The sequence below is a fragment of the Peromyscus californicus genome, unplaced genomic scaffold (assembly GCF_007827085.1).
Source record: "Peromyscus californicus insignis strain IS unplaced genomic scaffold, ASM782708v3 Scaffold_18__1_contigs__length_77618521, whole genome shotgun sequence".
Lineage (NCBI taxonomy): Eukaryota > Metazoa > Chordata > Mammalia > Rodentia > Cricetidae > Peromyscus > Peromyscus californicus.
This window is the reverse complement of record NW_026294480.1, coordinates 24,254,787-24,326,875: the sequence shown is the minus strand read 5'-3', so window position 1 is coordinate 24,326,875 and position 72,089 is coordinate 24,254,787. Positions and strand designations below refer to the sequence as shown.

General features: G+C 36.2%; 1 non-coding gene across 1 annotated transcript; it reads right to left on the bottom strand.

The window, feature by feature from the left end:
- Window positions 1-47,283: 47,283 nt before the first annotated feature.
- Window positions 47,284-47,443, bottom strand: LOC128113860 (U1 spliceosomal RNA). Its single transcript, XR_008219672.1, has one exon. It is a non-coding gene; the product is annotated as a U1 spliceosomal RNA (small nuclear RNA).
- Between the last annotated feature and the right edge of the window lie 24,646 nt (window positions 47,444-72,089).

The window sequence follows — 72,089 nt, the reverse complement described above, 5'->3', positions numbered from 1 at the left end:
CCAGCTTTACCACTCTTTGGCATATGCCCAAAAGACTCAACATCCAACTGCACAGGTAGTTGCTCAGCCATGCTCATTACCATTCTAGTCACAATACCTAAGAAATGGTAGCAATCTAAACATCCTTCCACTGATGAGTGGGATGTAAAAATGTGGCTCATATATACTGTGGAATACTCTCCATAAAGAAGAAAATGAAATCATGAATGTTGTAAGGAAATGGGTGGACCTAGAAAATATCATATTGAGTGTGGTAATCCAGAGTCAGAAAGACAAATACCCCTGTTTTCTCATATTGAAGGAGGCTCTTTTAAGATGTGAGTACATAGCCTGGATTAACTACAGAAACCAGGAAAGTAAAACAGACCACAAGGTGGAACACACTAGAGAGGGGATATCAGGGTGCAAGTGATTTGAAGAAGGAAGTAGGAAAGCAAAGGGTAGTTTTAATTAAGTAAGGGAGGGGAATGAATATAGAACAAAGAGTGTTGATGATAAATTAACAGGAAGGATGCCGAAAAAGTCATTAGGATTCATATTATCCATGTAAATCTGTATACCGGCACATACATAGTTTAAAGTTTCCCATCTGTGCTGCCAATGCTCTCCCAAGACCCATAGACTGTCTAACAAAACCTGATCACCAGACATGATAACAGTCTTTTTAGGTTGCCTGTCTTTCATTTGGTTCCTAATTGGGAATATAAACTGCGAAATAATTTTGATAAAGACATAGTGCTCTGTATTAGAAAATCTGCCTAAAATTTAGAATCTCTGCAAGTGGAAAGGAAGGTCTTCTGAAAGTGAAAAAGTTTAAGGGATGTTGGGAGCAGGTATGATGAGGAAGACAAGGAGGTAGGAGGGAGGAGGTCTTAAACTAAGTATATATTACAGAAGTCACATGGAAACCTAATATTTTATAAACTTATTAAAATACTACCCAAACCATTTTCAATTGAGGGCTATTAACAGAAAAACAAATACCACATGTGAAATAATTCCTTATCCATCTTTGGACAAGAAGTCCTCGGAATCATCCCCAAACAATAGACTTGCTCTTGGTTATCCACTAGAATTGTGTGCTAAGACTCTACTGTTGAATACATTACATACCTTGGTCACACACACAAAGACATTAAGCTGGAGCTAAGGTGGAATTTATATCCATGTTAGATAACCATGATAATGCCAGAAAGGCTATGCAGGCTGCTGGGGTGAGGATGTCAGTAGCACTCTTACCTGGTAGTGAATTCTACCAGCTACAATAAAGCCCCAGAAGCAAGATTACCACTTGTACAATAGTGCTATCAGTGTTAATGGTAGTAACAATTCACTTTCTGCACAGATTTGAGGCTCACTCTACAGAAAGAAACTCATGTTTTTTTGTTTTTTGTTTTTTTTTTTCTGTATACCTGGTCAAGAGACTATGACTGCTGAGGTCATAGCCCTTAGACAGGGCAAACCCCTACAAATATTTTTCTGAATGTTTGTTATTAGTCTCCTAAATACCTCTCTTTATATCCATAGGTTAGTGCTATGACAAACATTTATTGCAAAAGCCTTATACTGAGTTGAGAGTAGTTAATGTAGAAATTTGTAACTGGCCTAGTGACAAGAATAAGTAACAGAGATGTGCTTGGCCATAAATGAGATAACCACAGCACACTGTCTAAATGTCAGGGAATATGTCACTTTCATCATGAAGAAAGGAGAGGCCCATTAGTGTCAGTTAAAGTTTCTCGTGTTGGGGGGTTTGTTTTGACAGTGGTATCGTCACTGATACTTTATCTTTATTCCAGTAAATAGCCCCAACACATGTACAGGCAAGAAACTAATTATATGGGTCACCCAAAGTAAAGAACACACAAAATTATTGGAATTTTTCAGAGGGAGAGGGGAGAGAATAGGAGTTCAGATTGGAGATAAACATGACTAAAAATTATATAAATGACTGAAACTATCATATAACAAAAAAAGTTTTTAAAAGCACACTTAAATCACTAAAATACATATTCTGAGGAATATAAAACTAGTGACTCATTTCATATTTGTAATGACCTGATTATTACATGCCTTTCAACAAGTCGGCACTGTTGAATCCATTATTTATTTATGAATCAGTTTGATCAGTAATAATATTTTTTCATCATGGCAGATAAGAGAATATTTTGCACTTTTCAAACAGTTTCTAAGAATAACCCATTAACTCTGAAGCTTGATACAAGATTAACTAAAAAAAAAAAAATCAGTAGCCCTCCTCTGTACATGTGACAAACAGACTGAGAAAGAAATCAGGGCAACAACACCCTTCACAACAGCTACAAACAACATAAAATATCTTAGGGTAATCCTATCCAAGCAAGTAAAAGACCTGTATGACAAAAATTTCAAGTCTTTAAAGAAAGAAATTGAAGACGATATCAGAAGATGAAAAGATCTCTCATGCTCACGTTTTGGTAGAATTAACGTAGTAAAAATAGCCTACCAAAAGCAATATTCATCAAAATTCCAACACAATATTCATCAAAATTCCAACACAATTCTTTACATTACTTGAAAGGAAAATAGTCAATTTCATGTGGAAAAACAAAAATCTCAGGAGAGCTAAAACAATCCTGAACCATAAAAGAACTACTAGAGGTGTCACCATCTCTGCTTTCAAACTGTACTACAGAGCTACCATAATTAAAAAAAAAACACATGATATTAGCATTAAAAAAAAAAAAAACAGACTCATTGATCCATGGGATAGAATCAAAGTCCCAGACATAAATCCACTCATGTATGGACACCTGAATTGTGATAAAAAAGCCAGAAAGATACAATGGAAAAAATGAAGAAAGTGTCTTCAACAAATGGTGCTGTGTAGATGTAACCAACCATCTTATTAAATAAGAAACAGAAAACCAATGCAAAGAAGAAAGCCAAGAGGTCAGAGCTAAAAGCTAAAACCTTACCCTTCCTCCTGCCTCTCCAAAAGAGAGCTACTTCCTGTGTTAAAGTCTTTATATAGACTTTCTGTTCTGCCTTCTCAGTGGTTGTAAACCCAACCACATGACCGCCTTGTCACTGCCTGACTGTATAGACCTCCAGGTCTTTGGTTGGTATTGAGATTAAAGGTGTGTGTAACCAATGCTGGCTGTATCCCTGAACACACAGAGACTTACCTAGCTCTGCCAACCAAGTGCTGGGATTAAAGGTGTGTGCCACCACCGCCAGGCTTTCCTATGGCTTGCTAATAGCTCTGACCCCCGGGCAACTTTATTTATTAACATACAAATAATATTTTAATACAAGTAAAATATCACCATAGTGCTGGTCAAACTGGATGTCTGTATGCAAAAGAAGTCAAATAGATGTATATTATCATCCTGTGCAAAACTCATGTCTAAGGGCATCAAAGATCTCAACATAAAACCCAATACACTGAGCATCATAGAAGAGAAAGTAGGGGATATCCTTGAATGCATTGGCACAGGATATAATTTCCTAAACATAATACTGATAGCACAGGCACTAAGATCGACAATTTATAAATAGGATCTCATGAAACTGAAAAGTTTCTGTAAGCAAAGGACACAGTCAATAGAAAAACTACTGCCTACAGAATGGGAAAAGATTTTTACCAACTCTTTATCTAATAGAGGACTAACATCCAAAATACATAAAAACTCAAGAAACTAAACATTAACAAACCAAACAATCCTATTAAAAAACAGGATATAGATCTGAACAGAGAACTCTTAATAGAAGAATCTCAAATGGCTGATAAACACTTAAATGTTCAATATCCTTAGCCAGCAGGGAAATGCGAATCCAACACCTGTCAGAATGGCTATGATTAAAAAGTGACAGCTCATGCTAATGAGGATGTGGAGCAAGGAGAACGCTCCTCCATTGCTGGTGGGAACGCAAACTTGTACAGCCACTATGGAAATCAATATGGCAGCCTTTCTAGACATTGGGAATTGACCTATGTCAATATCCAGTTATACCACTGTTGGGCATATACACAAAAAATGCCCCCAATCTACCATGAAAACACTTGTTCAACTATCCAGAAACTGGTACAACATAGATGTCCTTCAACCAAAGAACAAGTAATGAAAATGTGGTGTATTTACACAATGGAGTATTAGTCAGCTGTTAGAAAAAAAAAATGACATCATGAAATTTTCAGGCAAATGGAAGGAACTATAAAAAATCGTGCAGAGTGAGGCAATCCAAACCTGGAAAGACAAACATAATACATACTCACTTATAAGTGGATACTAGCTGTTAAGTAAAGGATAATCACACTATAATCTGTAGACCCAGAGAAATTATGTAAGGAGGAGATGTATAGGGGGAAACATGAATCTCCCTGGGAAGGGGAAATTATTAATAGATTTTAAGGGTTTACTGGGGGCTGGTCAGAATGGGAACAGGATTGATCAGGTTGGAGAGGAAGGGACAAAAGGAGAGAGTGTGGGAAGAAACTACTGGGCTAGGTGGGCATTTAGGGGGTGTTGTGGAAACCCAGTGTAGTGGAAACTTCTTACCACTTCTTATGAGGGTGACCCTAACAAGAACGCCTAGTAATGGAGGATATGAAGCCTGAACTGGTCATCTTCTGTAACCAGGCTAGTCTCCCAGTGGTGAGAGTGGGACACGAACCCAGCCACAAAACCTAAAACCCACAACTCGTCCTGCCTGCATGATGTGCTGAGGTAATGGTGGCTAAGACCTTGTGGAAATGACCAATGAATGAATGGTCTAATTTGAGACCCAAGCCCAGGGAGGAATCCCATGCCTGACACTGCGCAGATGGCCAGGATCTGGTAGCTGGATGGTTCAGATACCTAGAATAGAATCAAACACGACTGACAAAAAGAAAAAAAAAATGAAATGATTCCTAAGGATATTCTGCTGTACTCACAGATAAGTGCTTAGCCGAATCGTCATCAGAGTGGCTTCCTCTAGCAGCTGAGGGGAGCAGATACAGAGATCCAGAGCCTAACATTAGGCAGAGCTTGGGGAATCCTGCAGGATACAGAGAGGAAGGATAGTAGAAGCAAGAGAAGTCAAGGGCACCAGAACACAGCCCACAGAATCACCTAAGAAGGTCTCAGAGGGGTTCACGTAGAGACCGAAGCAGCAACCACTGAGTCTGTATGGGTCTGTACTAGTCCTTCTGCGTACTGCTCTGGTTATTTAACTTGGAGTTTTTGAAGGACTCCTAAGAGTGGGCATGGGGGATATCTCTGACTTTTTTTTTGCTTTCTCGTAGGACCCTTTTACTACTACTAGGTTGCCTTGTCCAAGACTTAATGTGAAGGTTTATGCCTAGTCTTATTGCATCTTGTTATGCCATGTTAGGTTGATATCACTGGGAGCCCTGCTCTTTTCCGAAGGGAAAAGGAGAAGCAGAGGATAGAGGGGTAATGAGAGGAGGGGAGGAGGAAGGGAGGGGAAACTGCCAACAGAATGTATTGTATGAGAGAAGAATAAAGAAAAAAAAACAGAAAGACTTTAAACGGTAAATTTTTATTCATTTCAAAATGTGTAGGGTACACCTTATTTCAATGGAAAAAGCATTTGAATTTCAAGTAACATAAGTGCTTAACTTCTTTTGACTACAGTAGTTAAAATTAAGTTCATTAATAAAGGCACAGGATAACTCTAGCTCCTTTTTAACTGGACAAATAATTACCTGTACTCTGTGAGTTGCATTTAATTCACGTATTTCCTGACATGTCATTATTGTGATTTTCCGTTCCACTTAGCTTTTTTTTTTTAAACTAACTTAAAGTGTATTACAGCTCCAATAGTGGATGCATGGGTTCACAGTGGTTCAATAATTAAATTGTTAAAGACATAGTCATTGATGGAGTAGAGGCATCCAGAACAAAGATACCAAATTTAAAAGGCAGATACTGACACAATGTAGCAGAGGTACAGAAGGGATGTCAGACCTTGAAAGAGCCTAAGAATATGCTGAAGGCATGTAGTTCTCTCTTGATATTGGCTGACCTTGCTGTGGGAAGTGCTGATTTCTAAATTGGGGGCAAATTTCTTTCTCACCTGCAGCAAGCCTTCAGGGATGAAGCAATCTGTTCCATCCACTGATTCTCTCTATTAGCTTTCTCTGTGCTTCATTTGTCACTTGGATGCAACATGTCAGTCATCAGAGCATCTTACAGTGGCCATGGTGTTTACCGTCAACACGATGTGTCCTGCAGGCTGGATAGAGGGATGTACAGATGTGTATGTAAGTAAGCAGAAGAAATACATACATAATTTCTATTCCTTTACTGGATATTAAAATGCATTAAATAACATATCCATATCTAGATAAATAAGACATCTATTCATTAGATTAAAAAAGTTATAAAGTAATAATGTTCTGTCTGATTTAAATGACTTTTATTTTGATGCATAATAGTGTCTCATGAGTCCTGAAATGTAGGGATTTTTTTTCAAGTTGTTTGATTGTTTAAATAGAGATATTGTCCCTTACAACCTAAATGGAAGCTTCTCATCAGAATAACTTTAGATATAGTTTCAGTTGGGAATTTTAAAGATTATTTCCAAATAAAAATTGGCCAAGATCTCCAACTATGACAACTTCATAAAGAGTCTGATTGGCAGCACATATCTTTATTTATTTAAAAATCATGCTGTTGAATAATTTTTACATTTACTTTCTGGCAAACTTATTACTTCATTAAATGTGTGTTCTACAGAATCAAAAGGATTACTGATCACTACTGGCAGTAAGACAAATGTTCTACTTAAAGTGATTCAATGTATTAATTCCACATTGATTATAATCCTTTTGTTCTTGGAGGCAAAGTATCCAAGTGGAAAGGTGTAAAATTAATGGAAATTTTCTAGTAGTTCAGTTTTCATTAAAACACTCTTTAGGGTAATGGTTTTCAACATTCCCAATGCATCAACTCCCCTTTTTCCCCCTCATCTTGTGGTGACTTCCAATCATAAAATCATTTCATTGCTACTTCATAATTGTGATTTTGCTACTGTTATCAATTGTAATGTAAACAGAGGATAAGTGGGATGTCTGGTATGTGATTCCAGTGAAAGAGTAGTTTAACCTCCAAAGGGTCATGGCCCACAGATCGAGAGCTACTCCCTTAGGGTTAAATAAAGCTTTCCCTCTACCATTGGCATAGAGGACATCATTTGAAGTGTGATTTATTTGGATGTCCATTTATTATAGGCAGATTTTCCTTTCTCCTCACCCTGAAAATGAAACATTGATGTTGTACATTATTCAATTATGCTGTATTACCTGCTTGATTGAAGAAGAAAAGAATGTTCTGCTTAAATGAAAACCAATGTACCCAACTTATAGTTAGACTAATTTGAAATAATTATATCATATAAAGTGTGAAGCCATTTATTATATTTGATTCATCATATCAATTTTCTTTAAATACTTTCAGATATAACATGTCATGCAAGAACCACTTTTGCATTTGCTTTAAACATCAAGAAAGTAAGCAATGACATGTGAACAATATTTATTACCTCCTAGAAAATACAAGCAAGTTAAGCAGATGTCATTCTTCTATATTCAAACAGAGAAAAATAGAAATATTTGATGGTTAAAAAGAGGAGGGAAATATATGAATTCTTTAGGAATATATTAAACGGAATTGCCATAGTGCTAACTCTTCTTATTAATTCTTGGTTAAAAATAGGATGAATAATTTTGTTTTTATTGTTGTGAAGAAACACCATGACCACAGCAACTCTCATGAAGAAAATATTTAATTGGATGACTCGCTTACAGTTTCAGAAGTTCAGTCAATTATCATCATGATGGGAAGCATGGCAGCATCCAGGAAGGTGTAGTGCTAGAGGAACAGCTGAGAGTTCTACATCTTGCAGGCAACAGGAAGTCAACTGAGACACTGGGCAGTATCCTGAGCATAGGAAACCTCAAAGCCCACCTCCACAGTGACACACTTCCTCCAACAATGCCATACCTCCTAATAGTGCCACTCCCTATGAGAATATGGGGCAAATTGCTTTCAAACTACCACAAATCTGGAACTTTATTTATTCTGTTTATCAAGGCTACACACTCCTTCTATGATCCAGACAGATCTCAAACATCAGATCCTCCACTAGTTAGAGTCATTAAATATTTTCGTAGCTGTCTGATTTCATGGTATGAAATATATGATACAAGAAACACATCCTTAGTGTACATGCTAGCAAAAACTGTATATTGTAGATCATTAAAAGTAGAAAAATAAAGAACACATGGGTCTTGTTTACTTGTACCTTCCATAATTTTTTGTATAATCACTCTTGGAAGATCAACACCAAGGCACAATAAAAACATAGTGTGCCTAGAACAATCACACTCTGGCCTAATAATTTACAGAAGTACTATATTGGATAAGAGTTCTCTTTTGTTATCTTTTTTGTTCTGCAATATACTTTTAGTAAATTGTAACATAACATTTTGTACTTCATTTTCAATTAAAACTGATTTTTACAAATGAACAGAGAGTTTGTAACATATGAGCCCCATGTAATAATATAAAGCAACAATGATGTTTGGATTAGGTGATAGATGGTAGTCATGATTGTCAGAAGGAATCAGGTTGGATTAATTTTGCAAAGTCTTTCATTTTATTATAACATTCCTTCAATGTACATGATACATCTTAATTATACTTTCACCCTCTACTACATCTTCTTGTCCAGTTTCTCATCATTCTTTCACATTTTCCTCATTTCCAGTAGTCTACATTTTACTTTAAGATCTTTTCTTTATTTTATTCCTCTAAATTCAACATACTTGAGAGAAAACACGTGATTCTCATTTATTTTGCTTAACCTGATGATCTACAGTTTCATCTATTTTTGTGCAAATGGTGTGATTCTCTTATTTATGGCTTCATCATGCATATGTGTATTTTTTCACATTCCTATTGATATTACTATGAACTGGTACTGTAATTTTGTTCCTTCAACATTATTGTCATATACTATGATTTTTATGTGGATACATTCAAAAGTGAAAGAGATGGTATATGGTCTGTATGGCTCCTTACAACAGACAGTCTCTTCCAATGCACATATGGGCTTGTTGAAGTTTCAAACAGCAACTGTGTTGTCTCCAAATGCCACTGTCACTCTCAAAGTGGAAAGCAGTAAGATTGTTGTGACTTCAGGTGATGCTTGAGTGTCATAGACAGGGTGTCCTGATCCACACATGGCAGACCTTGCTCTTGTTTCATCCTACAACATAGACTCGTGTCCCATTCTTTGTTTAAGACACAACCCACAGCCCATTTTGTTGTTGTTGTTGTGGTTTGTAATCACTCTTGGGTGCTTACTCATTAGTGTTTTGGGGTAGCCATTGGGTTTGGGAGATATAAAAATGAAGAGGTTCCTGTTGTTATTCTCAGATGAAAGACAAAAATCTTTGTTGATCAAAATTCTTCAGCTGGCCTCCTACGTGAGCATCAATGAAAAGCCTAAGGAATATAGGTGACCACTTGACCAGTCTCTTTTAAGTGTGACTAAACAATTGCTGTTTCAAAATATAATTTTGCAGAATTTCTAACTTTGTGTGTAAGCATATAACTTAAGCTTTTATTTTCTATTTTGCTTAATTTCTTGTTGAGGATGAGTTGCTATACTCCCTTATTATGGTATCCAGTATTTAATATTACAGTTCTTTCTTTTACACGTCTGAAGTTCACTGTTTATAAATTTCATCCGGTTCTGCATATGATTTACTGATTCTCTCCTGTGCCTTTCCATTTCACATTCACAGAAAGGCAGGAAAATGCTACATGTCTGTCACCCACCAAACTCCCTCTCTCTAAGAAAAGATTTGGAGATCTTTTTCATAAAAATGGACCTAATCATGGTAACTATTTTTAGGAGAGTTAGGGATCACTGATAATTTGTTTGGACTTCATCCTTTAAATATTAATGACACAAGTATTCCTTCGCCATGATCACTCAATTTATTATTGCTTTAGATTGAAGGTTCATATGTTTAAATTCTAACATCTAAGGGGATAGGTCATAAGAGTGCTACTAGTTGATACATTAAAATTACTCTTTTAGATAGGGCATTTCCCAAATATCTAATTAAAAATACCTGAGATGGCCTATTGTCTATAAAATAGAGTGATTGTGTGCTTCTAAGATGTAACCATCAATAAACTAAAACTGATATTTTGTGTAGCAGTTCAGTTGAGTTAATGGTGTTAAACTTTGTAGACTCCGATTTTATTTAAGTAACTAACTAGTATCTAATGCTTTTTGGTGTTTTCAAAGTGAATAAAAAGATTATGAAACTTAAAACACTAATCCATTTCAAAAATGTATCAATGGAAAGTATAAAATATTAAGTATTTACTAAAGATGTATTTTACGTTTCCCAAAGTATTTTATATTTGACTTAAAATTAAAATGAATCACTGGAACATTTTTCTCTTCTTTTATTATCAAGAGAGTACAGTCAGGCATTGGAACAATCACAGTATATAATTAGAGAAATATAGTTCAGAAAAATTAAATAGAAAATATATTGAGATCCTGACCAACCTAAGAAATGACAGACTTATTCATGTCATTTGTCATTTTTTTTCAAGTAATGAAATTACTTTTAAGTTAAAAATTGTTGTGAAAGAACAATGAAAGATTTCTTTCAACTATATAATTGATTGAAATTCAAAATAAGCCTTGAATAGTTTTAGTAGAGAACGATATAATTATTTTATTTTCAGCTTTAAAAACTTCAGTCTGATAGTTTTCAGTTATGTGGCACATTCAGCATGTTCTTCTAACTCTGACAGCTAATTCAACACTTATTAATTTCAGCTTTGGAATTCTCAGAGACAGGCATTGAGAAGGATGAAGCGCCTGGAAACCAAAAAGAAGTTTTTAATCTCTGTTATTTGTTGTCTCCATTTGATTATAGAAAGACTTGTTTTGTTTGGGGGTCTCTCAACCTGAAGAACAACAAGTTTTGGTCTCCTTTGAACATTTACTTTGTCCAATAAGAAAAAAAGTGAGGAAAGTCTAAAATAAGTTAGTATTAAAAGTTATCTGGAAGAGATGTGGAGAAATGCTCACACGTTATCTAAAATTCCTATGTAGATCAGTAGGAAACAACAAATGATTAGTACAAAGGATAAACCACAATTCTCCAAGTATTTGCAATTGAATAAATATAATTTATTCAATAGTGTATCATATATTAACTAGTCAAACTTGATATTCATATAAAGCAGAGGTGCTACTTATGGCAAATGATTCTTCAGTTCAGGTGCTTTCTTTCTTGCAGTAGAAACTCACTTTTTGATGGAGAGATGATTTTAAGTTTTGCTACTATGTCTTTTTTGGTCGCATTTTCTTCCCTTTTGGGTGGACATTTCCATCATTTCTTGCAAATTTAAGAAAAATAATATAGCTCTGTATCAAATTTTGAGGTGTATTACATTAAATGTGTGAATGAAATCTGTGAGAAACATGGTGCCTGAAGACAAGAAGGGGATTTCAACAGCCACTGAAACTCTAGACAACACAGTGGCTGGCACCTTTGTCTAGAAGATAAATGCAACTCTGGCTTCTCTGCCTTTCTGCAGAAGATCTGCTTTGAGGGGCACATGTTCATTGCTGTCCATCTAGCGACTACACCCCGTCCATCAGAAGAGAGAAGAATTAAAGAATTTCTTTTCATTTATTGTTACAAAATAAACTATTTCTCTCTTTACCTATGTCATGTTAAAAAAGTGTGAATGGAAATTTAGTTTTTCACCTAGAAACAAAGTTAAACTTCCATTGCTAACATTTTTTTTGTGAACTTGAATAAAATTTTTATATTTTTTCAAAGTACAGTCTGCAGTATTCAAGTAAATACAATCCTAGATAATTTTCAATTGAGATAGAGAACTCTCTCGGTAATTTTATGGTAGACAATTGTAAGGCATGCTAAAGTGTTTTTTAAAATTAATTTATATGCAATAATACAGTCATTTAAAGCATAGTTATGCAGTTATATTTTGTGTGTTTAAATCTCACATCTACCATTTTTCTCTATATTATACATTGAAAAAACTGCACCTTCCTTTATTCATCTACAAAATTAATTTGACAAAATATTATTGCTTCATTTTACTACCAGTGATATAAAGTTGCTGAAGGTAAGCAATTTGGCTTTATAAACATTACGTAGTACTTTTAGCTGAATGAAGGTAAGCAATTTGGCATTGTAAACATCACATAGTACTTTTAGCTGAATTTGATTATTTCAATTTGTACAGTGAGAGTATTAATAATAGTATAAGACCAATCATTCAATTTTGTTTGATAATTATGGCTAATTTAAAAAAAAATTGAATCAAGTTCTTTTTTTTTCATTTACTGAAAATATAATATAATTAATATAACATATTCTGGTTGAAATTTTCCTCTCTTTATTCTTCCAATTTCTCCCCATTTTTCTCCCATCCTCATCTACCACACATCTGTCTCTCACTAGGAAACAAACAGCCTTCCCTGGGTCTATGGATTGTAGCCTGGCTCTCCCTTACTTTACAGCTAATTCCACATATAAGTGAATACACAGCATGTTTTTCTTTCTTACCTCATTCAGAATGATTTTTTTTCTAGTTCCCTCCTTTTGTCTGCAAATTTCATGATGTCATTGTTTTTAAAAGCTGATTAATACTTCATTGTTTAAAAATATCACATTTTCTTTGTCCATTCTTCAGTTGAAGGACATCTAGGTTCTTTCTAGGTTCTGGCTATTATGAATAAAGCTGCAATGAACATAGTTGAGCAAGTATCCTTGTGATATGATAGAACATTCTTTGGGTATAGCCCAAGAGTGATACAGCTAGGTCTTGAGGTAGATTGATTCCAAATTTTCTGAGAAACATCCATATTAATTTCCAATGTGACTGGACATGTTTGCTTGCACTCCCACCAGCAATGGAGGAGTATTTCTCCTTTTTCACATCCTCTCCAGCATAAGGTGCCACTTTTGTTTTTAATATTAGCCATTTTGACAAGTGTAAGATAGAATCTTGGAATCATATTGATTTTCATTTCCCTGAAGGCGAAGGATATTGAACATTTCTTGGCCATTTGAGATTTCTCTGTTGAGAATTCCATGCTTAGATTTGTACCCTATTTTTAAATTGGGTTATATGGTTTGTTGATGTCTAGTTTTTGAGTTCTTTATATATTTTGGAAATTAGCCCTCTGTCTGATGTGGGGGTTGGTGAAGATCTCCCATTCTGTAAGCTTCTGTTTTGTCCTATTGACAATGTCCTTTAACAAGGAGAGCTCACAGGGAACATATGAATCTCCCTCTGAAGGGGAAATACAATAGACATATCAGGTGGAGCAGGCAGAGGATAGGAGGGATCAGGTTGGGGGAGGATACAGGAAAAGAGTACCAGGAGAGACAACTGGAATCTGGGGGCATCTCTGGGATAAGCTAGAAACCCAGAGCAATGGAAACTCCCAGGAATCTATGATGGTGATTCTAGCTTAGACTCCTAGCAGTGGTGGATACAGAGCCTGAACTATCTGACTCCTCTAACCAGGTAAGACTTCCAGTGGACAGATCAGGACACAAACCCAGCCACATGTAACCTTTGACCTATATTTTGTTCTGCTTACAAGATGTGCTGGGGTATAGACAGCACAGAATTTGTGGAAGTGGCCAACCAATGAGACCCATAATGTGAGAAGCAACCGAACCTTGAAACTGCCTGGAGAAGGAGGACTCAGAGTCTGGAAAGCCCAGAAACCTAGGAATGAACCAAATACAGCTTTCAAAAAAAATAAAATCCATGAAGTGATTCCTAATGATATTCTGCTCTACTCAGATTCGTGCCTAGCCTAGTTGTCATCAGAGAGACTTCATCTAGCAACTGATAGAAATAGATGCAGAGACCCACAGCCAAACATTAGGCAGACCTAGGGGAATCCTGCAAAAGATAGGAGGAGGATTGTAGAAGTCAGAGGAGTCAGGGACATCACAAGAAAACCCACCTAATCAACTTACCTAGGTTGATGGGGGTTCATAGAGACTGAATTATCAACAAGGGAGCCTGCATGGGACTGACCTAGGCCCTCTGCATATGTGCCAAAGTTATGTAGCTTGGTCTTCTTGTGGGACCTCTAACAGTGGGAGCAGGGGCTGTCTCTGACTCTTTTGCTCACTTTTGGGACTCAATCCTTATACTGGGCAGCCTTGTCTTCAACTTGGTAGGTCATGTTTGGGTGATATCATGGGAGACCTTCCCTCCTCTGAATAGAAATGGAGGAGGAGTGGATGGAGGAGACAGAGGGGAGGTGTGGGAGAGGGAGTTAGAAGAAAGGAAGAAAGGGAAACAGTGGTCCAGTAAAAATCATAATAATAATTAAAAGAAAAACATGCTTTTGAGGGATGATAATAGTAAAATAAAATAACATGTAATACAATGAAATATGAGAAAAGTCTAACAAATTATAACCCTTCAATTTTTTTCTAATTCATTGTCTTTCCTACTCTTCTTTTTTTACTTTCCTTTTCCTTTATTAAAAAGCTTGACAAAATCCCACCAGCACAAAAATAATTTAGGAGACTAAAAGTAATACTTTATAAATGGACATTTAACATTTTTAAATTATAGCTATTGAGAATAATGTTTTAGTTAGTAGAAAAAAATGGCAATCTCTTTAGAATATTGTTTTCAATTTAACAGAACCACAAAAGACCTCCAATAATTAAAGAACTCTCATAAAACAAGAATAACGGTAGAAGTAGCACATTATGTAACTTCAAAAAAAATTCAAATTTATAAGGTTTTATTAAAATTGTACTTTTTATTTCTGTGTAAGTAAGATATTCAAGCATTTTAAAAGGATGAAAGTCAAACTTCAAATAAAAAAAACTAATAAAATTTCAATGTAATTCTTCTGCTACCCCTCAATATTAGGCCAATTCAAACCTAGATCAATGAAAACTCTTAGCATAAGAACAGACTTATAGACAAATAGAATGGAATAAAATGTCCAGATAGAAAAACACCCAAATTGAACAGCTGATCTTCAGTAAGAGGCCAAAAATTCAGAATGTAGAAAGAAATGGTCTCTTAAGTTGTTCTGAGGAAATTGGATATTCACATACATACAAATGAAGTCAGACCCTTTTAAATCATGCATGAAAATAGTTCAAAGTAGATTAACACCTTAAAGATAAGAGATATTTAAATGCATAAACTTGTGAGAAGAAAAAATCACGGCACTGCTCTCAAAAATAATATCTCTACTGTGGAAGCAAAGTGTAATCAACAAAACATAGACAAGTAGAAAGCTTCTGCATAATGAAATACATAGTGTTATGCTAAGAAAAAAATATTTAAACATGCACTTTCTCATTTTGAAAAGTACATTTGTATCTTTGTTATGCTATTGAGCTGCAGGACCTACCAACACACTTCGGGTATTGGCGTCGATTGTGAAGAATGTGCACCACACATTGACATGAAGCAAAGTAATGTACAAACATATCTTCATAGAAGGTAGATAGAGTCCTAAATAGCATCGAGACAGATGTGCAATACCACTAATCATCCTTTAAAAATAAAATCTCTTCTGAATGTGAATAATGGCAATGAATATGAAGAAGCTCAAGTTCTTATGCAATCTTGGAGGGAATTTAAAAGTAAATAGTGTTGTGAACATTATATAGATCATAATAATATGAAAATTATGACAACTGTACAGTCTAGTTCATCTAATTTTCCTATTAGACTACATGTTTCCTAGATACCAGAAATTCATATTCATAATGTGATTGATTTCTATAAAATAATCAATAGAACATTTAAATGTGTAGTGCACGCATCTACAGTGATAACATCAGTAGACTTTGGTTATTAAAATTACCTAGAGAGGTATAGTATCTGAGTTCAGAGGGTACCAAGTATGAAGTAGAGTAAAGCATATTTTCTAAAATGTTGGAATTGTGCTTCATAGTGATGTGCTATGTAGAAAAGTCAGCTTTCCTTTGTTTGACATGAGAACAGGAAAGCCTTCAGGGCATTTCCTACAGCTTAATTCTTCTAACTTCAAGTAACTTTCATCATTATTCTGGCTTCTTTATCTTATGGATTCTAAGATGCATTGATTTTGCTTTTTATCCTCTTGGAAATTAAAAATCAGTATATCATCATTTGCATCTTACAGTCCAAAGCCAAATCGCAGGTCTTAGAATATTTTCCTTTGTTTTAGTATAAATTCTAGTGATATAAGAATGGTCTCAAGGATCACAAATTGAGGAAGATAATTATTTTGAATCAGAGACCATATATTTCTTGCTAATATATACACTCTTCAGTATAATGGCTCTCATTTTCTCCTGCACGGCAACCTGGTACTCCAGAGCGGGGGGCGGGGGGGGGGGGGGAGGAATGCCTTTCTCAGTGTTGGAGTATGTCGTTATAGTGCAAGGACCTAAAATTTTGTGACAGGTCACTTTTTCTGAGGTTTTGGTTTTGAGACTTATTTCATGAAAATTTTGTTTGTCTTTGAGAATTGTTGTTGCTTGTTTTTTCTCTTTTGAGGGGCCTGCCACCTAGCTCCCAAATAAATCACACACAGAGGCTTATTCTTACTTATAAATGCCCGGGTTTAGCTTGTCTTGTTTCTTGCTAATTTCCCTTAACCTTAAATTATCCCATCTACCTTTTGCCTCTGGGCATTTCCTGTTATCTTACTTCTGTAAATCTTACTCTTACTACATGGCTTGCTGTGTAGTTGGGTGGCTGGCCTCTGGAGTCCTCCTCCTTCTCTGGCTACTTCTTGATCTCTCTTCTCCCAGATTTCTCCTTTTATCTGTCCTCTCTGCCTGCCAGCACCCCATCCTTTCTCCTGCCTTGCTATTGACCAGTTCTTTATTAGACCATCTGGCATTTTATACAGGCACAGTCACACAACTTCACAGAGCTAAATAAAAGCAACATAAACACAAGTAACACACCTAAAAATAATATTCTACAGCAGAGAATGTATCTTGTATATACAGTTTTAGGAGAAAAAAATACAGTTTAATATTTAAAGGACAACCAGCCTATGTTAAAATACGTCAACTGCTGGCAATTGCATATAAATTATGATTTGACAATACTCCTTGTTACAGTTTCACAAATTTTTCCAAAATATATTCATGTGTTATCTGTGGTGGTATTGTGTTCTCCGAAATATTGTGCACCCTAATAAACTTATCTGGGGTCAGAGACAGAACAGCCACAATATTAAACATGAGGATAGGCAGCAGTAGCACACGCCTTTAATCCTAGCATTCCAGAGGCAGAGATTTATCTGTTCAAGGATACAGCCAAGCATGGTGACTCACGCCTTTAATCCCAGAAAGTGAACCTTTAATCCCAGGGAGTGGTGGTAGAAAGCAAAAAAGTATATAAGGCATGAGGACCAGAAACTAGAAGCATTTGGCTGGTTAAGCTTTTAGGTTTTGAGCAGCACAGTTCAGCTGAGAGCCATTTGGATATGAGGACACAAAGACTTCCAGTCTGAGGAAACAAGATCAGCTGAGAAGTTGGCCAGGTGAGGTTAGCTGTGGCTTGTTCTGTCTCTCTGATCTTCCAGTATTTACCCCAATACCTGGCTCTTATTTGTTTTTATTAATAAGAACTTTTAAGATTCCTGCTACAGTTATCTACTACTGTCTTATGAAAAAATAACTGGAGGTAAAATAATTCAAAAGATATAAGGTTCTTTCAGAATTCTGTACAATATTAATCCCAGAGATAAAATGAAAGTAGTTTTTCAATTATGAAAAATGGTGCTACTAAGGACAAAACATTAATACTTAAATAATACCTACAAAATTTCACCACTACCTGTTCCTCAACCATTCACAGTTCCCACAGCCCATGCACATTAAAATAATCAAATCTTCAAAATTTGTTGCTTAGAAACACCATGAAAAACATTTTAAGTCATAGTAGGTTATTAGTTTTATGTTTGCCCACTGTGACAATACACCATATTTAGGAAAGGATGGTGCTGTGGGATGTTCTGTATGGCAAATGTGTTGCTCTGATTGGTTGGCCAGGCAGGAAGTATAGGCGGGACAAGGAGGAAAATAAAGCTGGGAAGTGGAAGGCTGAGTCGGAGGGACACTGCCAGCCGCCACCATGACAAGCCGCATGTGAAGATGCCGGTAAGTCACGAGCCATGTGGCAAGGTATAGATTTATGGAAATGGATTAATTTAAGCTGTAAGAACAGTTAGCAAGAAGCCTGCCACGGCCATACAGTTTGCAACCAATATAAGTCTCTGTGTTTACTTGGCTAGGTCTGAGCGGCTGTGGGACTGGCGGGTGACAAAGATTTGTCCTGACTGTGGACAAGGCAGGAAAACTCTAGCTACAGGATGGACTTGTTTTGGATGTCAGTCCATGGCTAGAATCCACCATGGTAGGGACACAGCAACAGGAGCTTGAAGTGGATGCTCACATTGAATGTGTTGTGAGGAAATGAGGGGAGATAAATGCTCCTTCTGGGTTGCTATCTTGTGGTTTTGTTTGTTTGTTTGTCCCAAACCCTAGAACCTGGAAAGCTATTGTCAACATTTAAGGTGAGTCATAATTGTCCCATGTCACTTAACCTAATCTACATAATCCCTCAGAGAAAGGATCAGAGAAATTTTACCATTGTGATTCTAGACTCCTTCAAGTTGTCAGTTAAGATCCTTCCTTTTTTAAATTTTATTTTTCAACTTTATTTGTTTTTTATTGTATGAGAGTCTCATATATGCATATAGTCTTTTTTTTTAAATCAGATGCATCCTCCGTTTTATCCCTCCAATTCCTTCCTACAACCCTACAACTTTCCCCTCTCAAGTTCATGTGTGCATGTTTTTCAATTGACATATAGGCACATCATTTTCTACTTCCCTTTCCTCCTCTAACCCTTCCTATGTACCCTATGTACTGTACTTGGTCTCTCAAATTCATGGTCTCTATTTCTTTCATTGTGGATTTGTGTTTGTGTGTGTACTACTAAATACATAAATACAATCTGCTTAGTTAATATAATATTACTTTATGTATATTATTTCTGAGCTCTTAAAAATGCACTATCTATATCTAGTGCCACCTGTTTGTGCATGGGTATAGGTCCATGTACTCAAGCTTAGGCTGCCTCTTAGGAATGTCATTCCTGAAGGATACTGAATGTTTTCTACCATAATACCAATCAACAGTGAACAGTTTCCAGCTAGGATGGTACTTCATAAGCCACTTGCTAATCTAAGCTGGGATTTTGGCTGTTTTGATCTTGTATGGACTTTATACACTCAGACAAAGCTGTTGTGGGCTCATATGTTCAATTGTCCTGTAATGTCCAGCAAAATTAATCACTATCTAGTTCAATTAGTTTCTCTAATAATCATTAAACAATGTACTAAACTATGGGCATAATGATAAGAATTTAGCAGCAGGATTACTATATTCATTCAGCAGAAAAAAAAGTATTAGTCTCTTTCATATGGAAACACAACTGTGGGTTTTAGGATGAGTTAATGGTACCAGACATGAGTTCTGATCCTTGTAGAGAGGGCTTTACAGTCAATCAAAAGGTGGATGGTTACTCCCACAACGTTTGTGCTGTAAGTTTTACACCACTAGATATTTCTTGCCCGCTCAGTTATTACTGTACCTTTCTTGCAATGTTTATAGCTGGAAAAGACAGTCGATTCCTCTTTTACACCAGTCATGTCTATAGACACCTCCTGAGCTCTGAAAGCTATCGAGGAAGGTGGAAACTTTTAGATTGGTAGTAGCTTGTTTTTTTTCTCTTTTGTAATTTAAATATATGGTGTCTTCAACAAAAGAGTATTACAATCAAGTTTTGTAGGATAGCTAAGAACAATGGCATTTGCCTGCCTTGTTTGAGAGGCTCAGTGGAACTCCACTAACCAAAAGCTTCAGAACATGGAACTCGCACTCGACATTGGGATTTTTATTTGTAACTTATCACAGTGTCTAAGAGAGGTATTTTATCTCCACTATAGGGTAATAATCATTTAAGCTCTTTTTATATATGTGTATTTGTATATTTTAGGAAGTTTCTACAGTGTTATGTTTCCATGCAGCTATAATAAAAAATGTCTTTAGTATTAATTATACCTCTCTTTATACTTCCTTCTGCTTTGCCCTACAATCTTCCATTCCATTTAACTCTACCTTCCGTTGTCGCTTTCCACTTTGTACCAACTATGGTCAATTCCCCTTCCCTTGAAATTCCATTCCATTGTTCCTTATTAATTCCCTTACTTGTATGTTTATTCCAATTTAAACACATATCTAAGGATTTAAGGCAAACATCCATAGTTCCATAGATCAACAAAGTGAGACGTTCTTCTGGATCTGAGTTATCTCACTCAGGATTATTTTAAGCTCCCTCATAGTTTCCTTTTTCTTCACAGCTAAATAAAACCTCATTGTTTACATGTACAACATTTTCTTTATCTATTATCAGGTGGTGAGTATTTAGAAAGATCGCACTTATATTTGCATAAGATTTGAATCACTTATTCTCAGCAAATCTTGGTCACCAGAAACATTTTTAAACAACCAACTCACACTTTTTGTCACATTTCAAAGGAAAGAAGTGAGATTTCAACATGTTCTTCTACTTTAATGTCTATTATCTATTTTGAAACCTTAAGTAGTCTCTCTCTCTTCTATTTTTCCTGCTTTTTTTGGAAATTGGATGGTTAATTTTTACTTGTACTCATATTATCCATGTTGGCAAATGTATTCTTGTTCTGATAAAATATTTCTTAGATATAATATGAGGATCACTATTGGTCAACTTTCAATTAATCTAAGAAGTAATTTACACACAATTAATGCTAAAAATATTTCTTAAATTCGCAGAGTTGGCAACGGGGTTTTGTATAACAGACTGGGGAATTACATAGGTCGATATCTTGTTAAATTGATGTATTTCTTCATTATATGTTCTAATATATTCATTTTCTCAAAGAGTCATATATTGTTTAAGTCTATGCTGAATACTAACAAAAAGATTATTCAAATTGTTTCAAAGTGACATTGCAATTCCATTAGATGCTGTGCGTTGTTGTAATTACTCCAAATGACTTATGACTCAGACCCCTAAAAGTTAGACATAATTGTGTTTACTTTTCATTCCTTCTGAACATAACCTATCCTTACCACAGACATGCTCTTTCTTATGCGATAATGTAATGAAGAAGGAATTGGCTATCTCAATAAAGACTGCCTTTGTCAAAGACTTTAACAGTATAGACTGAAAATCATTCCAAAGTCCAATAATTCAAACTGTTAGACTTTGTCAAAAATATTGCATTCTTCTATTTCATATTTTGCCACTGGCCATTTCCAGTCTCTAAAGGTCTTTTGATCAGATGTTAGTCAATTAAACATGCCATGCTTATGATCTAATTTTCTTGTATGAAACCTATTGAAGAATTATGGAAGGTACAACTTGTCCAACAAGATGCATTTTCAACATTATATACCCAGTGAGTGGTGAGTACATAAAAGTATAAATAAACTCACTCAGTAACTATTACATTTATTCATAATGGAGATAACCAATTTCTCTGATATCTTTCTAGAATTATTGTATTTTTTAATAGTTTTTAAACATACAGAGTTATAGAATTTTTTCTTTAAATATGAATTATTTGTAACTATTTTTAAGTAGTTTTTTTTTAACTTCCATGATGTAACACACAATGATTTCACCCACACTGAACAATGAACTGGTTACACCATCTGAAAGCATCATTTAATTACTTATTCTTATTAAATTACTCAATAATGATCACAAAAGGATCCAAAACCTTAATGTACAGCTTGATAGATATTCAATATACCATGATGTAGAAGTTCACAGGTCAAAGAGCAGCAATCAGAAGATATACTCTCAGACATGAAGTGCTTTCTATTGTCCTTGCTGATATAGGAGCTTAACCTAATCTAGAAAATATTATATATAGGACCTCAGAGAAGCATGTATACCTAATTACCACCAAAATATAGAGCATGTTAGTGTCACGGAAAAAGAAATAATTCAATATTTATTTCTGATCCAAGGTGAAATATATGTTGATCCATTTAGAATGCATACACACACATATGCACATACCTATGCACATACACACGCAAACACACGAACACACAGACACACACACACACACACACACACACACACACACACACACACACACACACACACGTGTGCGCAAGCGCTTGTCAGTCCAAAATAATTTCTAGATAGGCTTTAACTACTTTGCTTTCTCCAGTAGTCTTTGTGGTCAACAGCATTTTCCTGCTACTTTGTCTTCTCTTTTGGTATTGTGCAAGTAGTAAATATTATCTAAAGTGGACAAACAACATATTGCAAACACAGAGTTGATAGGGTTGGGATATGTGAGTCATAAGAAATATCAAGGAGACAGTGTATATATAGTACTAAGCTGTATTCAATGGCTTTCTTCTGACTCAGGCAGCAGATTCATCTAGTCTTTGAATTACAGAATGTAGTTTGTTTGAAAACCTGAGGCCAATAAACTAGCATAGATTTAATTCACTATTTTAGGAATATAATCATATATTTGTGAAGTGATTAATATTTCCTTATGTTTTTTTTTTTTTTCCGTTTTTCGAGACAGGGTTTCTCTGTGTAGCTTTGCGCCTTTCCTGGGACTCGCTTGGTAGCCCAGGCTGGCCTCGAACTCACAGAGATCCACCTGGCTCTGCCTCCCGAGTGCTGGGATTAAAGGCGTGCGCCACCACCGCCCGGCTTCCTTATGTGTTTTTAAAGTAAGTCTAAAGAGATAATTATTTACCCATATCTCTACACTATCTTTATATATTTACACACACACACACACATTCATGAATCATTTAAAATTAGACACATGTTGAGGGATGAGCCCTAAAATGATTTGGCTAATTTGGCAGTTTTGTACTGTTCTAAGGTCAAGCAGTGTACTGACACACAGACCTGGATGGCAGAAGTTCATTGCTTAAGCTGACCAGTACAAAACAGTGAACAGAAGTGACATGAAGTTGCTCCAATATCACACATCACATTATTCAAAGTATACTTTGCGAAGAATTACATGGTAAAGTAGTATCAATAGTGTTGTAGAGTAAAACGTAAGAAGTGACTAATCATTTATTACCATTTTATCTGATATATATATATATATATATATAATTGCATTGTTATACTTTGCTGTGACTGCCAATGCAATGAGTTTGCTTATACACATCTCCAGAAATACAGTACACAATGGCACCATAACATCCTCAATATCACCAGGTGACAGAAATTTCAAAAATGTCATTATAATTTTATGGGGCCCATATCACCTATATGGAAAATGTGGTCAGTAGATCAGTGACGTAAACACCATTATGCAGCACATGATTTCATGAGTACATGTATATATTTATGTGTATCTTTATACAATTAGATTGGAATGCAATATAATCTGTACATCCATATATGAAGAAAGTACTCAAGAGAATGAATCTTTACTTTCAGATAACACAATTAGTAAGACAGGCAAAATTAAATCATGAGTTTTAAATTTCAATATTCTCTGATCTTTCAATCTTCTCGTTTGAGAACTGATGAGAAAAAAACAATCAAATGAAAGATGAAGCAACACTGAGAGTTCTGTGTCTGGCAAGAAGTGCGTCCAGATCAAAATTTGTTTTCAGTCTTTTGCCAGCAGCCTCCATTTTCCTACAGAATCTAATATTTGGCTCCAGATCTCTCATAAACATTCCATTTGATGCTGGTGATGACAGCAACAGAAACATTTTTGCTCTGTTCAAATACCTGTGAAATTAGAAGTCGAAGGAGCAATTCTTGGAGCATCCTTTCTGTTTCAATTGTCTTTGAAATCTCCAACACAGATGTGCGACTGCCCTGGTGTCTATTCTCTCACCCCATTATGCTACTGACCTGAGCTCCTTCTTCTTCTGGATAGATCCTCCTCTGTTTAGTTATTTGCTTATGAAACACTCTTCTCCAGCTGACATGTCTATGAGATACAGCTCTCTGTCTTCTAACTAAGCCGCAATTTTAGCAGGTTCCTTCAAGTGGGTTTATCTTATTGCTTTTCAAAGGTCACCACTTGATAGCTCCAAACATCTTCAGAAAATAATGGCTCTAGTTCAAAATAATTTCACAAAAGTGATCGGACTTCCATCTTAGACAATGTGCACAATAAACTATGACAAAATATTTGAGCTTATTGCTTTTTACATGAGGAGAAAGTAAATTAATTAATATCACAAAGAAAAATTCTTCCAGTAAAAATCTCTCTCCAATGTAATACTGTGACACAAAACACAGGCAATTAGCTATTTTTTTTCCAAATGTAAGATGTAGATGAAATTCTAAATGGTCTTATTAAATTAGAATCGCAGAGTCAAATGCAGAGTTAAAAGCCCTAGAGATCAGAGCACTAGCGAACAGCCAAGACCACCTTATCTTACCACTCGTTGCCGTCCTTCCTCTGAGAGAGCTTCTAATGTCTGACCTGTCTTTTTGTTGCCTTTCTGTTCTGCCTTCTCAATGGCTCTAAACCTAACTACATGACTTCCTCGTCACTGCCTGTCTATATATACCTCCACGTCTCTATGGTTCGTATTGAGATTAAAAGTTCGTGAGGGGGGAGAACAGGGGAATCCGTGGCTGATATGTAGAACTGAATTGTATTGCAAAATAAAAATTAAAAAAACAAAAAGTTCCTGTCACCTCTTGGCTGTGTCCTTGACCACACAGAGACTCTGCCTGCCATGTGATCAGGTTAAGGGCATGTGCCACCACCGCCAGACTTCTCCTAAATGGCTCGCTTTTAGCTCTGATCCCCAGGCAACTTTATTTATTAACATACAAATAAGCCGGGCGGTGGTGGCACACACCTTTAATCCCAGCACTCAGAAGGCAGAGCCAGGCAAATCTCTGTGAGTTCGAGACCAGCCTGGGCTACCAAGTGAGTTCCAGGAAAGGCACCAAAGCTACACAGAGAAACCCTGTCTCGAAAAACCAAAAAAAAAAAAAAAAAAAAAAAAAATCGTACAAATAAAATCACATTTCAGCACAAATAAAAAATATCACCATAGTAAGAGCATTATTCTGGATTCTTCTACACATTTTTGGTGGTTATGCACATTTCATTTTATCTATTATAATGAGATATGTTTAAGGCCTTTTTCCATACTGATAACTTTGAGTTTGGGTATTTCAGTAATCTTCTCCAAATAAAATATAAAAGGAAATTTGTGTGGAGCTCAGACACTATTTACCTGCCATCGACAAGGCCTGGGTTCAGCCCCAGCACCAAAGAAAACGACACCACCAAAAACAAGAGTATCAAAACCAGGAGAAGCCACCTTAGCGACAAAACACACACATTAGTGGTTAGGTTCAACCAGAAGCCAATGACTCAATGATCTCTGGTGATGTTTTTAGTCTCTGTTGTTTCATGTGAAGTGGTTGTTACCCAAGTTGTCTGAAAGACTGAAGATTATGACATCTTAGAGACATTCCTTGAGAAGTTAGCATAAATGTTTAAAGTCATAGATTAGTTTGAAAGGTGAATAGAAATTAAAAATGGCAAATAGTATCAAGTATCATCAAAAATATCTAAGAGATTAAACAGTACTAAATAGGCATCTCTAGCAATAATGTCCTTTTCACATTTTATGTTCTGATCTGACTTTGCTTAGAACGGTGATCTCATTAAATAGTGGACAAGCAAGAGTAAAGCCAGACCCAGTGTCATCGAGGGGCCCTCTGGGGCCTCCTGATCAGCCACTCATCAGGAGGGTCTCTCATCAGCTCTGAGGTTTCCTTTAAAGCCAAGCCATACATCTAGGAGGAACATTGTCTAGACATGTAGACTATCTCCCTTCCAACTCCCTTAAAATATACATATTTAGTTTAGTTGATTGTTACAAGCTCCTATTTGTCATGCCTAACACTACTTTCTTTAAGTCCTAGCTATGAACTCCAAATTTCTTGGATTTTCCTGCTCTGTTTTCACTGCATTATTTTAGCTAGCTCACATTTTTGTATTATTTTATCTACACTTAATCTAACTCTTCCTTCAAATGTACATTTTAAAGTTAAAGGTTGAAAGTTTAGGAAATAATTTTTTTTACCTTTGTATAGCCACAGATATAACTCAGTTTTTATGAGGTTACCTGATAGAAACTTGGATTTTTACTAATATCTGTAACTTGCTAAATACGTCTCATCACACATCTTTGTTCTACTTTATCATTTACATTTGTGGCATTTTTCATAAAGTTTTAAAAGACAATATGAACTCACCTGCCCAGGCTGCATAATCTGGCATTCTCTAGACAACTGAAGTTCCCTTTAACCTTAGACAGTATTTTGAAGACATGGAATCCTTCACTGATCCTTCTCCTTAGGTCCCATGGAACACTGGGTTTCTACCCTTGTTTCTTCACTATACACCTAGTACCCCCCTTTTTTTTTTTTTTTTTTTTTTTTTTTTTTTTTTTTTTTGGTTTTTCGAGACAGGGTTTCTCTGTGTAGCTTTGCGCCTTTCCTGGAACTCACTTGGTAGCCCAGGCTGGCCTCGAACTCACAGAGATCTGCCTGGCTCTGCCTCCCGAGTGCTGGGATTAAAGGCGTGCGCCACCACCGCCCGGCCTAGTACCCCTTTTGTATGTGATCAAATAAAGCTGAAATGAGCTCTGTGTAAAATTCTATTAGTAAGACCACTACCATTAAGTTAAATATGTGTGATATTTCAAGCAAAGATATTTCAGGTTCATTCAACATTAACATTTCCTGTCCCTCTGATTTCTATAGTATCGTGAAGCTAATTCTACACAAACATCAAGACAAATATGAAAAATTAGAAAGTTAATAAAGAAATAGATGATTGTGTTCATGATATATAAACATGTATATATACACACATTATACACACACATACATATATAAAATATGACATTTGAAATTTTCTCCAAAGTATTTTGATGCATGAACACTTAATAAGAATCCATCCAAGGATGTAGAAAAAACTTATAAAAGTAGTAATTAACAAATGTTATGCTTGCTTACATTCTTGTAAAAATGTACCTTTAGGTAGTATTGTGTTAGAAAGTGCCTAAATTTAAAAGAGCTCCGGGAGTCCAATTAGTGAGAAAGAGGAGGGTTTATATGAGCAAGAATTGTTGAGATCAAGGTTGGATAAAGCACAGGGACAAATAGCCAAACAAATGGAAACACATGAACTATGAACCAATGGCTGAAGGGCCCCTAACTGAATCAGGCCCTCTGAATGGGTGAGACAGTTGATTGTCTTGATCTGTTTGGGAGGCATCCAGGCAGTGGGACCAGGTCCTGTGCTCATTGCATGAGTTGGCTGTTTGAAATCTGGGGCTTATGCAGGGTCTCTTGGCTCGGCCTGGGAGGAGGGGACTGGACCTGCCTGGACTGAATCTACCAGGTTGATCTCAGTCCCCGGGGGAGGCTTTGCCCTGGAGGAGGTGGGAATGGGGGGTGGGCTAGGGGGAAGAGGAGGGGATTGGACCTGCCTGGACTGAGTCTACCAGGTTGATCTCAGTCCTCGGGGGAGGCTTTGCCCTGGATGAGGTGGGAATAAGGGGTAGACTGGGGGGAAGGGGAGGGGGGCAGGAGGGGGGAGAACAAAGGAATCCGTGACTAATATGTAGAACTGAATTGTATTGTAAAATAAAATTAAATTAAATTAAAAAAAAAAACACTGTCAAATGTTGTAAGAGGTTGAAAGAGTGTAAGAACTAGAGTAATGGAGGACACCAGAAGAACAAGGCTTCATAAGTCAACTGAGTCCAAACTCACAGAGACTGAAGCAGCAATTACAGAGCTACACAGGTCTATACCAGATCCTCTGTGTATATGTTATAGCTTTCAGTTTAGAATTTTTATGTGACTCGTGACTGTGTGAACAAGTGTGTTCTGGAAGTGTGTGCTTTTTCTTGGGCTCTTTTCCTTGTGCTTGTTAGCCTTGTCCAACTTCAATGAGATGGTTTTTGTTTTATCTTATTATATTTTATTCTGTTGCCTTTTGTTGTTATCTCTTAGAAGCCTGTTCTTTTCTAATGAGATACAGGAAGGCAGTGGATACTTATGGGAGGAGACATGGGAGAAACTGGGAGTGGTAGAGGACGGGGATATTAAAGTCAGTATAGATTCTGTGAGGAAAGAATCTATTTTCAATTAAAAGTTTTTTTTTCTTTTTCTTCTCACACAAATTTGAAGTATAAATTTGTCAGAATGTTGCTCCTGGCCAAGACTGGAGGTAGTCTGTGGTCTGGGTTTCCAGATGCTACTGCAGACATCTTGGTAATATAAAACAATTACTACTGTAAGCATTAATTAATTGTTGTTGACCTCCACTCTGCTGTCCCTTGAGTGATTTGGATGTTATCATCTCTTTAAAAAATTTTATTCCCCATCTTAATTTTCTATACATATTATAATCACTCTATATTTTAATTGCAGTTATTAAGAGCACATATCACCAATACTTTAATTAACAGAAGCTCCACACTGAGAAGAAGGTCATCAAGAACACAGATTTTAAAGGAAAAAATCTTCATATTTAAGAGGGAATATTTGGCCCAACATTGCTATACTTTACTAATGAGTGAAACACCCTGTTATACATTTAAGTTATCGCTCATCTAAAGAACAGAGTTCCTCAGAACATTGGAGAAATACTACATTTTTTTTTAAGACAGGTGAACTGAACATATGGAAAGTACACTTATTTGAGTTCACAGTTTTTAATTAAACCTTAAACTGAGGAATTATATCTTTGACTACTATAGACCTCTTTCTTTCTATGCAAAAGACCCAACATTGTCAAAAATAGCCAAGTTTTAAAAATAACTGTGAATTCTTATTAAATATCTACCAGAACACATGCATTTAGATTCCTAGGACAAACTTGCTTATGACAATGATAGTTATTAAAAGAGTTGACTTAGATCATATGATTTATAGTCAAGAAGTGAGGTTCTGCTATCTATTTGCTCTTTAGTAAAAACTGTTGCCTCTGACCAACAAAGTAGAGTGTCGAAGTGACCTTTTGTTCTCAGCCATTTATTCTTATTTCAGTTTTCCCAGAGACTTTGAACAGTTTCATGGACATTCATGCCCTTGGTATATTCAGTTCACATGATCTACTTAACTGAAGCTCTCTAAGTACATAGCGATTGGAAGAACGATTATTAAACTTTTGAACCACTGTGACCAGAAACACAAGAAAAGAATATCAAATCTTTTGAAAATTGGAGTCAGAATGAATCTTGTTTTATTTGACTCTGGAATTCAGAAGATTCTGTCTTTTTTGGAGGTGGCAGTGTTGGACAGAGAAAGTCCACATCATAATGACCAGGAAGTACAGAAAAAAATTGAATACAGAAAGGAGCCAGGCAAGATTTAGGGCTCAAGATACTTTACCAATGAACTACTTCCTTCAGCTAAACCCTAACACCTACAAGCCATAATCTATCTTCTAATAATGTCCTCATATCATGAATCAAAGGCTCAATTTACCCACTAGAATGGGGATATCATGATCTAATCATATTTGAAGACTATTAGTGGTACACACAGAGATATGCTTGTTTACACATCAATGCGATTCTTAACCCAATAAACATGGCAATCAAAATAGACAACCAAAGGTTATTCATTGTTTTATATCTGATTTTTGTTGTTTTCATTCTTTTTTATGTGTAGAAAAGACAAGAATTTCTCACTTATATTTAAGAGACTTTGTTTCCTTTACTCTACATGTTGAACCCAAAGTCATTTTTATGTAGATTTCTCCTTATGATGCCCATAATATAATTACTTTCTTTTAGTCAAAACTCTGACTACAAACATCCTTGAATTTCATTGATTGCTTTTTTTTGTTGATTTATTTTGTTTAGCTTACTTTACCCATTTTTATTTATTTACATATATTATTTGAAATGTACCTTCAGGTGTTACGTATTTATAGATTAGGGTGTATTTCATCCATCACTCTTTATAAATCTCTTTTTTTCCCACTGGGAAATGCTCCACAGACAAATTAAAACCTCAACTAAACAGGTGTCCATGCTTTGTCCAAGACATAAAGAAACACAAAAATAGAAGAGGAAATGAGTGCAGAGACAGGGGAGGAAATTCTAGGTCAAGAAGTTCCATCTTCCATGACAAATCACTTTCTATGTAAAAGAAAAACACATTATATATAGGAAAATAAATCATATGTAAAATATATTTGGGACAGACTATTTGAAAATTGATAGTGTGATATTTGATTTTATAATCACATCAATTAAAAGAACTCACTGCAAGAATGAATTATGAAGAAATTCTAACATCAGTTCCTTTAGAGAATAAGTATATTGCGTTGGTGGGGGGGAAGACTTGCTTCTTTGTAGCCTACAAAAATAGAGATCACAGTGATACAACCTTCTAAGCCCTAGGAATTACAATGATTAAAGTGTGTGAAATATTGAGAATGAAATCTCTGGAGTTATTCAAAACATGTAAGATAACATTACTTTTTTCAGAAAGTTACTTTCTGTGTTCAAGTTCTCAATCTTGAAATAGTGCTATGTTATCACACTAATATGGCTTGCTGCAAATAACCACCACGATAGCCAGACAAATTAGAATTAATAATAGATGAAAGCTTTTTGTATAGTTTTTTATTAGCTTGAAACAAATATGAAAATGGGAAAATAGAATTATGTCCTTGAAACAGAGAATCCCACTTTAAAAGATACATGTTAATAAAAGTTTTGCTCTGAGAACATATTATAGCTACTGTGGGACAAGATGGCTAAAAATTAAAGCAGAAAGTTGAAGTATTGTTTTTCACTTAATAATTAGAGGATACAGTTTGAGAGTGCTAATTTGTAGAAAAATTGAATACAAATGTATAAAGATGGAAAATGTCCCATCCTCACAGAATGTATATGAACTTCCCTGAGGCTGCTGCATGCAATAGGAACTTTTCAAATAGCCAAGAGAAGGTAGATGTAATTCTAAAATAACTAACCAAAATCTTCAATGATGTTCATTGTTTGGAGTACGTTAATACCCAATTCTTACAAGTTCATAGAAGTATACATATTGCTCACCATTTATTATGACATAGGTTATCCCAATTAAAATTACTTAGACATAATGCATTACTGGGTATAAGGCTAAGAGAATAGAAATGGGTAAGACCTGTCAGTTAATCTTCATGTAATGGGAGAGATTCTTACTATTTACTGGTTGATTTAAGCATGTCAGGAATAAATTGTGCAGAAAGGAGGGTTCTATGCATGCTGATTTTTCAAGGTTTCTAGCTAGTGTTCTGGATATGTATTCCAGCTAAAACTGCTGGGTATTAGGTAGTAGTTCTAGTGAGCAAAGTATGTTAGAAGTGGTAAAATAATTAATATTACTGCCCTCTTAGGCTTTAGGAAGGATCGCCTTCTGGGAGCGACCTTTGCTAAACTACATCTGTGAGTTAGGTTAATATTTAACTCACTGGAGTCGTGCAGTTGGAGAAGACAAAGGAGGCCAGAGCTCTTTGCGAGTATCTCCACAACTACAGAACAGTTTTCAATCATACATATAGGCCTATATGTGCATCTTTGGTAAAGCAGAATTTTAGTTACTTTTCTAGTGCTGTGACCAAGGTCATTCCATGACCAAGGCAATTTATAGAAGAGTTTATTTAGGGCTTAAAGTTTCAGAGCATTAGAATGGGTGACCATTATGCAGGTAGACATGCATGGTGCCGTAGCACCAAGTTTGGCTGCCACATGAGATGGAATCTGACCTCCTGAATTACATTTGCACGAAATTCCCTTTGTTATTGCTTTTTAAGAGGAGGGAATCCATCAGGCATTTTCTTTTTTCAAGTTGGAAGCTTAGCTGCATGGATTCTTGCCATGTCTATTATCCCATTTCAAAATTGGCCTTTTTATTTTTTTTTCTTATCTTATTCAGCACTAGCCTTGACTACAACTTTTAAATTTCATTTCCTGATGCTCCTTTTCACTCCAAATTGCACATTTTGTATTTCTTTTTGACATCCTTATTCTTTTTCATTGTAGATCTGCATAGACTCGTAACCACACAGCATACTCAATATCATGCTGTCTTGAAATCTCTCCCTTGCCAAGAATATCAGTCCATTATTTTTAAATTTTGCATCCGATACATTCTTAAAGCATGGGCAAAAGGCTGTCCCATTCTTTGCTTGAAATAACACGATTGATATCTAGCTCAGCTGGTAATATTTTTCCCATCTGAAACCATTTGAACAGGCTTCCAGAGTCCATATTTCTGAGATCTATTGTCTCCTAAACTCCTACTAGTAAAAGCCATTAAGCCCCATTTACTCAGACTGTTTTCCAAGTCCAAATTCTCTGTCTTTCATATTCCCCTGAATAGCAGCATGGTCATCTTTGTCACAGCAATACCCTACCTCCATTAACAACTTCTATAGGACAGGGAACTAGATATGGGATTGAGGCTATATTGTAGATTTCAGAGATGGGTTGAGAAGAGCATTAGGGGGAGTCATCCAGGTAGACCCTGTCACAAGATGTGAAAATATTAGATATTTAAATGCCAAAATAAAATAAAACATACTCACAGATAGACAATATAATATTGCTGTACTCAAGAACTTTTAAGTAAGAAAAGACAAAATATTACGTGTAACTGTGTGTGTGTGTGTGTGTGTGTGTGTGTGTGTGTGTGTGTGTGTGTATGTTATATGTTTGTTGTATGTACATAAGTGTACGACCATGGGTACCCATATGCTCATATGGAAGCCAGATCAGGATATCAGGCATTTTCCTTAACACCCTCAACTCTTTGTTCACTCAATTAGATCTTCACTGTTTCTGCTGGGCTGGATGGACAGTAAACTCTAGGGAACCTGTATCTCTTGTACTAAAGCAGAGGACACATGTTTAATTAATTGTTTCCTTATTTTCCAATATTCATTTTTTTAAAATATTTTTCCTTTTTTTTTGAGATAGGATTTCTTTCTTTTTTTTAAAAGATTTATTTATTATTATTATTATCATTATTATTATTATTATCATTATTATTTTGGTTTTTTGAGACAGGGTTTCTCTGTGTAGCTTTGTGCCTTTCCTGGAACTCGCTTGGGAGACCAGGCTGGCTTCGAACTCACAGAGATCCGCCTGCCTCTGCCTCCCGAGTGCTGGGATTAAAGGCATGCTCCACCACTGCCTGGCTTATTTATTTATTATGTATACAGCATGTATGTCTGCAGGCCAGAAGAGGGCACCAGATCTCATTATAGATGGTTGTGAGCCACCATGTGGTTGCTGGGAATTGAACTCAGGACCTCCCAAAGAGCAGCCAGTGCTCTTAACTGCTGAGCCATCTCTCCAGCCCCCCAATATTCATTTTTAAGAATCCTGCATTATTACCCACCCTGAAATTCAATATTCATATCAGGTGAGATTATTCTAATGATATTATTTTGAACACTGTTTATGCATGATGTACTATAGCCTCAAACTCCCTGTTCCTCAGTTCTTAGTAAGAATGAGTCAAATATAGTTGATATAATTAAACATATTAATAAAAATGATATGCTATTCTCAGTGTACATAGTACATTGTATTTAAATAAGTCAATAATTTATCATGATGAAGGCTCAATATAAAATTGAGGCTTATTAGGTTATTTTATAAAATCCACCATGACAATTTACAGCTTACAGTGTACTTAATCATGAAATTTGCATTTTCATTCTAATGCATAGAAGCCAGAGATGTTTTTTATTATGGCATTTAGCAACATTCTACTACAGATATAAGTTAATAAAAGTCAAGAAAAATAAGTTCATAATGTTTAGAAAGGAGAAAGTAAAACTCTTTGTTATATGGTTATAATACATTAAAAATAGTAAGTCTTGGGTTCCAGTGATACGATTTAGTGTTCTGCTTTGATTTAAAGTGCTATGAGGAAACATCACCATCAAAAGTAACTTATGAAGGGAAGTGGTTCATTTAACACCTACAATTCCAGAGGGATAAGAGTTCATCACAGAGACGAAAATTTATAGCAAGCATCAGGCACAGTGGCAGGACCAAGAAGCTGAGAGGAAATGGGGCAAGGTTATGCCCTCTCAGCCTGCCCCCTGTGACTTGCCTCTTATAGCAAGGTCACACATTTTAATCCTCCCTAAACAGAGCTACCAATTAGAGACTATGTATTCAAATTCTTGAGGCTTGGAGGACATTTCCTTTCAAACCACCACATTTAGTCAGTAAATTATTTTCTTAGCAAACAAACCATTCCAAGTTAGATACCCAGGATTGACATAAAAAGAGCCTGGTATATGGTATACTCTTAAAATCACTCTTCTGGGGAAAAGGCGATAGGAGGATCCCAAGTGTCCACTAGGCCTTCCAGCCTGGTTTTTCAAGTTTCAAGCTAGCAAGAAACCTTGTATCAAAAAAAAAAAAAAAAAGGTAGAAGTAATCTGAGCAATGACACCAGAGATTGTCTTCTGACCAAAGCACAAAGAAGAAAATATGTGCACATGCTCATCCACACAGATGAACATGGAAACACATACCCAAATTAAACACAGATAGTAGAAAAGAAGCTTCAAAAGTTGTATGGGCAGAGATGAGTGAACACAACCTGAAATGAAGAACAATGCTGATCATTTATATTAATTCCATTCAATAACTGCAAAAAAGCTATGCTAATAAACATATTCAGACCACTCTTAGAATAGAATCAAAGCAATACAGTGGGAAATCTATTTCACTTTAATAGCTTATGGTGCTGAAACTGTTGGAAATCCATATGAAATAAAAAGGAAACATGAAGCCAGGTGGGAGGCATTGCCAGGTGGATCTCTGTGAGTTTGAGGCCAGCCTGGTCTACAGAGCAAGATCCAGGACAGGCACCAAAACTACACAGAGAAACCCTGTCTTGGAAAAAAAAAAAAAGGGAAACACCAACTCTTTGTGACAAACCAAGTTTAGATAGACCATAGACCTAAATTTAACAGTTGAAACCAGGAAATAATTTAGAGAAATACACAGTAGGTGATCTAAGATGTTGTGGTAGTTAGAGAATAACCAATGTATGTTCACTGAAGAATGTCAAACCATTATTGCTGAAGAATGTTAAACTGTTATTGCTGCACTAGGGATGTAGTTGAGTAGGGTAATGCTTGCTCAGCCTGTGTAGTACCCTGAATTCAATTCCCAGGATCACACAAAACCAAACAGCAGTTTGGAATATATATATATATATATATATATATATATATTTACATTATCTATGAAGAACTCTATTTCAATAAATAATAAAACATAGATAAAAGCTTTGAGTAGGTACTTGACAAAGGGTTGAATACAGATATACCATATAAATGTGAATTGATGCCCAATATCAATGAGCTACTAGTAGTTTGTGTGAAATATTTTGACAAGCAGTTTAGCAATTGTTTTATAGAAATTACAGCCAGTTATCAATTGTACAAGAAATTCTTCTCCAATGCATTTCCCAGGAAAACAGAAAAATGAGTCAACACACAGGATTCAATATAAATTTCAGACTTGCTATATTATAGTTGTAATGTCCAAAGTCATGTAAAAATATCTATCAAGCTGTGAATGCATATTCTACTGAGATAGACTATTGTTATATCCATTCAGCAATGAAGAAGAGCCATCATTTCAATAATGAAAAGTGCAGATTAATTTCAAGTTACTATGATTAATAGAAGAGATAGGCACAGAAGCACATACTTCCTATGACTCCAGCTACATGATATTGTATGTTGCATTTGTATGACAGGTAAGTCTTCTCTTCATTGGTAGCAGTCAGAACTGTGACCACTTGTGTTGTTATATGAGTGACTGCTAAAATAACAGAGTAAAAATACATTGTAAAGTGACCCGGCAGAAAATTTCAATTTAAAGCAAATTTGATGCTTTTCCTTTAATTAGGGTGCTAGAAAAATATATTAACTATTGCTCCACTTTCTCTTTGTGAATTTATAACTAAAAATTTAATAAAATCACCATTTCTTCATACTTAAAATAGATAAAATGATAGAAGAGAATATGATTCATATATACATATTATATATATATATATATATATGTTTCATATATACAGTTTCAAGACAATTCATGTGAATTTTTCTTACAATTAAATGAAAATATAGTCCTCAGATTAGAATGGATTGTCTAACATTAATCAGATAAAAAGAAAGAAAGAAAAAGAACTGTATATTTCAAAACATTGTGATTTTTTTAAGTGAAGGGGGAATTAATAAGATCTGGCAAAGTGAAGATATAATTAACCAAAACAGAAGTAAAAATCAGACTGATTTCATGATTGTTGGACCAAGAAGATGATGACTGCTAAGTATGGTGATACTTGTGTAAAATAGCAGACCTCAGCATGATTAGGGAACAGGATTGAGTGTGTGAGTCTACACAGCAAGATCTTGTCTAACTAAAGAAGATGTCTCTTGAGAAAAAGGAAATAAATCAACATTTAAATGTATTTTTACTCTAACTTAGAAAATAAATAAAATGAATAATAAAAGATTCTAGGAAACTTATTTCTGCAACTCTACCTGAAAATCCCTGAATTTCCATCTTCCAATAAATGAAAAAAAAATCCAGTAGAGAGAAAGAATCTATGAATAGGGACAATAAATAAATGAAATTTTGAATTCTTTATTAAAAATGAAGCACTTAAATGAAGAAAAAAATTTTAAGTTATGCATGTGCATATACTAATATAGAAGGAAACTACAAAGATGTAAGCAAAGGGATCAGAATGAATTTGATGATTGTGTGGACAGTGTTCACATCTTCTAAGATGTCTGTTGCCATACTCAGGTTTGGGAATAATAAGGGATCTACTCAGTTATTTCATCTGAAGGTTGATAGTAAGATAAATCCATTGTACTTATCAGCTAGTATCTCCATAGAACTACTGAGATCTAAACTGAAAAGCACAGAAACATAGGTGACTTTGGGTTTGAGAGGTTGATGTGTGTGTGTAAACTAGAGGCCCCTGGAAAATCCGCATGTCATTCTGGTCCAATCTGCTGTTTTCAGGGCCAGGAGAGGCAGCAATGTTAATCCTAGTCTGAGTCTGCGAGTCTGAGAACAGAAGCACTGCTGCCCGAAGGGAATACAGAAACCTCAGCTCAAGGAGTGATTCCAACTTCCCCCACCTCTCTCCTCCAGTTAGGGCTTGGTTTAGACACTGCTCATCTGCATCAGTGACAGCAACCTGATTTCATTCATTTTATTGAGTCAAAATGCACTCACAGGAAAGAAATACAAAGAAATGAAAAATTTCCAGCAGTCTTAGTTTCTCTTCATGTTACTGTGATAAAATACTCTTGTAAAAGCTAATTATGAAAGGAGAATTCCTATTGACTCACTATTCAAGGGTCCATAATGGTGGGGAATTTGAAGCTATAGGAAACACAAACACAACATCAAGATAATTGCCCCTAGGCATTTCCCTAAATATATCTCCCAAGTGATTCAAGGTCCTGTCAAGTTGAAAACTAATACTAATCATTATATTAGGTATATGGGCATCTAGTAGTCCAGTCAAGTTAGTATGGCAAATTAAACATCATATTATATTTATGGTATGCTGTCATTCTAGTGAGTTATTATTTTTCATGTTGGTTCAGCTCATGTCCAACATTCACAACTCACCTTTTGGCTTAAGATGTTTGTTGTAGCTTCAAGCATCTCCCCATAGTCTACAAAGCATGGTAGACATAAGTACTTGCCAGAATTATATACTAGATATTTTGGTTATAGCAGAAAGATTTACAATGAAGTGTAGGTGACTGCCAGCTATTTTAAAAGTAAGAGTGCATGTAGCTATGGAAGAGAAGAATGGTTTGATAACCACCAACATTTGATAAAGTCTTTCAAGTCTTTCCCACAAACAAGGAAAATTTAATTCATTTCTTCCCCATTTGTACCTACTTTTATTTCTTTCTCTTAGTACATTGGCCTTAGGGGTACTTTTTTTTTTGAAGAAATATAATTTCCTGGGGAAAAAGGGAAAATAATACATGACAGAATGCCCCTTTATTTTACAGACATGAATTTGTGGGATCATATATGTAGGTATAGATCTAGGTAGGTGTGTACATGTTATATCACACACACACACACACATACACACACATATTCTCTAGAGGGAGATATATTCCAGATTTTCTGTGATGAGATAATGCCTCATCCACTCTTATTTGGATGAAATAAAAATGTCTGTGATAAATAAATGACCCAATATTTATCATGGTTTTTGAATAAGAAAAGAGAATGTGGAAGATTCAAAGAAAGTTTATGGTCTCAGTAAGGATGATTTTCTCTCTCTGTCTCTGTCTCTGTCTCTGTCTCTCTCTCACACACACACACCAACACAGACACATAAACATATACATAATACACACACACACACACACACACACACACACACACCTGGTTTTCCCTTCTCTTTCAGTCAAGAGAAGATAGAAGTAGGCTACTTAACACATATTAAGAAATTAAGAGTACAAGAAGAGAAGTGGAAGTGTAGGATAAAGAAAATTGTCAAGGATGTAACACATTGATCATATTCAACAAAGATGTTTTTGGAAACATTCTTTTTTTTAAAAGAGGGGTTCTCTGTGTAGTTTTGGTGCCTTTCTTGGATCTCACTCTGTAGACCAGGCTGGCCTCAAACTCACAGAAATCCACCTGCCTCTGCCTCTCGAGTACTGGGATTAAAGGCATATGCCACCACTGCCTGGCGGAAACATTGTTTTAAACATTTAATTTTGTTTTTAGTGACACATGATGCTTATACATATTTATGGGGTATGATTTTTTAGCTTGTGTGTATAGTAGGTACAACTTCTCAAGATATGTACCATATTTATCAACTTAAATTTTATAGTGACTGCATCCAAAACCTTCTATCTAGTTGAGAACTAGTTCTAACTACTTAGGACAAAATAAAAGACTGGTTTCATATCATAATTTTGACGTTAACCTGAGTAACATAGACAGAGCCTTTCCCTATCAAAAGGATGATTTCTAGGCACATCGAGATATTACACACTATTGTTGATTATATTCACCCTGGTGAGACATGGAACTGCAGAAACCATTCCTCTTAATTTCAACACAGATCTACTCTTACCCTTCATCTTCTTCCCCCAGTCTTTGTCCACAATTTTTCTACTGTTGGCACCTGTGAGATCATCATCTTGTTCTCAAATTTACTGTGTGAGTGGCATGATGAAAAGTACTTCTTTATGCTCCTGTCTTATTTCACCTAACAGACGTCCTCCAAGTCTACTAACTTTTTTGCAAATGAAAGAATGTCTGCTTTTCTTGAATGAATAACAATGTACTGCCTACACATGCATGGAATCCATCGGTATACTGACAGACATTTTTGTCAGTCCCATTTCTTGGCCATTGTGAATAGTTCAACAATAAGAATGGGGATTTAGATCTCTGTTTCTGCAATGCTGATTTCACAGCTTTTCTATATATACTGAGTAGTAGATTTGTTGCATCCCATATTAACTCTACCTTTAGGTTTCTGGTAGAAATTCTATAGTGATTTCCATGGTGTCCTTCATACTTTGGTTTCTGGGTATTTATTTTATACATGATCTAATTATAGAGCCCAAGTTGGGTTAGAAATTGCTGTACAGCACAGGGTGCTCTAAAGCTCTTGTTAATTTTCTTGCCTCAACTCCAAGTCTGTGGTTTACAGGTGTGAGCTCCCATCCACAGTTTGTTGTCTATATTCTTGCCAATATTCAACCCCTTTTTTCCTTTCTTCTTCACTCAACCTTCTATTTTCTTTCTTTTTGATAACAGACATTCTAATTACATCTCAAGATTCTCTCAGCAAAGAAATCAAGAGAGAAGACAACAGAAAATTGTAGGTTATTTACAAATTATACCTCATATATGATTAATATTCAGGATATATGAAGAACTAAAGTAGCTCAATAGCAAACACAGGATACAGTAAAATGGGCTAAACATGTAAATCAATGTTTCCCACAAGAATGAAGTAAAAAGCAGAGCTCTTCATATGAGTGGTGAACAGCTGCACAATAACTAGTAAACATTGCTAATTATCAGAGAATTACAACTGAAGCAAAGTCATTGGTTTAATGTACTGACATCACACATAGAGTTGAAAAATAATCATAATTCCATGCATTACAGAATATGAAATATTCTGGCCATGCAAGCAGAAAAAAATGTGAAACTGGCAAATAGACTGGGTATTAGTTTTTTAATTCCACTCTCCATTGAAATCAACCATGATTGCTTGTAGAAATGTGTAATTCCAGGAAAACAGTAGGGATAGATGTGAAATATTCTGTGCCAGAATATAAGAAAGTGATAAAAGAAAAATTACCATATGCTGAAGCGTAGAGTCTTCCCTGCAAATAATGCAGTAATTTGTCTAAACTTGGTTAACTATAACATCAATATAGGTAGCAGTAGATTAAATTCCACTGAATTTTTTTGTGATTGTACATTAAATAATAAAAATGAATCACCATGGTTACAGCCCCAAATTACCATATATTAAGAAGATTAAACAGCAGAAATTACTATTTTTAACATAATGGCAGCTAAAAGTTCATTATGGAAAGCAGCTTCCAGGGCAGCCAGGACTGTTAAACAGAGAAACCCTGCCTCAAAAAAAAAAAAAAAAGAAAAGAAAAAAAAGTTCAAGATCAAGTTTCATCATGTCTGATTTCTTCTGATACTGGACTACTTGGTGTCTTGAGGGTAATCTTTTCTCTCTTCTTAATATTATTGCCCCTTCTATGGAAAGCCCATATGCTAATCTCACATTACAGAAAGCTCAAATTTAACTGTATCAACTATCACCCAATTGTCATACTTTCCATTTCTTTCTTTCTTAAAAGCTTAGCTTCAAAACAGTCAGACTCTGAGGTGATGGTACTAGGAATTTAATGCCTATGTTATAGGATAACAATATCCAAACCATAAAAAATTAAAAGAAATTTAATATCAGTACACAAATTAAAAGAGGCAATGATGTGATTGATTTTGATACTATCCATGATGTGAGGCTGATGAATGGGATTTGATAAGAATCTGAGAAAAGATTATTGGCTTATTTCAGAAGAGTACTAAAAACATTCACATCTCATTTTAATAATTATCTGTTGGTGAAGATATCTGGACATAATAGCACGTTTAAGTAATTGAGGTCAGTAACATCAGTGATGCAAATGTCAGCAGCATCCACTGACACTGGTGTTTTGAGGAAAACATAATCACGTGTTGGTATTCTGGAAAAGAAGGCATCATTTAACCAGTGTGGTTAACCATCACTTCACCAGCGTAGTGAATCATAACCAGGAGGCTAGAGCAAAAGCATCATGACAAAGTTGAGTCCATCTTGGATGACAGAAAATGTCAAATGCAGCCAGTATTTCAGATGCTACTTTCTGATCAGGGGTTTGGTCATAAGAAAACCCTCACAGAGCCATGTTCTTGGTACCGAATGTGGGAGTATAGAGTCATAAAATTTATAGTGATGAGGAATAGGAAGGTTACCAAAAAAAAAAAAAAAGAAAGAAAGTAAGAAAATGGAACAAGAAAACTAAATGAAATTTATACTCCTAGATGGGACTTTGATCTGGGAGGGAAAATCCCTTATTGCAAACATTGAGAAGTATGAATTAGGCTGAGGAGGGGTGCTTTGGATTGGATGGCAGAGGCAATACTGTTTTATTTAACTTGAAGGTCCTAGGGAGGTTAGGCAAAGAATGCCTATAGTTGGGGGGAAACACAGAAATATTGAGATCTGCTGTCAAACAATTAGAAAAGGGAACTCATCAATACTATGTGTGTGTGTGTGTGTGTGTGTGTGTGTGTGTGAGAGAGAGAGAGAGAGAGAGAGAGAGAGAGAGAGAGAGAGAGAGAGACAGAGACAGAGACAGAGACAGAGACAGAGACAGAGACAGATAGAGAGTTAGAGAAAGAGAGAGAGACAGAAAGAGAAAACCAGAGAGGCAGAGAGACAGAGAAAGACAGAGAGAGGGAGAGAAAAAGAATGAAAGAATGAATAGCAAGCCATGGGAACTATGAGTCAACAAGATAAACATTTTGTATTGTATTTAGCATATCATGAGTTTTCCCTTTAAAAAATTAAAACTAGTCAGTGTTCTTACTGTTTACTCTCAAAATCACAGATTTATCAATTAAGCAAAAGGAAGCTTAATGTACTTTTATTGGATTGGTTAGGATGTCTCAGTAACTTCAAATTTTTTATCCAGTTTCTTCTTAATTGCATTAATTGAAACAAAGTTAAGCATATTTCATAAATTATTAATTAAAGTTTCACATTAATTACATAACCATTGGAACTGATGAGATGTCATTATTGTCAGGCTTTGGCTTAGAAATAATGTAAAAATTTGAGCTTTCATAAGTATAACAAGTTGATAAGTAAATGTGCCAGAAATCTTAATTATTGGATTTAAGAACTTTATTCATTCTTCCAAATGGACAAGAGAACTTTTGGTTTCAGCTACTAAGCTAATTATGCTATGTGTGTTTAATTAATTCAAGTCTATGAAGGGTTTACTTTGATAAAATAAGCCAAATAGTGCTTTGCTATCTTATTTATAGCACAGTTTTAGGACACTTAAAGGAGACAGTGCCTTTGAAGAAATTTCTTAGTAGCATTTTACACTCATCAGCTTTGTAAAGCCCTAGATCTTAATTTCTTTCTTTATGTTAGCTCAGAAGAGAGGTTCTGTCAGATTGAAATAAGAAATACAAATTATTTCTGATGCACAAATCAATTTTTAAAAAATATGTACTAGTACTTACTTATCAAAATTAGGAGGCATTAGGAGGTACAAAATTATTCGTTTTGTAAATCCAATATGGGTTTTACTGTAATAACATTGTGAAAAGAACTTTTATAATTTACAAAGTTTATCATAATTATCCAGAACTCAACTAAAATATTAGTATTACCCACGTTGCTTTCTGCATATTAACATGGTCTTTTTGTTCCATAAATACTCTTAGGTGAGGTCAAACAACCTACTGATTCAAAGACTTTTGATTTAACATATCTGCTTATAAACAGTCCCCTAAATATTTTCATTTCCATGTTTAATACCTCCGTCTGGATAAATAATAAGTATTGCATATATTTCACATCAATTACACCATGACAATCAGACAGACTATCGTTTTGTTATAAGAAATTTCAGAGTTGACACATAATGAAATGTGGGCTTTGTTATTATTCTCTCAGTTTTAGAGATAAGGAAGAGAATTCTGAGATCATAAAATGTCTGGAATATCACATAACTGAAAGTGAACTCAGGCATAGTTACTTTTGCAAAATAGAATGTAATAGTTTAAAAGGTAAACTTAACTTACTTTTGGTTAAATACTCAAATGAAATGAAACGGCATATTAAGAAGTCCTAAGTATTTAAATTTATGCTGCCTCTGTCCACAATAGCTTATATACAGATTATCCTTAAGACTCATGCATGGTGAATGGATTCAGAAAGTGCATATATGTATAAAATAGAATATTATTCAACTACAAAAAGAGAATAATGCTACCATCTGTTACAGAATCTTATGAGTAGAGAATCCCGTTGATAGTCTCCATGACATCAGAAAAATGATACAGAAGAAATAAAATGTATTGAAAGTTTCAAATATTAAAAAATGCAACACAATTATAAAAAAAAAATCAGAATGGCTGCTAATTTCTCATTGGAAAGCCAGAAAATCATGAATCAATACATTTCAAGTTGTAAAAGACCATGAAGACTTTCCTTTATATATATTAGCAAATATGTCCAGGAAATCTATCTCCCGTAGTTGGAGGATAAAGGAAAATTTTCTATGATATAAACAGATTATATTTTAACCAATAAACCAAACCTAACGAAAATGCAAGAACCAATACTATCGGGTAAAAAGGGGAATGAACACAGCCAAGGAATGAGAGAGTGATATGAAGCTGTTTTTTAATTAAGCACAAAGCACCACTGACAGTACAAATGATAACAACAGAAAATAAACAACACAATGACCACAATTAACACACACACATTTTAAAAATAACTTTTAACATCAATGGCCTCAATTACCTATTCAAAAGACAAATGTTGGCTGAATGGATCAAGAAACACAATTCATCGATTTTTTTTTTTTTTAAATAGGAAACACATCTTAGCTTTAAAACAGGCAATTCCTTAGAGTAAAAGGATAGAAAAACTCCTAAGAACAAATGAGATCAGGAAGCAAGTGAGTGTGGCTATGCTATTATTTGACAAAATAGATTAAAAACAACAGTCCCCCCAACTAAAATTAATTAAAAGAAATGAAAATGGACACTTCATTCTTATGAAGGTGACTGTAAAACAAGGTTTGACTATCCTAAACACACACACACACACACACACACACACATAAATATATATATGTGTATATATATATATATATATATATATATATATATATATATATATGGCGAGCCATACATATCCATATTCATATATATGTATTTGTGTGTAAAACTCTGTTGCACCAAATTTTACAAAGCAATATATCCTACCAGATTAAAATCATAATATTCCATTCGTAACATGTGATTTCAATACCCCACTTTTTTCAACGGACATGTCATCTATACAAAATTAATAGAGAAACATGAGAATTAATTGACATCACACATCAAAAAGACTTAATATAGATCTACAGAATATTTCACTCAAACACCATGGAATAGTCATTCTATTCAGTGGCATATGGAAACTTTTCTAAAATAGAACACACATTGAGACACACACGAAAAATTCTTAACAAATTCAAAATGATTGAAATAAATCCATACATACTATCTAACCACAATGAAATAAAACATAAAATTGACAACAAAAATCTCTAGTAAATACACAAACTCATGTAGATTTAAATAAATCATTAATGAATGATAAATGGGTCAAAGGTGAAATCAAGAAAGAAATATTTTCTGTAACTAAATAAAAATGAAAACACCATTCAACAAAACCTCTGGACCCATGTACCAACCATAGAGTTCTGAAGGCCTGTCAAGACAGGAAGTGACAGAGCTGGCAAGGAAGAGGAAGTGATGTAGCTAGACAGGAGCAAATCAGATGGCAGAACAGCAAGGCATATAAGCCTGGGTAGACAGGAAGTCACTCTCTTTGGAAGCTGTAGAGTTGGAGAGGTGAGTTTAGCTCATGATTTGTCCTATTCCTTTGAGCTTTCTCTTGGGCTTTAACCCAAAATTCTGGCTCCTTTTTTTTTTTATTTATTTATTAAGATCATTTAGAAATTCGTCTACAAAAACACAAGGAAAGAAAGAAAGGAAGAAAGGAAGAAAGAAAGGAAGGAAGGAAGGAAGAAGAGAGGGAGGGAGGGAAGGAGGAAGGGAGGGAAGGAGGGAAGGAAGAGAGAGAATATACACATCAATAGAATCAGAACTGAACAGGAAACATTACAACAGACACCAAAACAATTCAAAATATTATAAGGGAATACTTCAAAAACCTGTACTCCATTAAGTTGATGAACTTAAATAAATGGATGCATTTCTTGATTCAGCCAAAGGGGGAAAAACAACAAAAATAAACTGAGAAGTCAATAATCTAAATAGACTCATAACAAATGGGGAGACAGAAATATTAAGAAGAAGACATAAAACTAAAAAAAAAAAAGTCCGGGAGATTGAAAAATAGATGAGCCACTATGGAAATCAGTGTGGAGAATTCTCAAAAAGGTAAAAAGTAAATCTAACACACTACCCATCTATATATAACACTCCTTGGCTTTTCCCAAGTACTTCACATCCTAATCAACAAACGCTTGCTCAGGCACGTCCATTGTTGCCCAATTCACAATAACATGGAAATGGAAACAACCTAAAAAAACCTTCAACAGGCAAATAGAAAATAAAAATTTAATAAATATGCACTATGCATAATACTCAGCTGTAAAGAAAAAAATGAAATAATGAATTTTGTAAGGAAGTGGATGGAATAGATAAGATTTTAGTGAGTGAGGTAACCCAGAACCAGGAAGAAAATGTTATAAGTTCTCTCTTACCTGAGTGTCCTAGATCCAATTCTCCAACAGTGAGTATGTAACCTAGAGTAACCCCATAGCCAGGAAAGTAAAAAGTGACCATTATGGGAATGTGGGAGTGGAGGAGTGAGCAAGTGATAAAGAGAGAAATAACAGAGTCTAAGTGATCTGAAGGGGGAAATAAAAAATATGGGGGTCTCTAATTAGGGAAGGTGGGGGAAATAAATTCAAAAGGAGTAATGAGGGCAAAACCATGTAAATGTGTCTTGAAATTTTCTAAGGAACCATACTTTTAACTTTCTACCAAAAAATGCCTGTAATACATATAAAGTCAGTGTATAAATAAACGTATATGGTTTAAATGAAACTTTACAATCTTCACTAACAGCTGTCCTTCTCAGAGTCATAGATCATTGAACCACTCCATTACTAAACGTGAGAAGCAACCTTTTGAGTTGTTGGCCAGGATTCTCTAAGAGATTCCCAAAACATTATAGACTATTGCTCTTGCCCTCGGTTGCTTCCCAGAAATGGCAGGCAAGTCAATGTTCCTCAAGACACTATGCACTTCAGGAACAGGACCCAGAGGCCCCTGTGCTGGAACTGAGATGAAGTTTCTTCCCTGAGGATTTGTTTGCCTGGCACCAGAATGTGCTATGAAAGCTTCAAAAAGAGGGAGGCAACCAACAGTCCTACCAAGATATGACACCTATGAACCACAACAACCACCAGCATAGTAGGATAAGACTAAGGGATTAGTAGTGGGAGGAAATCCCTGGCTGGAACCAACAACTCTGTAACTGAGCTTGAGAACCACTCAGCAAGAGAGGAATCATATCTGGTGCTGAAAACTTAGCCCGCTATTCAGGAGTAGTAAAGTTGTAGATCTTGGAGGAGAACCTCAAACTGCCACTTTATTAAACCAGTACAATCCCTAAGTGTCTTACCTGTATTTAGTTTTTTTTTTTTTTTTTTTTTTTTTTAAAGGGGAGAGCGCAAACACAGTCCCCTACTACCACAAATTATGCAGTCAAGTTTCCCGCATTTGTAGAAATCGCAGGGGTCAGCACATCCGGAGTGCAATGGATAAGCCTCACCGTGGGAAAACCACCTTCCTGATCATGGTGTCTCCCCTACCACTTATACCCACAGATAAGTGTAGTTCCCACACTTTATCAAGGAAACATCTCCATGTAACAGATAGAGACCATTTCAGGAGGCCACAATCAATCAAAATGTAAGATATAGAGCTGAATCACAACTAATACATCTATAATACAACCCCTGCACCTAAGGTTCAGGAATCATTGTGGAAGAAGGGATAGAAAGATTGTGGGAGCCTGTAGGTCATGGAGCTTACTGTGAGATTGTGTCTCTTAGGCATGCCACAAGATACACCCAGAAGACATCATCATCTGAGGGGCCTGAGCATGAGCAGAACAAGATGACACCAGTAGACACATTAGTTGGACAGGGAACAGTTCATGAGGCCTCAGTCCTACATAACTAAGGGAAGTAAATGAATACTGAGAGTCGGAGAAGTGTTCCTCCCCAGGGAAGGGCAGACTAGCTGGTTATTGACAACAAATAGTCATCCCTGAAAACACATAAACAAGTAACAAGTAAAATTATACAGACTGAGGAATTTGTATTTCTGTATTTAGAATATATATATGTATATATATATGTATATATGTATATGTGTGTGCATATACATATACATGAATGGATATAACAATTATGAAAAGGACATCATGAATTTTAAGGAGACTAGGGAGGATTTAGAGAGAGGAAAGGGAAGGATTAAATGAAATAATTATAATCTTAAATTATCAAAGAAGTATTTTTAAAATATATGACAGTTACAAATAGTGTTTTAAAACTTAAATGCTTAGACATTACAAAGTATCACAAACTGTTTGTTTTCTAATGGCAGAAATTTACGTATTTATATAAATTATTATATAATGATGATACATGTATATATAATTTATATAATTCTGCAGTGGTAATCTAGGTGTCTGAAATCAAGGCGCTACAGACTGTTCTCATTCCTCAAGATGTGTGGAAGTCTAGCCATCATTAAAATTTCTATTTCGACTATCAAGTCGCAGTTTTGTGTGTTCTATGCACAGGCTTCTTGCAAGGACACTAGTTAAAAATCTTAATCCTGTATAGTTTCATTTTAACTGAAATAATTTTGTCTATGATCTTATTTCTAAATACAGATAAGCCGTAGTTCCAGATGGACACGTATTTTGGAAAGACATTATACAGCCCAATAAAAAGTCATTCCCCTGAGATTCAGGTTTATGCTTTTCATGGAATTGCTGGTCTTTGAACTACAGACAGTAACTTTTTTTGTGTGTGAAAATGAGGGTAACAGTAAATGTCTTTATAGAATATTTAATATTAACATCATTTATTACTCTAATGTTTTTAGAATACTTATATAGCTAACACATATAAATTTCCAATACTATGTGAAGAATCAACTCTATATTTAAGTCAATTTAGCCATGTTTTACTGCACATTTATGAAGATATTTTAAATTAATTGTGTTCATAGTTATTGACTTTAAAATGCTTTATATCAGTGGTTCTCAGTTTATGGCTCATGACCCCTTTGTGTGTCGAATATCAGATATTCTGCATTTCAGATATTTACATTATGATTCATAACAATAGACAAATTGAAGTTATGAAGTAGAATTGAAATAATTTTATGATTGGGGCATCACCATAGCATTAGGAACTATATTAAAGGGTCTCAGCATAAGGAAGGTTGAGAACCACTGCTCTATATGAAGTTGGGAAGCTGAGTGAACTTTAATTAAAATATGAGGTCACTATATTCTGTAATTACTCTATCTGGATACCATTGGGTAAAGATGCTATGATCATACTTAGAATGATACTATTTTTGTCTCTCTCTATTTGTGATACATTAATTTATGAATATGTAGGTATAGTCACAGATTAGAGATAGACTGTGTGTGTGTGTGTGTGTGTGTGTGTGTGTGTGTGTGTGTGTGATAACTCTGATATTTCTGATATTCCAAAATGCTAAAGGAAAAGATTTTTAAAATTAGAAAAGAAATAATAGCTGTTATTATAGAAATAATAACATTTTAAATCATAAAGAAATAATATTTCTGGAGATAGGTATATTTAACTGGATTTAAATTTTAAAGGTATATTTAACAGTGAAATACAACACAGCACCCATTAATATGTATTGTTTTGTGTATTAGTAAAAATAAATTAAATTGAAATCTAAGTTAGATTGAAGAAAAAAAAGACCAGAGGAAAATGTCATATCTCATCCTCTAACACTCTCTGAACCAATGAGCCATCCCTCTTTCCCAAATTCTCTACCAATCTCATCATTATTTGTTGAGACAAAGTTTCTCACTGAATCTCAAACTACTTATTAAGTTAAACTGGTAGGACAGTGAACCATGAGGATTTGCCTGTCTCTGTGGCAAACACTCTCAGAGTTGAAATTCCATGTCCCTCATTCCAGTTTGAATGTGGGTACTGGCATCTTAACTGAGGCACTCAGACTTGTATAGCAAGCGCTTTAACCACTGAGATGTCACTCTAGTATCTAATAATTATTATTTTTATTGATTGCTCTGTATGTGCCCATGTACATAAAACATGTAGTATTTGAATATAAACTTTTTCATTAATTTCACATTTTTTATTTAAAAACTTATTCTGATTCTTTTATCCTGTTACTAATATTATTTCATTCATATCTCTTAAACATAATAAGTTTTAAATATGTGATATGTATGTTTTAAAAAATATTTACATATTATGTAGGTAACAATGTTATACCACATTACTTATCATATAAGAATGTGCTTGATAAGGGGAGATCAAAATATGCATTTTCTTTTTTTATTTAAATTTTTTTATTCATTTTACATACAAACCACAGATTCCTCTCTCCTCCCTCCTTCCTCTCCCTCCCAGTCATCCACCTGACCCAACCCCCATTCTCTCCTCCAAATGGGTAAGACCTCCCATGGGGAGTCAGCAAAGTCTGGTACATTCAGTTGAGTCAAGAAAAGCCCCTCCACCCTTTATCAGGGTGAGCAAGGTATCTGACCATAGGTACTGGGCTCCAAAGAGCCAGCTTATACACAAGGGATAGATAGATCCTGATCGTATCTATTGCCAGGGGCCCATACTGATCAAGCTACACTACTGTCTCGCACATGCAGAGGGTCTAGTCTGGTCCCATGCAGGTTCCACATCTGTTGGTCTAAAGTTCATGAGTTACTATGAGGTTGGTTCACTTGTCTCTGTAGATTTCCCCATCATGATTTTGACCCTCTTTGCTCATATAGTCTCTCTTTCCCTCTCTTCTACAAACTCCCAGAGTTCGACCTGGTGCTTGACTGTGGATCTCTGCATCTACTTCTATCAGTTACTGGATGGAGGCTCTATGATGACAGGGTATTCAACAATCTGATTACCAGGGTAGGCCAGTTCAGGCATCCTCTCCACTCTTGCTAGTAGTCTAATCTGGGGTCATCCTTTTGGATTCCTGGGAATTTCCCTAGCACCAGGTTTCTCCCTTACCCCATAAAGTCTCCTTCTATGAATATATCTCTTTCATTGCTCTCCCACATCATCCCTGCCCCAGCTCGACCATCCTATTCCTTCATGTTCTCATCACTCATCCCCTCCCCTCTATTGACCACCCCATTCCAGATTGCTCATGGCAATCTCACCTGTTTCCCCTTCCCAAGGCAATCCACACATCCCTCTTAGGGTCCTCCTTGTTTTCCATTTTCTCCAGAGCTGTGGGTTGTAGTCTGATTATCCTTTGCTTTACATCTAGTATTCACTTATGAGTGAAGACATACCATATTTGTCTGAGTCTGGGTTACCTTACTCAGATTGATAGTTTCAAGTTCCATCTATTTGCCTGCAAATTTCATGATGTAATTGTTTTTCACAGTTGAATACAACTCTATTGTGTATATGTGTCACATTTTCTTTATCTATTCATCAGTTGAGGGGTGTCTAGGTTGTATTCTTTTCCCTCTTCTTTCCTTATTATTCTTAGGTTTGGTCTTTTCATGATATCCCAGATTTCCTGGATGTTTTGTACTATGACTTTACTAGCTTTAATGCTTTCTTTGACTGATGAAATTATTTCCTCTATCAGCTCTTCAATGCCAGAGAGTCTCGCTTCCATTTCTTGCATTCTATTGGTTATGCTTACCTTTGTAGTTCCTATTCATTTACTCAAATTTTCTATTTCCAGCATTCCCTTTGTTTGTGTCTTCTTTATTGCCTCTATTTCAAGTTTCAAGTCTTGAAGTGATTCCTTCACCTTTTTAATTGCTTTCTCTGCTTTTCTTGACTTTCTTTAAGGAATTTATTGATTTCTTCCAATTTTTTCGTTTGACTTTTCCTTGATTTCTTTAAGGGAATTTTTCGTTTCCTCTTTAAAGGCCTCTATCGTATTTATGAAGTCATTTTTATGGTCATTTTCTTCTGCTTTATTTGTATTGGGATGTTAGGTCTTGCTGTAATCAAACCACTAGTTTCTGGTGGTGCCTAATTAGTCTTTATGTTGTTGAATGTATTCTTGCACTGGCATCTACACATCTTTCTCCAATCAGTGCAAATGGTGTCTATGTCTCAAGGAGCTGCTCTTGGTCCAATTGGCACTCTTGGTCCAGTTGGAGCTGGTAGAGTCTGTGTCTCAGGAAGCAGCTGTGGTCTCAGTGGATAGGTGGGTTTGGGAGATAGACTGGGGCTTGTAGACTACAGGATGTTCTCATCACTCATCCCCTCCCCTCTATTGAAGGGTAGTGGTGATCGTCAGGTCTGCCTGCAGGAGTTTTGCCTGCTGGCTGCAACTGGGGCTGCAATGGGTTGGGGTATGGCAGTACAGGCTATGGCTGCGGACCTAAGGCCTAGAGGCTGGGGTGATGGGTTAGGAGAACAGTTACCTCTTGGTCCAATCAGAGCTGGCAAAGTCTATGTCTCAGGAAGCAGCTTTGGTCTCGGGGGATGTATGGGTTTGGGGGGCTGAGTAGGGCTTGTAGATTACAGAGCTGATGGGGGTAGTGGTGGGCAGGCCTGCCTTCAGGAGTCTTGCCTGTTGGCCTGCAACTGTGGCTGCCCAAAATATGTATTTTGAAGCAAAAGAACATTTTCCTTAGGGAAATGAGTATTGACCTTATTATTTAGTTCCCAACCTATATTCTACTATCTTTCATGCTAACCAGGGAAAGGAGATACACTTTCAATCATTATTTTCATTTCTTAATGCTATTTTAAATATTATGGTATATAACATGGCAAATACTTTTCTTTTTTCATTGAATATCAAATAAGAAAGGATTATTTACTCAAAATATCTAGTGAGGAAAAGAAAATAAGAGCTGAGCAGCATTGCTTTATTTCATGAGTCTGACATGATGCAAATAGTCCTGTACAACACACTAATTACATAAAATAACAGTTATCATAGCTTACAACAGTGACTGGTAGGACTTCGGTATTCTTTACTGAAAAATAGAAATTTGTTAATATACCATGTAAGTATTTAGACATTCCCATGATTTCCTCCTTTAAGTACATTTTCTCTTTTGATTTTCTTATTTACTAAATGGCCATCCAGTTAATGTTTAGTAATTCTGAATATATTCTGCTTATCACTGAACAAGTTCATAAGTCTCAGAATAAATTGAAAATATATAATTTAAAAAATGAATGACTCTAAACATGTCATAGTGGTTAATATCACTTGTTGTAATTACAGAGTATGTTTCAGGACCTTCACCAGCATGGCTGCTCACACTCATCTTCAACTTTAGCTCCCATAGGGGTGTTTGTGGTGATCAGGTACAAACTTCTTGCCTCTGCAGGAACAAGATAAGCATATGATGCATGTACATATATGAAAGTACTTACACATACACACAATATAAAAACAAATGAATAAATATTAAAATAAAAATTAAGATTTTAAAAAGTTTTATTCATAAAAATCTAGATAAATTAATATTCATTAGCATAATATTAATTGAATCTCTTTTTCCATAAAATTAGGAAACTAATTTTTAGTTATGTAGCAAACAGCTCTTTTGCAGTTTCATTGCCCAGTGCACTACATGTCTTTTCTAGATAACTTACCTATAAACCTTCAGAAAATACAGTAAACTCAGAGTCTCTTATGGCGTCCAATTACTTTCAATCTGAAAAATCACAAATGTTTCTTTCGTTAGAACATTTAGAAATAAAGTACTCATATTCCAGAGTCCTCTTTATTCAGTGGAGGTCTTATGCTTTTAATATCTAAATAGAGGGCATTAGATGTGAAATTTTAAATAAAACTTTAATCATAAACTAAAATTTTAAACAGGAAACAATTTAAATTTTGAATAAGTTGATATTTTTTTGTTCTTTGAAAGAAAATTTTTCATGTAGAAAGGAAACACTTCCAAGCACAGCAGAAAAGTCCAATAGTTGGGCAATTTGATTCATGGAAGATGGAAGAAAGGGGTATTTTCTTCTTGCTGAGTTAAAAACTAGAATAAAAACCACAGATGTTAGAGATCAAACACAGCGAGGTTTCAGAAAGGCGAGAGATGAAAGCAACTGCCTACAGATCTCTAGATCAGTGGAAAGCTGGCAATGTGTCCCTGAAGGTTTCAATTGCCTCAACCAACCCAGACTTGGAGGTTGAAGAAGCCAACCACCTGGGATTGTCTTTGAATGAAGGTAATAAAAGCCACACATAAAGTATTCTTCTGCTACGTAGCAAACCAGAATTTGGCCATGAAGCAAGAGAGGCGCATGTGAATTGTTCTCCTCTAGACAACATCACAAAGCACGTGCAACCTCACTCATGTCAGGAAAGCTCTAGTAGAGAGCCTTGGTGACTCTTCTGGATAGTCTAACTCATTCTGAAACTCACCGGCCTTGCCAGGGAATGTGTGTTTTCAGTGATAAGCATATAGAGGCACAATTTCCATCCTCACCTGTTAAAGGGATGATTCACTGATTTTTTTGTAGCAGTGTGCCAGGCATTTCTACTCAGTCTCCTGTGGCACATGCTTCCAGAGTAAGTATGAATCAGCCTAAAACAAAATAATAAACTTATTTAAGAAACCAAAAAGGTTTTTTTTTTTTTTTTTTGCGTTTTACCCTTTATTCAGTTACATTGGTTTCCAGTTCCAACTCTATAGATGACAATATGTTGCAATACCAAAAGTTAAAGATTCACTTTAGACCATAAGAAGAGGTCAGATTTCTATTTTATTGTACAATGCGAAGCTGAACTATGGTGATATTTTATTTTGTACTAAAATGTTATTTGTATGTTAATAAATAAAGTTGCCTGGGGGTCAGAGCTATTAGCAAGCCATAGGAAAGCCGGGCGGTGGTGGCGCACGCCTTTAATCCCAGCACTTGGTAGGCAGAGCTAGGTAGATCTCTGTGTGTTCAGGGATACAGCCAGCATTGGAGACACACGTTTTTAATCTCAATACCAACCATAGAAGACTTGGAGTTCTGTACAGACAGGTAGTGAGGAGGTGGTCATGTGGTTGGGTTTACAACCAATGAGAAGGCAGAACCGAAAGTCTTTATAAAGACTTTAACACAGGAAGTAGCTCTCTTTCGGAGAGGAGAGGTAGGACCACCACAGGAGGAAGGGTAAGGTTTTAGCTCTTAGCTCCAACCTCTTGGCTTTCTTCTTTGTATTGGTTCTTTGTTTCTTATTTAATAAGACGGTTGGTTACCTTTACACTCAACCCTTTCAGGACTAGTGGTTTCAGAGACAAACAGTGAGGGCTTCCATCACTGTGTTGATAATACGTTTCCACTTTTCAGCCAGCAAAGTAAGTGCAGGTCCCATGAACAGAAGAATGTGTATTCCTACTATCCCATGCCAGCAGGTACTACAGTATGTGTGGAACTCTAGCAAGCAACAATACTAGTCACTTGCATATCAAGAAGGGCTGCTGTGGGATGGTCTGTATGTCAAATGTGTTGCTGATTGGTCAATAAATAAATCACTGATTGGCCTGTGGCCAGGCAGGAAGTATAGGTGGGACAAGGAGGAGAATAGAGCTGGGAAGTGGAAGGCTGAGTGAGAAAGACACTGCCAGCTGCCATGATGAGAAACAGCATGTAAAGATGCCGGTAAGCCATGAGCCATGTGGCAAGGTATAGATTAATGGAAATGGATTAATTTAAGCTGTAAGAACAGTCAGCAAGAAGCCTGCCATGGCCATACAGTTTGTAACCAGTATAAGTCTCTATGTTTACTTGGTTGGGTCTAAGTGGCTGTGGGACTGGCGGGTGTCAGAGATTTGTCCTGACTGTGGGCCAGTCAGGAAAACTCAAGCTACAACATATGTTCACCATCATGCCTAGACCATAAACCATTTCATATAGTTTATGGTGGGGTGATACTTCATCTTTTTCTATGAGTATTTTCAGTTGTTCTGAAAGGACAGGAGAGGAGAAAGAGAGAGAGAGAGAGAGAGAGAGAGAGAGAGAGAGAGAGAGAGAGAGAGAGAATGCATGTGGAGGTCAGAAGTCAGTTTGTAGTTTGCAAGGATCAGACAACTCAGTTCCTCAGGTTTGGCAGCAAATGCCTGTACCCATGGTACCAACTAACAGGCCCAGCAAATTTTATCTTTAAATACTGTTAATTCTTCTTGTTATTTTAGATATTGTTTCAGTCTGTTTTATGTTGCTGTATCAGAACACCTGACCCTGTGTATTTAATAAAGAAAAGCATATTTGTTTCACAGTTTGGAAGGGTAAAAGTGCAAGATCAGGCACAATAAATGATATGAGCCCAATACTGCCTACCACATAGCAGGACCATGGGTAAAAGCAAGAGCTGTATGATACACAAGAGTGCAACATGGTAAGTGAGTTGGGAACACTAGACCCACATTACAGCAAGCCTTTCAGAACATAACTAGTCTAGTCCACAAGACTGAAGCTGTTTGCTTTGACATGATCAGCAGTCCCTTCCAAGAATGGTGCCCCATAGCTTAGCTACTTTCCAACAGGCCACTACTGAAAGACTTACGGCTATAGCCTTAACACTGATAGCCTTGGGAGCAACATTTTTCTATCATGTTAAATTTTGAGGAAAAATTTTTATCAGAGCACAGTGATTTAACCATAGTATAATGAGATTATGTGTTAAAATCTGAAATTTCATTGTGTAATTTTTTGAGAATACAAAGCTACATTATTTCATTAACATGCCTTGTAAACAGGCATCCAATACTTATATAATTTGGATAATTAGGCTTTTTAAAATGTGCAGAATAGATGGGAATTGTCATAGCACATTATGAACAGTGGATGTGCCTTTTGGCACAAAGTGATGATTTTATTTATCAGTTTTAATTTTTAATTTTAAAATTTAATTATCAGAGGAATAATATCAACATTGCAAAAATTAAAAACTAAGCTATTGAACCTAAACTAATCAAACAGAAGGTCCTCAATAAAATTAGTGTCCCAAGAGAATATTCAAGAAATTAAAATGAGAAAATCAAAAGATAAAATAAATTAAACTTTGAAATGGAGAATTGTAATGAAGATTCTTACCGTCCATGAGGGTGGGAATCATATATTTACATTAGATGCCTTTGATCTTTAACATGAGTGAGCTGGGCTCTATCAAATGCCCCTGGCTGCACTGAAAAAGAATAATAGTTTTCATTATTAATTTAAATAAAATTATATTCTAATAATATGATTATCCCAAGACCAAAGAAGTCCTAAGCAAACCACCAAACAACCAAAGCTGTTTCAAAGGTTATTGGTGGTCCTCCACAAACTGAAGGTATGGCCCTGTTGCTGAACACAATACCTATGCATTCCATTGAAAATGGAGAAATCAAGCTGGTGCCTACCTTTACCCCTATGGAATAGTATTTATGGTACTGGAAAGTACCCTGTATGGTAGCACAGGAGAAAGGTTGGCACTGATCCAGCTATAAACCCTTCTACTGTGGGATGGTCTGTATGTCAAATGTGTTGTTGATTGGTCAATAAATAAATCACTGATTGGCCATTGGCTAGGCAGGAAGTATAGGCGGGACAAGGAGGAGAATAGAGCTGGGAAGTGGAAGGCTGAGGGGGAGACACTGCCAGCCGCCATCAGGACAAGGAAGATGTAAAGTACCGGTAAGCCATAAGCCATGTGGCAAGGTATAGATTAATAGAAATGGATTAATTTAAGCTGTAAGAACAGTTAGCAAAAAGCCTGCCACGGCCATACAGTTTGTAACCAATATAAGTCTCTATGTTTACTTGATCGGGTTTGAGCGGCTTGGGACTGGCGGATGAGAGAGATTTGTCCTGACTGTGGGCCAGGCAAAAAAACTCCAGCTACAAATGGTGCCCAACGTGGGGCACGAACCCACGACCCTGAGATTAAGAGTCCCATGCTCTACCGACTGAGCTAGCCGGGCAAGAGTTTCCACCTAAAACCTGACAAAAAAGATTCTAAAACGGAGCTAAAAACAGTTCCTAATTGTCTCTCTCAAATGAACGGCAGCTGCCGGTTTGAGCTACTGGCGGGTTGCTGGCGTGCGCGCTCGACCTACAGTATGGCGGGAATAAAGTCTCTACAAATGTCACATTAAGCTGCATTGTGGATTTAGCCTTTGCTAGTACAAAACAAAAAAAGAGGTTTCTGAGCTACATGCTGCTTGGATAAAAGCATAGACCCACGATAGCTCCCAGAGCTGGCGGAAAACTACAGTACTACCGCCGCCATGTTGGGAAGCTGAGGTGGACGGAGCCAGCAGCCACAGCTGCTACAGCTTAAAGCAACAGATTCATAATAAGACAGATTCAGATGTAATAGTTTAAAATGTGTGTAAAATATACATAGGCTTAAAAGAGACAAAAAAAGGTGATATATACAGTATAGAAACAAATACATGGTTTTAAAAAAAATAAAGTCTTTAAAGAGACAGTAAAATTAATATAAAAAATAAGCCACGTAGAGATGACTATTACACAGAGAGTCTGGATTATGTTGTCTTTGGGATTCTTAACTACAGAGAGATATTTAATTGTAAAGGAAGCTGAGTTAAACCAGTATGTATATTTTAAAGATACTTTGACTTCAAAATTTGGATGTAAAGATATGTTGCTTTGGAAAAGAGTCTCTTTTGTTTCCACAGAAAGCAAGAGGCTATGGATTTGTTCCAGAGTAAGATACATCAGGTTTGACCAGCCAAGACCCCCTGAAAGGTCTCCGATGACACCATGGCCCAGATGATCCAACATCCAGAACCGTTTCAAGACAACTGGCTCAGATGATACAGCCTCACGGACTACTCCATGATCCTAAAATTTTCTTTGTTTCCCCAGAAGATACAGCGCCCCCCTCCAGCAGGAAGTAGTAAGAGAAGCTACGCCCAAATTCCCAAATATACCAAGCTGACTTTGGAGATGTGTAAAGGTTAAAACCTTCCTTTTTAAGAAAAGAAAAGGGGAAGTACTGTGGGATGGTCTGTATGTCAAATGTGTTGCTGATTGGTCAATAAATAAATCACTGATTGGCCATTGGCTAGGCAGGAAGTATAGGCGGGACAAGGAGGAGAATAGAGCTGGGAAGTGGAAGGCTGAGGGGGAGACACTGCCAGCCGCCATCAGGACAAGGAAGATGTAAAGTACCGGTAAGCCACAAGCCACGTGGCAAGGTATAGATTAATAGAAATGGATTAATTTAAGCTGTAAGAACAGTTAGCAAAAAGCCTGCCACGGCCATACAGTTTGTAACCAATATAAGTCTCTATGTTTACTTGATCGGGTTTGAGCGGCTTGGGACTGGCGGATGAGAGAGATTTGTCCTGACTGTGGGCCAGGCAAAAAAACTCCAACTACACCCTTCAAACTGCAAGAGTGTCCCACCTGCAAGATACACTTATATAACAATGGTGCAAGGCTTGTGGGAGTAACCAACAAATGTCGGATTTGTTATGGCCTACTCCATGACATGGAACCCATATCCAACACTATTTGTGTGGCCAACAATCTGAGACTATACAACACAAGGGCCAAGGGAAAAAACAAACACTAATGTTCTATTAAAGGAAAATAGCAATACAATGACTACTAAGGACATTTTGCTATACATGGATCTGTGCCTTACATAGCCAATATCAGAGAAGCTTCCTCCTGCCACAGATGGGACCAAATACAGATATGCATAGCTAGAAAACACACAGAGAGTGAGAGACTTTAGACTCATCCCTAAAAGGGATTCTCTATCATATTCTTCCCCTCGGGACTTAGGGAACTCTGTGGAAGAGGAGGCAGAAAGAATATAAGAGCCAGAGAGGATGGACACCAAGATGTAAAGGCCTTATATATACATTATAGCCCTGGCACACATATGAACTCACAGAGAATGTGACAGCACGCAGAGGTCCTACATAGGTCTGTACCAAGTGGGGTCCTAAAGCTCAAAGGATAAGTGGACACACACCACCATCCTTAACCTAGAAGCCTTCTCCAATTGATAGCCACTTGTAAATGAAAACTTTGTTTTCACCGAGGGAGTGTAACTGGAGTAAAAAAAAACTACTCTTAAAGGTAGGTTCCCCTGCTCAGCAATAAAGGCCAAAAAAAAATTAAAAGAAAAAAAAAGAACTCTGTGTCATTTAAGAGGTTCCTTGTCTCAGAATGTTAAGCCAGGGTTCTTTTTATTTTTAACATTACAAATCCTTTTTTTTTTAAATGTATTATGGTTTCGGGTTATGGGTTTTTGTAGGATTTCTGTGCGTCTATGTGTTTGTTTTTATTTCTTGTGCTTTTTCTATGGCCTCTTTTAGGTTTGTTTGTTCTATCAAAATCTGACTTTTTTGTTTTTTCAGTTGTCAAATTTTATTTCATTATTCTTAATTAAACACCAGTTTGTCTTTTAACAAGAGAAAGAACGCATTCAGATCTGGATGAAAGGGCAACTGGGTGGAATTGAGAATAGGAGGAGGAGAACATGTAATCAAAATATATTGCATGAAAAAAACTTTTTTCTTTTAAAGTTACAGCAAAAACAGTCTTTTTAAAAGGGATAATATGTTTCATGCCATTGTATTTTACCTAATTCAGGAAATAGAATTGCAAAGTCAAAATTATTCATTTATTAAAGGTACTGATGATAAACAAATGAAAAAATTTGAGAATATAACTCCAAGATGCTAGTAATTCTAATGACAGTACCATTTTAACAGGTAGCTTTTTGTCTTCATGAACAATTAGTAAATGTTAAAGAATTTATTTACTTTATATCAATAAAAGAACAATTTTATTGGTATATGACTTTTTCATTTGTGTGTATGAAATGTTTTCCCTGAGCTGATATCTCACAGCAGGTTTTCCTATTATGATCATTGTTCTGTTTGAGAGTGCTAAGAAATTTCTATCTGCACTCTAAAACCAGACAATAATTATTCCTAGAGATATGTTTGACTGTTTGTTTTTTAATTTTGATTTTTTAGGAGATCACAAGTAAGATGTTTTGGACTTTTAAAGTGCTGAAATTTCTAATGACTATGGGGACTTCTGATGTGTTTTACTTTATATTGTGACTATGAAGCTTTGGGGACAAGGGATGGAAAATCACAATATACAACTATTGGTTAGGAGGCTGTAGAAATGTTCCAGTAGCTAAAGCAAAAGACCTGTGTTTGGTTCCAAGCAACTACATATCTGCTCATGAGCACTTGTAACTCCATTTTAAGAGGGGATCAATCCCCTAAGAGGGGATCTCCAAGGACACCAGGCATGCAGGGGGTGAACATGCATGCTGACAAAACACTCATATATGGTGATATTTAATTTGTGCTGAAATGTGATTTTATTTGTATGTTAATAAATAAAGTTGCCTGGGGGTCAGAGCTAAAAGCAAGCCATTTAGCAGAAGTCTGGCAGTTGTGGCACATGACAGGCAGAGTCTCTGTGTGTTCAAGGACACAGCCAAGCGGTGACCTGAACCTTTAATCTCAGTACGAATCATAGAAACCTGGAAGTCTGTATAGACAGGCAGTGATGAGGAAATCATGTGGTTGGGTTTAAAGCCAATGAGAAGGTAGAACATTAAGGCAGTAAAAAGACGGGTCACACAGGAGAAGGTCTCTCTCTTAGGGGAAGGATGGCAGTGACTGGTAATCTAAAGGCTTCCCTAGTGCTCTGATCTTTTGGGCTTTTAACTCTGCATTTGGCTCTGTGTTTCTTATTTAATAAAACCGTTTAGAATTTCATCTACACTCATATGTTGCACATAAAACTTTTAAAATTCTTTTTAGAAGATAGGAAAGATAAAGAACACAAAGGATGATTGAACAAGCCATGGGCAGGGAGTATTATGCTTACTTAAACAACATATATAATACACATGTATTTGTGTACACATATACAAGAAATTTAAATGAAATTTAGCCTTTTGGGATGATAATGGTGCTTAAAAGCCATAGATTATCTAATAAAAACTTGAGTGCCAAGTATAGGATATCCTCATTTATGTCAGGAAACTCTCACATAATATAGGTTACTGCTATGTCGTTTCATTGCTATCTAGTACTTGAAAGTGAGTCCCTGTTGATCAAGATACCACATATTTTAGATGCAGGACTTAGAGGAGTCGAGATGGAACTAGCTGGAAGCCTACTCCATGCGGACCAGCTCTTATACCATAGTTGCCTGGCAATTATGCAAATTACTAAGGAAGCAAAGCAATTAAAACTCCTTAGCCAGCTGTAAGGGCTGAAAACCACAGCAGTGACCATAATGGCAAGATATCCCACAGGCTACAATAGAGGCACTGTAAAAAAGTAACCAACAGTTTATAACTGGACTTAAGGCACACGCAAAGGGAATTCATATCTGGTGTTGTAAACCTTGATTATTCCCTGTGGCTGGTGAGGTCATGGAACTTAGAGGAGAATCTACCATTATCACTTTCCTAAACCAGTGTCATTCACATCAGCATTCTAAACACAAATCTTTATAGCCATAGATAAGGGTAGCTCTGAACCCTTAAAAAATGGCTGCCCCAAAATGACTTAATCAATGACAGTGTCAGGTAACATGAAAATATTGATCAGGACTTCACTGCTAGATGAAGAGATATAAGAAATTAATGACTATAGAGAGAAGGAAAATCATTTCTCTTTAGAGGCCAACCCCCAGATATGTTATCCAGTCCTATGAGGCTGTCCTTTTGCACATATATGTTTGAACAACACTGAATGGACTTAACAGGTTCTATATAGATATGTGTGTGTATGTTTATAATAATTAAAAAAGCTGACCTTCTCTGGTGATCGGATGACCAAACACCCTGGCTGTTATGATAGAACTCCCATCCAGTGTCTGATGGAAGCAGATGCAGAGATCCACAGCCGAGCCCCAGGTGGAGCTCCAGGAGTCCAATCGACAAGAGAGAGGAGGGCTTGTATGAGCCAGAGATGTTGAGACCATGGTTGGAGGAAACACAGGGACAAATAGCCAAACTAGTGGAAGCGCATAAACTGTGAACCAATGGCAGAGGAACCCCCATGGAACTAGACCAGGACCTCTGGATAAGTGAGACAGTTGATTAGCTTGAACTGTTTGGGAGGCCCCCAGTCAGTGGAGCCAGGACCTGTCCTTGGTGCATGGGCTGATTTTTTGGAGCCTGGGGCCTATGCTGAGACACTTTGTTCAACCTTGGTGTAGGGAGGAGGGGACTGGACCTGCCTTGGCTGAATCTGCCAGGCTGGGCTGACTCCCCAGGGGAGACCTTGCCTTGGAGGAGATGGGAATGGGGGGTGGTTTGGGAGGAGGGTTGGGGGGTGGGAGGAGGGAGGACGGGTGAATCCGTGGCTGATATGTAAAATTAAGCTAATTATAAAATAAAAATACTATTAAAAAAAAGAAAATGTCGTGAAATTTATACTGAATGAAGAACAAAGAAAACATTAGGAGTTAAAGTGCAGGATGGAAATAATTTAAATATAGTATTCATGCATGAAATTCTCAATAATAACAATAGTAATAAATGTAAATAAAGAAAACTTCTAACTGATTTTCTTGATTACATTAATTGATGTGGGACGTTCTGTCCATTCTAAGTGGCACCATTCCCTGTCTGCAATCCTGGACTTTCCAAATAGAAAAACAGAAATGAATAACAGCTTTGCTTGTGGGAGCATTACAATCTGTTGACTCAAGTTCTGTTGTCTTTCTTGCCTTGCTTTTCCCACCATGATCTCTGATAAACAATACACTTTTCCTCCCTGAGACAAGAAAAATGGATGCCATTTGTGCTTCCTCAATTCAATATTGTTGCTTTTTTCTTTAAAAAAAAATTGGTCTTGTTTATGTTTTTTTCTTCATATATTTGAATTTATTGTTCCAGACTGAGTTATTAAAACATCAGGGCTTTGCCATAAGACAAGTGGCTTCTTTGTTGCTATATTCTTGAACACCCAATTCTAGACTTTGTCTATTCTGACTTGTTCTGTAGTAAAACTATATTTCATGACTATTGTAATGTGGTATTAATTTTTGAAGTAAAACAAATTTCCTAGCTTGTTTTTTTTATTTTTGGTAAAAGTTACCTGTTTTTCAACTTATTTATTTTTCTAGATAACTTTTATAAACCTTAACCTGAATTTTTATGCATAAAAACATGCATTTGCAATTAGTTAGTAGTTGCATTGAATATTTTCATAAATTTGGAGGACAACTGCATCAGAATAATATTGAATATTTTTAATCATTGTGAACATATATCCTAAATATTGGTGGTCAATGATTCTCTTAGTGATGTTTTCCAGTTTAATACAAAACATTGACATACTTTTTCTACAGCATTTTGAGATAATTAAAATTTTCATGGAAATAAGTTATTGATATTCTGCTTTTAACATTTTGCTTTATTTTCTGTAATGCAATTGATTTACAATATTTGTCTGGCATAAAGTGATGTTAAATTCACTTAAATTCTTCTAATAATATGTCCATGCTTTCCTTGCAACTGACATATAATGTTGGCATAAAATCAATTTTGTCCAAGTTTAATTTATTGTCATTTAATGATTTTGCAATATGAGATATGACTTATTCCTTGTAACTGCACAAGTCCTACTATTTGAGTTTCTTGCTGAGTTCCTGCATGGGCACCTGATGTCTTGATAGCATTAGACAGTTTAAAAAATATATTTTCTCTGCATTTCTAGGCCTTAGTTTCATTTCTACTCTGTAGGCTTTTGTCTTCATTTCTAATCTTAATGGAAAATTACATCCAATTTTTCCATAATCTTGAAAATTTAACTAATGATTTATAATTGAAATATTTTTGCAAAGATTGCATTAACTGTGATAAAAACACTTGACTATCATCTTTCTAAACTTTCAAATGGGACAATTCAAAATCCTCATTTTACACATTTGCTTATTCAAATGCTTTGAAAATATTTTGATACAAATAAAATAATGATTTTCTCTGTTTGTTTCAGAAACAATTTTTTCTTAAATTATTTGAGTGTTTTGATGAAATATTTTAAAGAATAAGTCTCCTTAAGATTATGTGTGAAGAAATTAAAATTGAAAGCATCTTAAAATTAGACAGTATTCAGTTCATCTCTCATGCTTTAATTCTCAATTAATTTGTAGTTATACAAGAAGAAACCACGATCATTTAGTAAATGATTTTCTCATTACCTGGATTGAAAAGAAAAGAGTAGAATCAGAAGAACAGTCATCCATCCATCCTCTCTTCATTTACATTTGTCTATTTATAAACTGCCTTTAATGTGCCACTCTCTGTGCTACATTCTAAAAAAATGGTAAGAAGGTAACACATCACAATGCCAGGACCAGTGTGTGAGCTGTGCCCAGGCTCGTGAGGGCTGCTTCAGTGTGGAATACATTAGTGATGGCAGGACATACTGAACTGTTGGAGGAGGCAAGAGTGGGGCCTGGAATAGTGTTTGCGTTGTGGGCGTATGGTGAGAGCTCAGTTGTTCTACATAGAATTAATATAGTCCCACAAGGTCAACTAGAGTGAGGGGTTCAGCTATTGTTATTAACAACAGAGTCAAAGAATATCACTTATTTCCTATTACTTTAGAGATATTTATAAAATCCTTAATATTTACAATTATAGTTATTGCAAAATTTAGTGACAACTTTGTTTTGCAGCAGAAAACTCTACTTTCCCATCCCCACCATCCAGGTAATTAAGAATTCTATGTTCCAGACATTACAAAACTGAATGATTCTGCTTAGGGAAAAAAGAACATCATAAATGGCCATTTTCAGGGTTCTCTGTAGTGAAGAAACTCCCAAGACCACAAACACACGCATACACAAACAACAACAACAAAAAAATAAGCTCTGTTTACTCAAGGAACTTTGAAGAACAAAGTACATTGAAAATTGGTGTTAGAATACACACATATTTTAAATATTCAGCTGGCAGTAAAGCTGGCAATAACCTTCAAGCATTTATTGTTAATTTAAAATCGTCCATTACATGAGAAATGCACATTCAGCACTTGCAGGACACTGCTCTTTTATTTACATGTGTCTCAAGGTAATAAGGACAGTCCACTCATACACCTTGTGGGCAGTTAGGATAAATGCTATAGTCGGTAAGATAATAGGGAAGGAGAATGCAGATTAATCGTGGTCAAATCCTTAACACAAGTAGTACCATAAGTGGGATTTCTTTATGTATCCAATTATCACAAATTTTAAACTATTTTTTGAGTTAAGGGTAAGGCAAAGCTTTAGGACACAGTTTTATTCTGCCAATTATGGTTAAGATAATTTAACTGTAGTGAGTATTAAATTTACTTCCACATGTTAGAATCTAACATGTCTGTACATGTGTACATAGTTATTTATGTACATAACTGTGTAAAATAACCCTTTTATAGTTTCCTTAGTAGCTTCCCGTTACTATTAATAAATAACACAATTTTAATGTGTTTAGAAATGGTTTGATGCAGCTGGGGGGTGGTTGCGCATGTCTTTTTTTAATTTCTTTTTTTTATTTTATTTTACAATACAATTCAGTTCTACATATCAGTCACAGATTCCCTTGTTCTCCCCCCTCCAGCCCCCTCCCATTCCCCCCAGCCCACCCCCCATTCCCACCTGCTCCAGGGCAAAGCCGCCCCCCCCTCCCCACCAGGACTGAGATCAACCTGGTAGACTCAGTCCAGGCAGGTCCAGTCCCCTCCTCCCAGGCTGAGCCAAGCAACCCTGCATAAGCCCCAGGTTTCAAACAGCCAACTCATGCAATGAGCACTGGACCTGGTCCCACTGCCTGGATGCCTCCCAAACAGATCAAGCCAATCAACTGTCTCAACCATTCAGAGAGCCTGATCCAGTTGGGGGCCCCTCAGCCATTGGTTCATAGTTCATGTGTTTCCATTCGTTTGGCTATTTGTCCCTGTGCTTTATCTAACCTTGGTCTCAACAATTCTTGCTCATATAAACCCTCCTCTTTCTTGCTAATTGGACTTCTGGAGCTCCACCCGGGGTCTAACCCGTGGATCTCTGCATCCAGATCCCTCAGTCATTGGAGGGGTTTTCTAGCACGACAATTAGGGTGTTTGGCCATCCCATCACCAGAGTAGATCCGTTCGGGCTGTCTCTCGACCATTGCCAGCAGTCTGTTGTGTGGGTATCTTTGTGGATTTCTGTGGGCCTCTCTAGCACTTTGCTTCTTCCTATTCTCATGTGGTCTTCATTTACCATGGTCTCCTATTCCTTGTTCTCCCTCTCTGTTGTTGATCCAGCTGGGATCTCCCGCTCCCCCAAGCTCTCTTTCCCTCGACCCTCGCCCTTCATTACCCCCACTCATGTCCAGGCTTTTCATGTAGATCTCTTCCATTTCTCCGTCATTGGGTGATCCCCATGTCTTTCTTGGGGTCCTGTTTTCCAGGTAGCCTCCCTGGTGATGTGAGTAGCAGTCTAGTCATCCTTGTTCCACATGTAGTATCCTCCTATGAGTGAGTACATACCATGTTTGTCTTTCTGAGTCTGGGTTACCTTACTCAGGATGATTTTTTCTAGATCCATCCATTTGCCTGCAAACCTCATGATGTCATTGTTTTTCTCTGCTGAGTAGTATTCCATTGTGTATATGTAGCACATTTTGTTTATCCATTCTTCAGTTGAAGGGCATCTAGGTTGTTTCCAGGTTCTGGCTGTTACAAACAATGCTGATATGAACATAGCTGAACAAGTGCTCTTGTGGTATGATTGAGCATTCCGTGGGTACATGCACAAGAGTGGTATAGCTGGATCTTGGGGGAGATTGATTCCCAATTTTCTAAGAAAGCGCCATATTGATTTCCAAACTGGTTGTACAAGCTTGCATTCTCACCAGCAGTGGAGGAGAGTTCCCTTAGCTCCATGTCCTCTCCAGCATAAGGTGTCTTCAGTGTTTTTGATCTTAGCCATTCTGATAGGCGTAAGGTGGTATCTCAGAGTTGTTTTGAGTTGCATTTCCCTGATAATTAGGGATGTTGAGCAATTCCTTAAATGTCTTTCAGCCATTTGAGTTTCCTCTGTTGAGAATTCTGTTTAGTTCTATAGCCCATGTCTTAATTGGACTGTTGGGCATTTTGATGTCTAATTTCTTGAATTCCTTATATATTCTGGATATCAGTCCTTAGTCAGATGTGGGGTTGGTGAAGACCTTTTCCCATTCTGTAGGCTGTCTCTTGGCCTTGTTGACTGCATCCTTTTCTCTACAAAAGCTTCTCAGTTTCAAGAGGTCCCATTGATTGATTGTTTCTCTCAGTATCTGTGCTACTGGTGTTATGTTTAGGAAGCAATTGGGAGGCAGAGGCAGGAGGATCTGTGTGAGTTCAAGGTCAGCCTGGTCTACAGAATGAGTTCCAAGACAAGCTCCAAAGCTACACAGAGAAACCTAGTCTCAGGAAAAAAAAGTAAGAAAATAAATGATTTGATGTTTTCCACAAGAACTCATGAAAGCTTGGTTCTCCACTGGTGAAGCAAATAGATGATTGATAGCGGATATTTTTAGGTCACTGGGTTGTTCCTTAGAAAAACATTAACATAATTTTCATGAGTCCTGTGAGTTTGTTATTCACAAGAACATTGTGAGAAAAACTTAACTAAAACTCAGCCTCTTTTTGTGTACCCTTCCCATTTTTCCACCATAGTGATGTCATAAGTTCTTTACGAAACAAGTTGATGCTAAATATGTCATGTTGTTGAGTTTCCTGAATTATGAGCCAAAATTTATTTTTTTTGAGCTAAAACTTCTTTTCTTATAAAGTAGTTTATCCCAGATGTTTTTTTATAGTGAAGAAAAGTGGGTTAACACAGTAAAATATCACCTTTCCTTATGAAGTATTAGGAAAAACTGAAAATATTCTTTATTATCTCAGAAATATGTGGCTATTAAAATTAAGCTTCTTTTTGAAAAATGTGTACTGTGTGTGTGTGTGTGTGTGTGTGTGTGTGTGTGTGTGTGTGTGTTTGTGCCACATGTGTGCAGGTACCTTCAAGTACCAGAAGAGTAAATTAGATCCTTTGAACTTTATTTAGAAATGGTTATTTATTGTCTGACATGGATCTAGAAATTGAAATCGAGACCTATGAAAGAACAGCAAGAAATCTTATGCGCTCAGTCACCTCTATAGCCTCCCTAATATTTCTTTTAAATCAACATATTATGCATAGAACATATCATTTGTCATACATACCTCTTAATGTGATGTTTCAAGGAAACTTATTATGTTAACTTTCTTTGATTTTAAGCCAAATGTAAAGAAAATAGTAGATAAGCATAAAGAACCAGATAATGTCTTTAAAAATGGATAATCCTAAGTAATTCAAACCACAGTTTGAACTCCAACCTCCCTAAAGAATTACTCAGAATGAAAGCAAAGAAAAAAAATGAAAGCAAAGAAAAGCAAAACAACAACAACAAAATGAAAGTCACAAGTGGAATCTATACAGACCAACAAACACATTCTTTGATATGTGATTTAACTAATTGCACACTCACCTTTTTGAAAAGGGAAAACTTATATCAAAGAAAAAATATGGTTACTTCTTTTTCAGCAATCTCTATAGACATGCCACAACCCCAATAATGCAAGAGGACTCTACCTAAAGAATAAAAAATATAACACTAATATATAGGGTTGAATCATGACAATTTGATTTTGAAAAAAACTACACACAAGTTTTATGCACTTTTGGGGGATTGCTTTTGCCATTAACTCATTGAATATCCCAAACTGCAGATTGAGTCTGCCAATTAGAGGGCCAGGGTTGTTTAACTAAAATAGAAACATCACATGCTTTGTCTATAATATGAGAACCTGGTTGACAAAAGCTATAATATACAGTTTATTAAGAGACATGAGTGAGTCCAATATAATTGTGTTATCAAGTTCTTAATTTTGACTATCATTATCAATGGTCTGTGATTGGGATAAGGAATAATAACTAATTTTTCCAATCCAATTATAGCTAGATATTCTTGAAGTAGCTCAGAACAAATGATGATATGAATTTGACCAATATAATCCAGATCAATAAGATATGGACAAATAAAATGATATTGTCTAGTTTGACTTATCTAATAGGAATCAAAAATGTTTGATTGGAAAGAGTCCTCACAGCTTTGTGAATAATATCTTTATTTCTATTACATATTGTTTTATGTTTTTAATTATAGATGAGTTTAGTCTTAAATTACTTTTAGTCATAGTAATAGTAACAATAATCAAATCTCTTATTGTTTTACTATTAGTGATGAATCTGGGTACCAAACTTGGAGTCCTCCACAAGGCACAGATTCTGTGACTCTGGCACCAGGGTGTGCTCTCACTGAGGCAGTGCTGGGGAAGAGCACTGGGATTTCATGATGGCAAGGTAAGAGGTCCTTCTGGTATGATCAAGCTTGCTGTTCCCTTTTTGACATTGGACTGCCATCATTATCAGTTCTAGACCCACACCAATTGGCTCAATGAAAACATTTTCTTTTTAACATTTTGATCATGTTTTAGAGGTGGGTTTATTATACTGATATTGGTTAGAGAGATTTTGTTTACATTGTTTATGCAGGCACCATTTATCTGAGTCATTTCCATCCTTTTCTCTTTGACAAGAACTGGTGCTCTACACTGGGAGCATATGAAATAACTTTGGAGGCTGAAATAGATTCTGAAACGGAGCGATGCTGCTAATTATCCCAGAGACCATAAGAACTCTTCACGAAACTTCCCATTTCAAACACAAATATACTCAAAGCTCTTTAAAATATCAAACTTATTTTAGGAAGTGTTAATGAATTTTAGCTGTGATACTAACGACTTTTAATACATAAAGAAGTTAGGTTCCTCATCCATAGTTGCTATGATAATAATGGTGCTATGCGACACACAGTGTGAAAACCCAAATCTCCTCCATTTGTTGTTCCTTTTGCTGTGAAGCATGGGTTAACTAAAAAAGTACTTTAAAGTCAGTAGCCAAAGATTCGTTAGGCGCGTGATTTTCCAGGGGATAATAAGCATTTCCACAGAATAGATGAACTGGACTGGACTCACAAAATTCTGAAGGAGAAAATGGTGGGGTTTGTCTTTAATGTCAGGTAAAATAAATGCTTATTTATTTCAGGTTTATGATTCAATGTCAAGTATATGCTTATTTATGTCAGGCATATGCTTTAATGTCATACAGGCTTATGCTAAATTTATGTTCTGATGGGATAGGTGAAAATATAAATGATGACAGTGGCTCATTTTACAATTTTATATATATATATATTCATTTTTCTGTATTAAGAAATTTTTTACTCACTCCACATACCATCCACAGATCCCCCCTCCTCCCTCCTCCCTCCTCCCTCATCCCTCCTCCCACCCCCCAGCCCTCTCTCCCAAGCCACCCCGAATCCCCACATCCCCCAAATTGAGGTCTCCCATGGGGAGTCAGCAGTACCCAGCACACTGAGCCTAGGCAGGTCCAAGCCCCTTCCCACTACACCAAGGCTGTGCAAGGTGTCACACCACAGGTCCCAGATTCCCAGAAGCCTGCCCATAGACCAGGGACAGATCCCGATCTCCCTGCCTGGGTGCCCCCCCCCCCATACAGTTCAAGCCAAACAACTGTCTTCTGTATCCAGAGTACTACTCATCAGTAAAAAACAATGGTATCACGAAATTTGCAGGCAAATGGATGGAACTAGAAAATATCATCTTGGGTGAGGTAACTCAGACTCAGAAGGACAAACACAGTATTTATGCACTCACAAGGGGATACTAGATATGAGGGAAGGGATAGCCAGACTGCAACCCACAGTTCCAGAGAGGCTAGCTAACAGGGAAAAACCCTAAGAGGGACACATGGATGACCGTGCTAAGGAAAAGTAGATGAGATCTACATGAGCAGACTGGGTGTTGGGGGGTGGCAGAGGGCAAGGAGTGGGGGATGAGAACATAGGGAAATGGGAGGGTCAAGCTGGAACAGGGACAGAGTGGGAGGGCAGGGAGGAAGATACCATTATAGATGAGGACATCATGGGAAAAGGAAGAGACAGGGTGCTGGGGAGGCTCTCAGGAATCCACAAGGATGAACCCACCTTGTGCTGCTGGCAGTGGTCTAGAGGGTGCCTGGACTGGTCTACTCTGGTGACTGGTCTAGTAAATAACCTAGCTGTCATCATAGAACCTTTGTCTAGTGACTGATGGAAGCAGATGCAGAGATCCATGGCCAGGGAC